The sequence below is a fragment of the Poecile atricapillus genome, chromosome 17 (genome assembly GCF_030490865.1).
Source record: "Poecile atricapillus isolate bPoeAtr1 chromosome 17, bPoeAtr1.hap1, whole genome shotgun sequence".
Classification (NCBI taxonomy): Eukaryota; Metazoa; Chordata; class Aves; order Passeriformes; family Paridae; genus Poecile; species Poecile atricapillus.
This window is the reverse complement of record NC_081265.1, coordinates 4,573,669-4,634,895: the sequence shown is the minus strand read 5'-3', so window position 1 is coordinate 4,634,895 and position 61,227 is coordinate 4,573,669. Positions and strand designations below refer to the sequence as shown.

The 61,227-nt window shown below is 42.5% G+C and overlaps 2 protein-coding genes across 5 annotated transcripts; one reads left to right on the top strand and one right to left on the bottom strand.

Moving 5' to 3' along the window:
* Nucleotides 1-15,316: 15,316 nt before the first annotated feature.
* Nucleotides 15,317-24,198, bottom strand: TMEM100 (transmembrane protein 100). Of its 4 annotated transcripts, none has more exons than XM_058852551.1 (3): nucleotides 24,041-24,198; nucleotides 21,288-21,447; nucleotides 15,317-18,149 (listed from the first exon to the last, which is right to left on the bottom strand). In XM_058852551.1, the coding sequence occupies exon 3, from the start codon at nucleotides 18,085-18,087 to the stop codon at nucleotides 17,683-17,685; it is 405 nt and encodes a 134-aa protein (XP_058708534.1). In that variant the 5' UTR covers nucleotides 18,088-18,149; nucleotides 21,288-21,447; nucleotides 24,041-24,198; the 3' UTR covers nucleotides 15,317-17,682. The 4 variants fall into 4 exon arrangements, with proteins under 4 accessions (XP_058708534.1, XP_058708536.1, XP_058708537.1 ...); XM_058852553.1 differs by lacking the exon at nucleotides 24,041-24,198 and adding an exon at nucleotides 23,640-23,820; XM_058852554.1 differs by lacking the exon at nucleotides 24,041-24,198 and adding an exon at nucleotides 23,382-23,597.
* Nucleotides 24,199-33,975: 9,777 nt separating this feature from the next.
* On the top strand, nucleotides 33,976-43,860 carry PCTP (phosphatidylcholine transfer protein). The gene is made up of 6 exons (XM_058852589.1): nucleotides 33,976-34,198; nucleotides 36,209-36,326; nucleotides 38,933-39,012; nucleotides 39,346-39,517; nucleotides 40,172-40,239; nucleotides 40,763-43,860. The coding sequence occupies exons 1-6, from the start codon at nucleotides 34,004-34,006 to the stop codon at nucleotides 40,826-40,828; spliced, it is 699 nt and encodes a 232-aa protein (XP_058708572.1). The 5' UTR covers nucleotides 33,976-34,003; the 3' UTR covers nucleotides 40,829-43,860.
* The last annotated feature ends 17,367 nt before the right edge of the window (nucleotides 43,861-61,227 follow it).

The following is a 61,227-nucleotide window of genomic DNA, read 5'->3' as shown; positions in this document are numbered from 1 at the left end:
CATCCTGACACATACATTCTGCCTCCAAGAAATATACTCTCATCAGGAAAGAAAGTGAGGAGGAGTTGTGTGTTCTGGGTTCCAGCTCTGCCTCCCAGCACTGGGCTCCAACATCCAGCCTTCCCAGGGCCAGGCATTGTTTCTCACGGCTTTGGCTGTGGTTAGCTTCTTTTGGGGAGGGGATGGCAATTAAATTCACAATTAATCACAATTATAAAGCACTTCTCTATTTTTCAGAAGAGAGATGCTGCAAATGGGGACGTGTTGGGAGGGAGCAGTAAAAGGCTGTGATCAAGCACCTGAAGGTCAGGGATGGCCTCAGCCTGGAGGAGGGAAAACTTTCTCCCCACTACCCCCATCCCTTCCTGATAGCACAAACTAAAAACAAAGACAGCTGTTCAGTCAGGAGTGACTTTAGTTTAAATCTTTCTGTTTCTTGCTCAATAACTCTTTCATTATAAGCTTCCTGCTGGGGAAGTTTGTGAGCCAAGGCTTGCTACTGAACACGCAGCACTCCAGGGCTGCAGAGCAGCCAGTGCGTCCCTGTCCACAGCTTTCTGAATCATTACAGTTTCTAGATCTGATGGGACAAATCCACAATTAAAAAATAAAAATATTTAGATACAAGCTGTTCTCTGAGCAGCTAATCCCATGCTGGAAAGTTCTCTAGTAGCTTGAGGAGGAGTCAAGAAAACAGAAGCGGCTCAGGGATTTGTGTGCCTCGAGTTGTTCCTAGCCCTGCACAGATTACATTCATAAAATAACTTTTCTAATTGAAACAGTTTGATCATTTATAAGCTAGTTCCAAAGTCCTTTGAACTCTGTAGGAAATTCCCAGGATCCTGGATGGGCTTTTGCTCAAGTCCTCCATTGTTTGCATGAAGGGAAAAATATGAATATTGATATAAGCCTTGCAGCTTGCTAACAAACACTGGATCTGAACAAGGGAGGATGGAGACAAATTAAACACGGTGAGAAAACTGACCTGCTCCACCAATGGAATGCTTAAAATGGCTGTTAATGACTCTGGACCATTTAAACCATTTATATTTGGTATGTAGATGCAAAGTGAAGAGCATCCCATAGTGCCTCCAAAAGCTTTCTGTGAAGCATTGCCCTCAGAAGTGACTTTATCAGAATCACCCCTGAGCAGATGGGTGATGTGACTGTAAATGTACTGAGCAATGTCATTTTCAGTATTACCTGCCTGCCCACATAACTCCAGGGGAGGTGCACAGAGCGCAGACACCCCAGTGTGGGCTGTGACCTGATGGGCACTGCAGGCAGGGAAATCTGCTTAGCAACACCCAGAGAGTCCAAATATCCCCCTGGGCTGGGAGCATCCAGCTTTCAACCTTTCCAGCACCCCTAGCTCAGATTTTTCTTCTGCTGAACCATAATTAAAGTCAACAGCCTCTTGTAAGCTTCAGACCTGTCCACACAAACTTGGTTTATTCAGACCTGTCAGCAGTTTAACAAACCATACTTAATTGGGCTGACTCCATCCCCACAAGAACACTGTGGCCATTCTTTTCTCTCCCAACACCTCTCGACCTACACGTTACTGACACCAGAGTCCTCCCCCCAGGCACTGCAGTGTGTGTTCCATTCCAGCAGGTTCACCACCTTCACCCCCAAAGCTGCCACTTTCTCTCGCTAGGTTACTCATTTTGGGTATATTTATTTGCCCAAGGCTGGAATATCCTGTGTGTGCTGACATAAGTGATTGCACAGCAGCAGAGGCTCCTCTCCCACACACAGAGTGTGCTCAGGCTCTTTTGGGGTTTGCTCAGACCTCACAGGCAGCTGGATCTGGGAGACATCGATCAATCTTTCAGAGCAGTGGCTGACAAATTTGTTTAAACCTAAGTCTCTAACCAAAAAAATAAATCCTACTGCTCTTCTACTGCAAAAGTTAAAGGGGGAAAAAATATCTCATTTTTCCCCCCCCTACAATGAAACCTGAATACCAGGCCTGTTTCAAATGACAGAAAACATGAATGTTGTGATTACAGAATTTAGCATGCAAGTGGACACTGCCTTTTACCTCAGAGTGAGATTCCACTGTGCAGCTACAAAAACACACAGGGGAAGGTAAAGCTAATGCTGAACCCTGATGACTTTCAGTAGCTTTGCAGTAGAGGCAGATTGTTACTCCTGCAGAATGATCCCTTGGGAGGGTAACACACCCCTCTAAACTGAGCCTGAGCACAACACCGTTCCCAGAGTTTCATCCAGTTATTTCTTCTGTTTTCCAAGGGCCTGAGACAGAATGTAAATTTGAAGAGAATGAAACCTATAGAAGTTTTAGAGCAATAGCCCAATCAGTTTAATCTCTCATCTGAGAGGCAGAACATTCATTAAATGAGCTCGTAATGTGCTAATTCGGGGAATATCTTTTTTCCAAAAGGCTAGCATTACAAAATAGTGTCACTAGGCACTACCAGGAAAACAATCCAATCCTCTCTAAAGTTCAGCAGTGCTCATGACGACATTCCTGTCCTGACTGCCACCAAGATGTTCTCAGACAGCCCAGGCATATGGAAATCATAGCTCCCACAGAACAGCTGTGTTTTTTGGAAGTGACTTCATATTTTTGGATGTTGTCTGCCACATGGAATCTAACATCTTCAACAGCAAATAAAGCTCTTCCTTTCATCCCCTGCCATGTTTCCTTCATGTAATAAAGGTAGTAGATGATTTTTTTAACTCCACAATTGTTTTTTTTCCCAGCCTTTCCTTAGAGCACAGGGACTGTATCTCTGTAAGTGACTTTGCAAGTTTCTGGTATTTCTAACTGGAATTGCACAGAGATTTTACCCAAGACTGGAAGGGTTCTTCTTCCCACTGGCCTTACATCTGGGCTGATCTACTGACTCACTCCCAAACAGTCACTCTGGCCAGGAAGTTTCCTTCCCAAAACTGTGTGTTTCATAATGACAGTTCCACCACATGTTTGCCTGGCAAGACACACACATTGTTTGCTACCATCTTCAGGAGGGATCCAGACTCAGGGAAATGCCAAAACCCATCCTGGGCCCTGCCCTGCAAACCAGCAGCTCTGAAGGCTCAGGGGCTGCTGTTGGCCAACAATTCTGCAGCCTCTGGTAGTTAAAGGGGTGGTTGGCAAGTCCTGTGAGAGGACAGTGAGAGAGGAGATGCCAGGCTGCAGCAACAGGAAGAGATGAAGGACTGGGTTCACCTTTTTTATGGGCAGAAAATAGGAAGAGCTTTGCTTTTGCTTGGCATCTGCTTGGCATTTGCATTTGTTTGCCCTTCCCCAGGCACTCCCTGCAGGTGCCATCCTTGTAAGAGGAGGCAAAGCATCCTGGAGGCAGCATTTGTCCCCACACGGTGGGGCAGACAAGCACAGGTACAACAGCAGCCTGTGGAATCACAGAACAGCCTCCACAACCATCAGACAAGGCAGAAACAAACGCTGTACTCATTCCTCCTGCCCTGATTTTTGTGATAACCAAGTTCCTCCTCAGCCTTCCCTTCTCCAGTAAACAGTGCTCAAGCCTCACCACAAACAACTGGAGAGCTGTTCTTTTGTCTGCTGGGGAACACACTCGATAAATAAACCCCAAACATTGCCATTTGCAATAACAACCATCTGCACATGCTGCTGCAGAGGATCCACTCCATCTCACCAGTCAGCTGCTCACCCCTGGACAGCAGCTGGATCTCCACAGGAGCCAAATGGACGAGCACCAAAGGCAGCTAATGAGGCCCAGGGAATGCTGCTCCCTGACCCTGCACTCAGCATCTGCCCTGCCTCTGCTGCTCTGGGAAGCTGTGCCAGTTACTTCCAGATCCATTGGCGTGCAGCTCATGAATTCAGTTCCTGTAGGTGACCATATTTACTCCCTGGTGTGCCAGGAGTTGATAAAAGAGCGTCTGAATTAAGCATTTTTGAAATAAACTCCAGACATGCATCAGGATGTTCAGCTGTTCCACGCTCATTTTTCCACTTCACCCAGATCCCTCAGGCAAAATGCAAATTGCAGATTTCACAGAAGGGCTTGAGGATCCAGATGCTCAAAACAGCGCCAGGTTACTAAGGGGCTTTAGCAAAAGATATCTTATTTTTCCTTTTTAAATCCTTAAAGGCCTTATATATACTTTAAAGTACCTTTGAAAGTGGGAGGTATGTTGGTGTAAGCACTTAAGGCACTAAAGACCTTTGCTTCAAATGGACAGACCTAAACCATCAACATTTCCCCTCACAATCTCTACTAGCTGCCTTTGCTTTCCAGTTCCCTTACACTGAGAGCACTGCTCAAGATCACAGCTTGCTTAGTAAATCTAAATTTACACTGAAGTTCTGCAGCTAATGCTGGAAAGGTCCAAAAGTGATTATATATATATGTACTTTAAAAAAAAAACAAATTACACATAAAACATATTTTCCATCTAGCTTAAAATAAAAGGCAGCAAGAGAGTGTCTTATCAAAAGATAACAGCTCAGTAAGGTAAACGGAATTATCTACCAGAGCCCAGGTGAGGAGTCTCAGACAGGGATTTGGAAGAGCTACAGACTGTTTTGTTTTCTTGGGTAAGCCCTCTCTGGAGTTGAAAATTTGCATGCATATATCAATTTATATGCAAGCTGCTGCTGGACTAGCAGGAGGGAAACAAACAAGGAAGCAGTCAGGAATTGGGAATAGCAGGGTGTCTTTTAGTTATTTAAGGTATTAGCTGAGCCAATGGGCACGCTTTTCCTGTTTTAAATAGACACAATAAGATAAAGGTCAGCAGGGGAATTGGTTACATTTCTCTTTCCCATGTCTAGGTATGGCTGTGGAGGATATAATCCTACCAGAACACTTTAAAGATACAGAATAATTTGGAGATTATAGAAGCATCACATTGGCTTCCTCAGCACACAGTACAGGTACCAATTCCCTGGGAAAGTCAGAATAATTTGGGCTTTCTGATACTAAACAGCAAAACTAAATCCTGTTATACAAATAAGGGATCCCATAGGAAAAAATAAATAAATAGCTAAATACCCTGTATGCTTACATTTATAAAAGAAAACATCACATTGTAGGTAAAGAATATTTTCTAATCAGCTTTTCTGTGCTTCAGTAGATAATTGAATTAGAAATCAAGCTCTGTGTGCACCAAGAAGCTTAATACATACAGACAAAACCAATAATTGCTTATGCCAGGCAACATTCAGTGACATTCTTCCAGGTCTATTAACATTCAAATGTGATACAGACACCACCCCAGCCACGGAAACCACCTTCATTTTAGTGACTTTCCTTCTCAAGCTGTAATGAAACCCATATTTTTTTCAGTTCACTGAACAATTATAGAAACAGCTCTTTCAGACAACAATAAAAGATATCACAGTCTTACAAACCTGCATATTCCTCTGGGATCAGTAAGAGCCTTCAGCCAGGAGTCCAGGCTGACTTGAAATTACAATTCTAATGCACTTGGGTTCATTAGAAACTAATTAAGGACACTGGCAGCAGAAAGCAAATCAGTTAATCAATTGCTAGTTCTAACGTGCAAAGAAAGCAATGCTTCTTATTACAAATTACTTTTAAAGATTCTATGATTTCTTAAAGGAGGAATATGAAAGGTTGAGATTTGTACACATGTAAATACACACACAGGCACACATTAACGCACAGGCACGTAAATAAAAACCCAGGAGAATTTGTCTCATGGCAAATCGTAGAAGGGCCTTTACAATGGGCATTCTGAGTGCTGCTTCTGTAGCCTTCAATGTGAAGTCTAAGACTGACAAATACCCAGCAGCCTGGCTGAGGTCTCAATCATGCTGTACCTTGTACCCAGGCCCTGTTTTACAGCTCCCTTGTAGCCTCCAGAATCAATACCCTGGAAAACCAGTTGTTGACTCAGCAAAGGCAGAACCCTGCTGTCAGGAGCTGAGGGAAAAGCTATTACAGAAGCCAAAGCATAAGGTGGGATGTTATTGGAATAAGCAACTTTAAGCAATTAATTTCTTCCACTTTTGTTTTGGAAAGAGAATAATGAAATATTGTTCTTAGGGCCAAAAATGGACAAGAGATCCATTCCCTCCCTTTGTTGTAAAAAGCCCTGCATCTTGCAATATCTTGCTTTAATAGCTTAATTCTGGTCCAGGGATTTCAAAATGCATATGGCTGTCCTCCAAACCTTCCTTGAAATAAGAGTGTATTTTGGTTTAACTTAGAAAAAATATTCCCATTGTGTGCAAATCCTTTCCCTGGCCTGCAGCAAAAATATATCAGAGAAACCTAGAGCTGTGAAACCTTCATTGTGCAAGTCACAGTGGCTGGAAAGACACCTCATTGCATCTTCCTGCTTGGCCACTTGAGCTGCCACTGAAGGGCAGAGGCACAAGAATTGGCACAGGTTTGGATCAGGAACCACATGCATTAGCTCCAGTATTGATCCAGCAGAGCATCAGCACCCCAGCTCAGCCTTTCCCATCTCTGGATTCTTTTTAATCCACAACAGCAAAAAGTCACAGTGTCCAGCCCTTTCTGTGGCTTTTATCCCAACAAATGCATCCAATGGTTTCCAAATCAAATCCGTAGGCCAGGGAATGAAGGGATTTGATACTGAGCTCAACTGCTGCTCTTTGGATGCTCTCAAACACTGCTTTTTGGAAAGGCTGCTTTTGCAGCTCATTGTGATAAATACCAAGAACCTCTGGCATGGGAACAAACAAAAGAAGTGTTGAAGATGCCGGGGCTGGCTCTGTGAGAGGGCAATTTAAAGAATAATGGACCTCCAGTGATGAAGTCCCCATGCTGTGCTATTCTGCTGGCAATTATTGAGGAAGTTTATTTAGGATTTAGGCCCAAGAGGTCCTAAGAGAGGCTTGTAAACAGCATGGAAGTTGAGTTTCCTGTTGGTGATAGGAAGATTGACAGCTCACAACAAGGTTTTGTGTGGCAATGACAGCTGTGATTACTGTGCAGTTCCCCTGCAATGGGATTAGATTGTAAACAGACTGTGGCTCTGCTGCATTTTTTGGTGCCTTAATTGATGGCCCCAAACCAAATGACTTTCCCCAGAAAGAGAAAACCCTCAAACTTGAATTCCTTGACACTGAGTAGGTTCAACACACTCTAGTGCCATTTCATGGTTGTTGAATGAACCTTCTTTCCTTATGTACTTTGGATATAACCTATAGAAAGCATGGAAAGATCCAGTAACAGATTCTGTTTTCTATTTTGATTTAGAGAATAGGTATAAATTTCTTTTCTCAGTTCCATAAAGTTGTTAAGAAGATGAAACTATTTTTAGAATTAAAAAATAGTTGTCAACACTTCAGCAACTGTGAGTACAGTCTTGGGTTTATGGAAATCTGAAGGTTGGGTTATTATCACCAGTGAGAAAAAGATATCATTTTGTACATTAAGAATAAAGTAAGTGCTGTAGTTTCTTTATATTATATCATTTTATAGGTGTGTTCCTCAGAGCACATTTATTACATTGGAGAATTAATATTTACAGATCATCTACTTTAGTGAAGAGTAAGGCATAGCAGGATGATTGCTTATATGCACAAGGATAAAATATTTAATAGAACAGATGTGAAAAACAAACAGCAAAACAAATATTGTCTGTAAAAATAACTCTGACAAAACTAAATCAAACTAAATTAATTGAATCAATTAGGAAAAAAGTGTCTCATGGAAAGTGTAGCTAATAAGCCCAGCTTGGAAGTTATCCAGAAACCTGAGCCACAAACTTGTATTTGGCAAACACTGCCAAAATGTTCCAACATCATATGGTGAGACTGTGTTATATAAACACAGCCCATGCATAAAAAGTTGCCTAATTATGCTTCATAAATCAAAAAAGATGATGGAAATATACCGGTATTTAAGAGATGCTATTAAAATATAAAGACTTCTTTTACCAATCTCTACAACAAAGAGCAAACTCAGAGGTGGAAGCTGAGTTCTCTTCTTGGGCCCACAGTCATGATATCCCTTAATAAAATAATAAATAAATATAAATAAAACAAACATTAATAAATAAAACACACAACACAGCTTTTTGTTTTTTCCCTTTCTGGCATGGAGGTTGCTCAGTGATCACAGGTGAACATGAACACTCTATGGGTGTTGATGTTCATTTGCAAATAGAATTACAAAACCTGCTGATGTTTTAGCATGCATCCTTCCTCTGAGGAGCCTGGGGTGTCTCTCTGCACTTAAAGATTTTCCATTAGCAGCCTCCAGGTCTGCTACAGGCCCCTCTCTAATCTCTCATTTCATCATCACGTTAGGACACTTGTAATTCTTGATGGGATTTTAATACAAAACTTCCCAAGCCAGTTGTCAGATGGCCATGGGTCCTGACCATGACATAATCCACATGCTCAAAAATGTAATTTCATGCTATTCATGTTGCTGAACTTCAAGCTTTTGGTTCTGACTTCATGGTACTTGATTTCTTCCATGCCAAAAATTGCTTCATAGCATCTCTTATGTTCAGCTGAACTGCTCCACTAGCCCAAAGGGAAAACTTTCTTTCAAGGTGGATTAAAACTTTGCTGAACAAAAAGAAAAATCTAATTAGACTATTTAATATGATTTACACATTGCTCTTTCTGTCTGTGATGTGTAGAGGATGCAGAAGAGCTCTGCCTACCTCAATGAGCAGACTCACCAGCAAGGCAGATCAAAAATCACCATCTGGGCTATGTTCCACACACACCACCAAGCCTGGAAGATCTAGAAACCAAATACAAATCCCCAAGCATTGTCATACCCAGAGAACAACCCTGTCACTGCCACTTTTGAGCTGGGAAGAAAGTGAAGAGTCATTTTGCAGGGTGTCCTTCACACCTGAGCTCCTGCTCAGACTCTTCCCTGTGATGAAATGATCCTTTGCACAAAAGCAGCTAAAAAGAGTGGCTGAATGAAATGGAATTAGCAGCCACCCCCACAGGTGGTGTGCCAACATCAGGGGCTATCAGAGCTGGGGTCTGAAGAGCAGCTCTCTAAGTCCTGGGCAAAACTGGCCGCTTTTTGCAAGTTATTTGGAGAGCAAGCTGTGACTGCAGCTCCTCCCCAAAGCACTTCTCTGCTCCAGTCTCTCCAAATCATCCCTCAGCTCAGCTGGATGCCCTGTGACCACACTGTGACCACACTGCAGCTTTCTGCAACAGCGGCTGGCTCCCCAAACCTGATGTTCACTGATGAAGCTGAGGAGACCAGCAGAGCGTTTACTTCTTCCAAAGACAGATCTGTGCAGACGAGAACCCTCCAACTTCTCTGCAAACCTGATGCCAGTCACATTTTCAGAGTTCCAGTGCTGAACAAAGCCTTCACTCTGGGGATAAGAACATTGTCCAGCAGAGGAGGTGACAATCTATCTGCCAGATGTCGGTGTCGTAACTTGTACCGAGACTCCTTTTTCTTTGTCCTCTTGGCCCTGCCGCCTGCAACGTGCATTTCCCAGCTGGAAAGGCCTCACACACTCCTATTACTGGGAAAAAAAGAAAACTGCCCAAAGGAAGAAAGTACAAAAGGTTTGCCTTTGCTACAGGAAACTGGAACTGCCAACAGCCTTGCTGAACTGAGTGGGTTGGCAGGATTAGGGTTTAGCAAGGTATCAGCAGTGGGACAGAAATGGAGAGAAAGAATTGCCCAAGTCAGGCTGTTTTCTCTCAAAACAAAATAAAGTAGAGAAATAAAATTCAGGGGTCAGAGCTCTTCACAGTCTGGAATTTCATTGCATGAAAAACTCCAAGGTTGTTCTCATTTTGTTACCTTCCCAAATAAAGATGTAAATCTCAGCCTCAGGAGTTTATCTGTGCATGGATTTAGCTACAGAGCTCTCATACTTGTGCATATTTCATTTCAGCAAGATGAAAATCTTTCATGTTATTCTGCTCTTTCTGATTTTTTAAATACAATGCAGTTGAAAATTAAATGTGTAATTCAATTATTACAACTTCCCGTAAAAAATGAATAAGCAATAAAATTTACATTTCTGTGAAATGTTTTGACTTCATAATGTCATAGTTTTTCAGTAGAAGATTATTCCCTTGGGAGTTTCTGACCAGCTGTAACTGTAGCATTGGAATGCATCTGTCAGTGTAGGAAATGAAGGATTATCAGAACCATAAGAGCACAGATTGTTGTGAGGCTGAGGGATGCTCTCAGTGCTGGGAGTACCAGGGTGCTGAAGCCTTCCTTTCTCATTCTTTGCAATTTTAAGTCGTTCCTCCAGCCGACCACAGAGTATTGAATTATTGAATTGTGTGAATATAAACACTAAAACTGTGCAATTGGAAAGCAGATACAGCCCCAGTAGATGGCGCTCAAAAATATCTCAAATTTGTGTCTGCGCTGGGCTGCCAGGCTTGGGAGACAGCTCTGCCAGCAACCCTGGACAGCCTCATCACCACCACTGAGACAAAGGGGATGCTCACAACTGCACGGCCTGCAACAAAGGTGGGCTCAGCAGTGGCTGGGAACACAGAAAATACACCAAAAGCAAGTGAATTAAGAGATCTGGGTCCTGTAAAAACACAGCGAAGTTTTGGAGAAGTGCTGGCAGCCAGGGCAGTTGTAGAACATCTCCAGCCAGGAGAATGTCTGGCTGCCAGTTTCTGTGAAGTCTTGTTGCTCAGTAATGCCAGTTCTGGGGCCACTTTCAAATTTTGTAGCTGTGACTGGAAAGAGCCTGTTGTATTTCAAAGGCTGTTGAGCAGTCATTTTTCCACAGAAGCACAATCGGTTTTACCACCAGCAGGGGAATGGTTTTTATTGACCATTCTGACCAAAGAGCAGAGTGAAAGTTGATGCCATCTGATTGAGTCCCCTGTTGGTGGCCCACGGGAAATGATCTAATGGCCAGTTCCTCTGCAGTCCCACAAAGCCACTCCAGAGGAGCATCAGCCACTCTGTCTGTGATGCAGCTGATGCTCAGGGTTGTCTGGCAACGCTCAGAGCCCAGAGCTCCTGGCTGTCCTCTGCTCTGTGCAGAGGAAAACAAATCCCTTCACACAGCCAGGGAAGAGAAGCCTCCCCAGGCTGGTTGCCAACAGGCTTCAGTCCTCCTCTGCAGTATTTATCTCTGCTTTAGCATTAGTGTGAGCAAAGCACACATGGGCACATGGATTCTCCCTGATTTTTCTGTCCCATCCTGAGCTCCAGGCTTCATGCTTTCTCTTCTGGTCACTTTACAGACCAACTGCACTTTTCTGTGTCTAAGTCTCTCTATTCCTGCTTGGCATGGAGCAGGCAGCAGTGAGGAAGAGGTGGCTGCTCAGAAAATCCCTCTTAGCCCCTCTGGTGTCAGCACAGAGGGGCAGGACATGAACAAAGCAGTGACTGTGATGTGAATTGCTGTGCTCAACACGGATGGTTCGTGTCTTTCACAACACTTGGAGCTGGCAGCAGTTGAGGCTACAGCACCTATCATGGCCCAGCTGCTGCAATGGAGGAACTGAAAGGTTTTGCCAAGGGAAGAACAGTTTGTTCTCTAAGTTGTTGGGGATTTTCTTGCAAAAGACTCATGAGGTGTTGGTCCTATATCCATTTAGTCTCTCATTTTGCAAGAGCTTAAACATCAGCAGTAACTTGACCATCTTTATGATCTTTCACATGAGTTATATTATTCACTTCAGCAGTTTTGCCTTTGGGGAAAAAAGAGAAAGGGGTGACAGGATGCTTTGCTTCCAGCCTGCATTTCATTAAACTGCTGCTGTACCACTTTTGCTCCAGATTAGGAAACAATTTTCTTCCCGACCCAGTCATTAGACTTTTTTGAGAATGGTTAAGAGATCAGGATGTTTCTTTACAAGTTCATTTTGCAATCCAGAGTGAAAAGTCCTTTGCTTCTATGCCAGCAGAGGTCATTCTTTGAAACACCATCAGCTGGCAGGCAGAGAATGAAATTATCTAGATAGAGGCAAAGCAGAAGTGGCAACAGAGATGATCATCCATACCATACCCCATGGATTCCAAGGAAATAAGTCTGTTCAGGGGAATCTCAGCAATGTCACATGGAGGCCTACTCTGTCCTTTTTTACTGTGTGAAGCAGCAGATTTCTCCCTGTGCAGGGGAGAGAACAAAGAGCAGCAGGCAGTGAGAATGTGACACCATCCCTTCCCACAGCACTCTGGGCTGCAGCTCTGCTGGCTGGATGTTATTTTAGTGGCTGTGCCTCCCACCCATGCGCGTCCCAGGGCCTGGGAGCTGCGCGCTTCTGACGCCCGGTGAGTCCCAGGCTTATTCATGTTCAGGAATGGGAGGGTCAGGGCCATCGACACACACCAGCATCCTGCTGCCTATTATTTCCTGCCAGCCCTGGCGCTGCACCAAGCCCTAACATGACAGGTGGATGGAGTTCACAAGGAAATAATGTCATGGGCCAGTTTTCCAGGAAAGCTGTTAACTCTATTCACAAACCTGAGCCTTCAGATAGAAAGGGAACGTGGCTGAGGAGAGGCAGTGAAGGGCTGCTCTGCTGTTATTTATGTTCTTGTCACAGATTATTCACTGACATCTCCTGCTGCAGCACAGAAATCTTTACCTCTGCAGTGTCTACCCCTTCAAGAGCAGACTGTGGCTGAATGCCCATGGGGACACTGCCTCTGCAAATCCCACTTGGCCACTCGATGTCAGTCAGGCTGTAAAAGATGGTGAAAGAATCTGCCTTTTGAGCTAAATGGTTCCTGGGAAACAGAAAATAAATATGAGGTGAGGATCTAAGACCGATGTTAACCTGGGGACTTAAGGAACTTTCTAAGAATGAAACTGAGGATAAAGTCTTGTATCAGAAACAAGGCTTACATGTTTTTGAAAGTCTCCATCAACAAGGCACATTTACTGTCCTTCCATTATCTTATGCAGTGTCCAACATCTGCAGTTGTATGTTCTTCTCTTTCTTTCCTCTTTTTCTGTTTCTAAAATACAGCAATTTTTCTATCAGTATAGGAAGCACAGAAGAAGAGTTAAGAGGAAAAGCAATCAATCCAAAAGAAGTGTTTTTCAAAATTTCCACGTTTGCTACAAATGCAAATTTTAGGATGCACAGAGTCAGGACAATAGGACTTCAACTGGCTGCTCACAAGAGGAAGGATTAGGTCCTGTGTCATGTTAATAGTGACATCAACAACCTGAATAAAAGCCAAAAATTCAAGTTGATTTTGCAGTTTAAGACCATTGTTCTCCCACATGGTTTAGCCTGTAAGATCTAGTCTACACATAGATTTCTGCCAGAATTTATATTTTTCACATCATACAGTGCAATTCTTCATATGTAATGTAATTCAATATATAAAAGCCTTTCATGACTGCAAATATTTATAATGATGTAGCTAAAATGTCATACAAGCTACAGGCATCAAAGGTATAGGAAATATAAAAGCAAATGGTGTCTGTCAATGCTCAGAGGTATTGATAATACCTATGCAAAATGATGGCTGCCAATATTGTTCTGCTCTCCTTATTTTGCACCCCATTGTAAAAACAAATTAGGTGAAACCTGCTAATAATACACAATTTCCATCTCAGATATCAAAGGAGCAGTAACCCTGGGTTTGACTCTGGATAAGCAAAGCTGAGGCAGGAATAGGGGATATTCCAGAGGGCTTGTTCCTGGCCTGACTCTTCCGGATGCTGATGAGGCTCTCAGGCCTCTCTTCGTTCCACACTCAGGGCTGGTTCCTGTTCTGTGGAGCTGCAGTAATACTTTACATTTGCTGTTTGGTAACAGGAGCTCTCCCAAGTGTCCATGGCAGAGAAACTTAATTCTTGACACAAGTCCATGAAACTAACCTTTCTCTCTTTCTCTCTCTCTCCTTTTATTTATTGTTTAAACCTGGAGAATTATGGTATTAAAGCCAGTCACATACAAAACACAGCACATGAAGTGATGGGAGAATTGCAAATTGGGCATTTTGACTTGAACAAAATCTAAGCATTGTCATACCAATCTATTATTTTAAAATACTGTCTCAGGCTATAACTGTCTTTGTGTATAACAGCAATACAGGGTGTAGTTACAGACACAATTTCCTGTGCTTAGGTTTGGAAATTATTAAGATTGCTGTAACATTTGCCTGGAGCACTAGCGCAATTCCTCTATTAGATAATCTTCTATCCTTGTGAGGGCAGTTTTGCTTGTGCAGGGCTGCCAGGGCTTTCAGGAAGGGATAGACAAGCAATTGCGACAATAAAATTTGCATCAGCTCCCACCCAGCCTCTCCCAGAACTGAAACACCATTTGTGGCATTCAAAGCCTTTTCACACCAGAAGGGAAGGTGTTTCTGAACTGGAAAGTCACTTTGATCTCCACAGGGTTATGTCCTTCTGCTTCTCAGATTCCCATGAGAAACACCAAACAGCAATCCTGGAGCTCCAGATGGCTTTGTATTAAAAGTGGTGCACTGCAGCACCCAGGCATGAAACTCCAAATCAATCCAGATTAGGTCATGGGGTACAAAATATGAAGCAGAAAGTTTGGTTGGGCTTTAAGGGCTGAAAAGGATGTGTTGTTCCTGGGTGTGCAGAGAGAGACAGGATAATAATGAAAATATCTGAAATACATAGATTTGCAAGAAGAAAAAAGCACAGAGTGAGAGACATGGGTCAGATGTCATCTCTGGTCAGTCAGAAAGGATGCTACTTCTGCTTCAGACTGGTCCAAAATCAGTGCAAACAAATCATAGGGGAAAAGTCAGTTTCTAAGGCCATGCAAACAGCGATGAAACCTTTGAAAACACCTTCAACAGCATAAAAATCTCTGCCTGAATTGCTCACTATCTCTGCTTTGCTCCTGCAGGACACCAGGATCAGGTCCTGGGATTCTGCCCCATAAAATCACTGTTTTGCTCCTCTGAACAAAGGACAAAGAATCCTTTCTGCACAGCCTTTCATTGCTTGTTGGTAGGAAGGTGCTGGTGCTGGTACCTCATCTCTAAAGGACACAGAGGATGCTGATGAGCTCAGCAGCCCCTCTCACCCAGAGACCTCCCAGCCTGTCCAGTGGGACTGCAGAGACCACGCTGTGCCTGAAGCTTTGCTGTGCCAGGGGATCACACCCAGGGTCACTGCAATGTGTCTGTCACTGCTCACAGCCTGGGTAATGCCCACAATCAGCAAGGCAGAGTATGGGCCAGGAACTCTGCTGTGTCCTTGCCTATGCACTGCAAAAGAGAGCAGGGATAAGGAAAGGGAAATAATCTCTAGGAGTAGCAGAGCAATTCTTACTCACTCCTATTTACCCTTCCTGAAACAAAGATGCTGCAAAACCCCCATTGTCTTTATCCCACTGAGTTTGGCTTTTCTTATTTGACTTGGAGCTGAGCCTCACCTTGTACCTCTACCTTCCTTCCACATCACAGTGATGGCCAAAGGAGGAGCCATGTGTGGGAAACAATTCTGGAGAGGGCAGTGGGCAGCTCCTGCTCTGGGCTCAGCCTAGGAATCATGGAGCCAAAGTGCCACACACATAGTGGAAATCACTGCATCGCTGTAGCCCCTGCAGTCCTCTCCTCAGCAGCCCCCAAAATTCCACTGATGAAAAAAGAAATGGGGAGGAAGAAGGAGTCAGAAAAACTATTGTGTTCCCAGAAAGGGAAAAAGATGAACAGCTCTATTTAGCTTATCCAGCTTTGCTGATGTCAATCACTTTTCTCATTTTAAACAGGAAAGACACCACTTTAGTCCACCTGTTCCATTATTTATCATGCTATGCATTTCCCATGAATTGTCACTCATGCAAAACCTGTACATCGTAAGGGGACACCCTAATATTTTTAATGACCTTAAGCAAAGTGATTGACACTAGACACCGGTGTCAGATGTTCTGGTGACGCAACATGTTCTCCTAGCAGCAGGAAAGCTTCCTGCCGTGATTAAGTGAGGGCTATGGAAGTGCTAAAATGTGTTGTCAGCTTTCCTCTGATGCAAGTGATTTTATTATAGCGTCTGGTAACCACGGAGTGTGGCAACGCAAATACTGACCCCAAACATCCCCTCCTGCACATATAGCTCGCTCTATTTAAAACACGAGGTGCAGTTTGCAAATCCAGGGATAAGTTATGGATGTAACAAGCTTAAACCATGGAGAGCAGAGGAAATGGTGGCACCTAAGCCAGAATTCCTGGGTGGTTTCAGCAGGAGAAGTGTAGGGATCCAGGAGGAGCTGAGAAGGAGCCCCCTGCAGCACCTCTTTGGCAGGTGGGCTCTGCAGCAGCATCACCAAAACCATCCCAGCTGCCAGAGGCTCTGAGGGCAAAGAGAAGACACAGGCCTGTCTCACCTTGGTAGTGGAAAGCAAAAATCACACCCAGCCCTTTTGAGTCTGGAGAAAGTAAGGGGGAAAATAAAAGAGAGAAAAAATAGAAAGAGCTCCATGCAGCCCCTCTGCCTTCTCCTACACACTGGGGTGGAAACCTGTGACACAGCTCAGCACCACTTGTCCCTCAAGAAGGAGAAATAATCTTCTGGTTTGCTTCAATCTGGGACAAACCCCTCAATAATCCATTAACTGAGAAAAGCTGGAAGACCTCTACAACACAAGAGTTACAGAATCAACACTCAGTCACAAGCAGGGGACACCTGGCACCTGCTTCTCATGAAGATTTGTAATCCCAAAGCTCAGTCAGCAAACACTACACATAGCTTTGCTTCTACAAGTTATTATTAATAGTTATGTCTCAAACTGACTGTGACAGTGAGTGTCTGCAGAACTGTCTGCTATGATTTTTCAATAACAGAGCTGTTAATCAAGCTGCAGAGGGTTGAATTATCAAACCCAAGTCCACAGAGGTGGAGAGGTTTTTGTAAGAGATCATCAATACATGTGCTCACAGTTATTGTCACAGGGGTTGTTCTACAAAATAGAAATATAAAGCAGTCAGAGTCAAAGATACAAGCTATCTTAACAGCAATAAAGAAATATTTTCTAAAGGTCTAGCAGCACTGGATATTATTGTAATGAAATTTATTTTTTAATTTTATAGCAAAAAATCAAAAGTGCTAAACCTGATCACTCTAATTTACAAAAAAGTCTCATGTTTTAAGCTATGATCATACCTCGTTATTTAGGTTAAACAACATAATTACACATTTCTACTGACTTCTATTCAATAGTGAAACAAAATCAATATTAGTTGATTTAAAAAAGGGGGAAAGTACCACAGGTATTGGGAGGGGGAAGTTACATAAAATATAAGAATCAGCTTATTGAGCAATTTGCAATGTGTTCTTATTGCCTTTTTGTTTTTTAGCTACAGTTTAAGTCCCAGATACTCTGGCCATAATCTTGTAGTCACTTCAAATGCTGTGACTTCTCCCTCGGACAAATATCAGTGTTTTAAGGAGACCTCTGGCATTTCAAGTCAGTTCAAGTCATTTTCTCAGTTCCCACAAGTTCCCTTTCCAACACAATCAGCATGTTGGAGAACACAGTTAGGATAGTTACAGTTATGTGACACAATTTTCTGTGAAGGAAAAATGGGTTTTCCTCTGTCTTGGAAAGAATCACTACCAAGTCTGCAGTAAGAAATATACTGAGAGCACTTGCAGAGTTGCTACAAGTATTCCTTAATCCATTCCATTTTCATTTCAGTTGGTTTCCACAGTTAAATTAAAACCTGCAATCTCTCCTACTGATAAATAGCCAAGTTGACTTACAAAGGTTCTGCCTTCTGTCTAGCCTTCTCTCGGCTGCCTCTAACCAAACAAGGTTCTCTGGTTTGCCACAAGCGCTGTCTGGCTCTCCCGCCTCTTTGCTTTCTTGTTCTGCTGCCTGATTTTCCAGCACACCACGCTGGAAGCCAGCAGAATGAGTCCTGAGGACAAGAGGACCAGCCCAAAGACGGAGATGATGGATCCATGGGAGTTGAAGCTGTACGCCACGGCAGTCACCACGATGCCGGCTATCAGGATGACCACGCCGAAGGGAATGGTGCAGCGGTAGCAGGAGAGCTCTGCTCCCCCCGTGGCTGCTGTCAGCTGGCATTCACTGACCAGGGGGATGGTGGTAATCACACAGTCATTGTTGTTACTCTTCTCTGTGGGTACGGAATCAGGCTGCTTTGGGGTGCCCAGGATCTCTTTGACAGGTTCGTTTGTCATCTTGGTTGGATTGACTGGGCCCGTTCTCAGGCTAGAGCAGGCTCTGCTGAGCGTGTGCTGCACTGTGGAGAGAAGAGCATGAGTTCAACCCATAATTACCAATTATTTATAAGATAAATGGGGACACAGAAGAGTCCCCTTGGGATCACAAACAACCAGACATTCAGACCTGCACAAGATAAACAGTGACACGACTGATTGTGAAGGATCTGAATCACTTCTTATAAAAGTCCACAATATGTATGTAAGTGCTAGAAAGATCAGAGTCACCAACCAAGACAGACACCAACATTAGTGCTGTGGGCCAAATCCTACATTAAGTTACATCCTAAAGTCAGTACTTCTGGATGTAGTTTCAATTTCAATGGCATTACATTTTCTCACAAAGAGGTGAAGTTCACACATTGTTTTGATTTTTGCTCACACAATTTTTCCACACAGTTTCTTTATACACCTACACACAATACATTACCCAGATTTGCTCCACTGCACATCACAATAACATAGTCAAGTACTAGCCCAGGAAAAACAAGGATGAACAGGGAGCCCTTTCTCAGTGCAAGTGCTACTTAGGGAAAAAATTCAAATGGTCATGGCAAGGGGTAGATGTGGGGGGAGTGGGGATGCAAACAGACTCCTGCAATTGGCTCAGCTCAAAACTGGTGAATCTCCAGCTACAGCAACATCAGTGCCAGACTGACAGCTTGCCATTTACACTGGCTTCATGCAAAAGCAATGGTTTTCTTGTAAATCCATGAAATTACATCCCTGTAACTGTGTGGGAGAGAAATTTACCATCATATTCACTCATCTCAAGTACAGCATGTTGTTTTCCTCCTGTCTCCAGACTGTAAGCACACTCTCAGTCCTGACAGCATGCACAGTTTGACTTCATCTGCACAGGAGACAAATACCTTTTGGCTCTGGGAAGCCCAGGGAATAATCAGAGTCCACCTGATCAGAGCAAGAGGAGCCCATAGCTCCCCACCATACCAGGCTGCCCTGACAGAGCTCAGCCTTGTCTCTGGGGCTCTGGTGATGTGGGGTCACCCTGGGGCCTGCAGTGAGCTCTGCCAACACTGAGGCTGCCACAGATGTGCTGTCCTGGACCCAGCTCAGTGCACCCCAACACACACAGAGATTGGGACACTGGGGAGCCACTGGGGAGCCACTGGGGAGCCACTGGGGAACCACTGGGGAGCCACTGGGGAGCCACTGGTTTTTCTGCTGTGAGTAGTTCCCAGGACTTCCCCACCACTCTGGTGTGGGCTGTGCCGCTTTTGCTTTCATGAGCAGCACGATATGCAGCTCAGAGAACAAGGAAGAGCGTTGGCAATGCAGTAATGCTTTTATCACTTTTATCACCTTCACATCTGTGACTAGGAAGTTAATTGCCAGATACTTGTATTCTCCTTTTCCTTTCCCACCACTCCACCCTTGTTGCTAAGATATATTCGTTCATTGTGGAGAGCCCTTGGTTTTATATCTCAGTACCTCCTATAACTGACCATGGGTTTTACAAGAGGATTTCACTCTTTTTAAAAAACCACAGGCACAAACAGGCTAAATGCTGGATACAGTCAGAGTGTTAAAGTCCCCTTGAACCCTCAAGAGAGAAGGGAAGCCCAGATCTGGTTTGCCAAAGCTTTTGTTCCACTGCTCTGGGGAAGAGTGCTCAGCTGTCTGTGAGCTCAGCCCTGACAGAGGATCCTGTCTGTCCCTGCTGAGCACACACAACACACCCAAGCACACCCAGGACAGCCCAAGAGGCAACAGGCACACACTGAAACACTCTGATCATCAGGAAAAACATTTTTACTGAGAGGGAAAAGGAGCACTGGAACCTAGTGAAGTTTTGGAGTCTCTATTCTCGGAGATAATTGAAAGCCCAGGTGACGCTGCTGAGCAGTGGGGGGATTGGACCATATGACCACAAGAAGCCCCTTCCAACCAGTTCCATTCAATAATTCTGCCTGTTTCTGTAAGAGAAATTGGTATCTCCAAGGGTAGGAAAGGGATTTTATTCAGTGCTTATCAGACAAAGCAAATATATCTGCGCTGACACCTTAGATATCCTAAATTCTCCTAGGTTTGGTACCTTTGTCCTTTGAATCATAATGTGTGATTAAATGTCTTTTAAATTGGACAGAAAGAGCCCAGGAAAGCCATGGGTTTGCTCACAAGTGTCACTGATCTGTTCCCATTGGATATGAGTCCAAGTTTTCTGCATTTTCAATAATGAAAAACAGCAGTGAGATGTACACTGGTGATATTGCATCGCTGCATTACTTATCCATAAAATGTTACAGAAGTTCAGCACAACATAAGAATGTGGCCCCTAAATGTCATGGTTTTTTGATCTTGCCAATCAATTAGTTTAACATTTTATTATCAAATTTGAGGGATAAAAAAATTAACTGTTTTACATATAAAAGGTCTATTGGCTCAAATACACTGTAATAACTATTTCAAAGTCCAAGTACTCTAAAAGTCACTGAAATAGGGAAACTTCTGAATAACTTGAAAAAGCCTATAAAAAGCCCATAATAAAGTTCTGAAAAACTTTAATCAGAATGTATTTACTCCTTTCTCTAAAGTCCTTGTCCCTCTGCTTCAGATACATCTTCAATGAGCATTAAAATCTTCTAGTCCTCTTGTACAGAGATTTATGAAGAAAAGAGATATATTTATACAGTCAAATCTAACAGGAATAAAAAAATATTCTAATCTGTAATAATCGAGTCAATTGCAATTCTGAGGATTGATTTCTGAGGAGCACAGTTCTTGTCTGGAATAGGACGTAAGAAGGCAGGCATTCATATGAAACAAATAAACAACCCTCTATTGAAATACTATTCAATAAACAACAGAACCTATTTGAAGTGTGAGCAAAGGTATTCAGCCCTAAAGAAAAGGGCACTGGATCTTCATTGCTAGCAAAGTCACTTCTGACTTAAGCCAACAGGTGATTTGGTTCAAGTTTCAGGGTAAGAAATTTAGGCAAAGATACCTAGCAACACTAGCATCCTCTCCCTAATCATACCACAAGTACTACTAAGGAACTACTTTGAGTTGGAGAAGAATGTGCTTCTGTGGCAATCTGTGGCTGGATAAAGGAAGGAGAAAAAAAATTTAGCCACTAATAAGTGTAAGTTTAGATTTATCAAAAAGACATGAAATCCATCAGAATGTACACCTACCAGATCCAGGAGAAATCCATGGTAACAGACTCTTGGCTCAGAAAGCAGAGGAGTGCTGAAGATGGCTTGTATGATAATTCAAGGCAGAAAGAGCTGCTTGAAGTGTCAGATGTTGCTGAATGATGAACTGGAGGTGACAATATTCTAGCATGGAAGTTTCCTACAAGAAAATTTGTTGGATATTTATCAGCTTCTTAAGAATAAAAGTTGTGTGAAGCTTCTGCTGTGGGCTGACTCCTGCTCCTAACCTAACCAAAGCAGGAGATGTTCTCCCTCTGCTCTCCTAGTGGCTTCTGCCTCTTTTCTTGGAAGCAGACACCCATTTCTGGCCCAATGTAACATTTTCCTTTGATGATGTGACATCCTGTAGTGAGTATCATAACCCAGTCAAGTCCCCCAGAAAGAACCAGGCAGGAAAAGGCAATGCACAAGAAATACTGTAGATAAAAATCTTATTTAACTTAATTTCTATTGCTGACATCACCTGTATGAATAATAATTCAGAATACACGGGAGTTTGTCTCTTCTATGTGTCCAATTTCTTTGAGCAAATCACTCCATCTCCTTGTTCCTCAGATTTCCTAGCTGTGAACTGACTGTGACAACACACCACTAAAAAAACCTGTTAAATCTCTTCAAGAAAACCTAAGTAATATCATTCCAAAACCTAAGTAATATAATCCCAAAACCTTCTCTTTTGTTCTTCTCAGAACAAAAAGAGGCAGACTTACACAGTCCAAGAACTCTCTGTAATAAACACAAGTTCATTATATTTACTGTTATTCGTTTCTGTTACTGGATTTTTAAAAACAAGATTTGTAACTCTCTGCAGAAAGCAGAGCGATGGAAATTGTTATCAACTGCACAAACAGCTGTGAAATCACCAGGCAGCTCAGGGTAAAACTCATGAAGCAGCAGAGATTTATGTCGCTAATCTTACTTGACATTCCCTTTCTAGAAGTGCATGATCACAGAAGATCATTTCACCATGGAAGCAGGAGTCTAAGTGGGGATGGGAGTAAATTCATGAGAGTAAGTTTGTATAATGATAAACTTCAAGGGTTTTTCTGTTTTTACATTATTTCGACCCTGCTAACATTTCACAAACAGAAACCTTTACAGGCTGCTGTTCTTCCAGAAGATCCTTGGAATAAGCCTGTGACATGGCCAAAGTATATTTGAAGGTTACTGAAGTTAGCTAATAACAAGGAAGTCTACTTGTTTATCTCCTTGACTATATTCTTTTTCCCACGACCTAGCAATTAGTTTAACTTTTTGAAAAGTTTGGAGGGAAATGCAGGAAAAAAATCCTGACTTCAGATAAATAATCTAGATCTCATTAAAACAAGTGCAGACCTCTGAAATGTGCTTGCTGACAACTTCCACTGGGATTACAGCACGGTTTTCAAACAATTTGTTTGAAAGCTCTTCCCAGCACAATTGTGCCCCCTAAGCCACTCTGCCAGCATCTTGCTTGGAAAAAATTAATTGCTCTGTCAGATATTTATTTGTATTTATCCCTGACTGCACACAGTTTAGGTATTTTTATTTTAAAGTAATGTCTATATTAAAAATTCTGACAGAGCAACTTCTTAGAGATGAAGTTTCTTCCCTTCTCCTTCTCTCACCACAAAATTGAAAAGAAGAAGCACATGAAATGTCTACATGAAGCTTCCAGCGTTTCAACTCGGAATCATTTTAATGTGGTGCTCTCTCAGGGGGCTTCCCACATACAGAAAATCTCTGTGCAAGAGCAAAGAGCTACTACAACCCTTTTTTTTTTCATATTTTACTTATAACCTGTGGGACACGCTTGAGTTTTCTGCCTTCAAGCTCTGGACCAGATTCTCTCTATACTACCCAACACTTCAGGCACCCTTTTTTGCTTATGTAAAATCTCAGTAAATCATAATGCTCACACTTCAAACTATGCATTAAAGTGACTACGGAAAGTAGCCTAAGGAGTCCTTCTGTCCCGAGAGGAGAGCCTGAACTCATTCAGAATTCCACAGATTATAGTAATCCTCAAGGCAATCCCGCAGCTCTGCCCCAGGTGAACACTCCTGGAAATACTCAACCAGAATTTGTACTTACAAGACTCCAGCACCATTCCTTGAGCTACAGAAGCAGGAGAACACACTGCCTCCATACCAGCTGCCTCAGGATGCAGTAAGTTTCTCTCACCAAGTTTATAAGTAAAATCAGGAACAGATTTAGACTCTCGCACCTTTTTCGTTTTCCCGACGTAGCCGGGATGTAGGATGGGAGCCAACCCAGCCCCTCCACAAACCAACTCTCTTATGCGCCGACTGTGAAACTTTCAAAGGCGCCTGCTACACGCCACAGACACACCTAGGCTAGAATCTCCGTGTCCCGAGTACCCCTGCAAGAGAGCGGAGAGGCGAGCGGGCTGTGCACGTCCAGCCCTCCGGTACCGGAGAAGCGGCGCTTCGGGACAGCCGAGCTGCGCCCGGGGAGCGGCTGCGAGTGCCGAACCCCCGCGACTGCTGTGACCGGGGAGAGCCCTGTGCCGGAGCGGAGGGAGCAGCCCTGCCGGCCGGGGAGCCCCGGGGACACCGGGAGCCCCGAGGGCACCGGGAGCGGGGCGTGCAGCTCCGGGGCTCCCTGCGAGCAGAGCCGTGCCGAGCTGAGCCGTGCCAGTGCAAGCCACAGGCTGGGCCAGTGTGCCGGAGCATGGGCGAGTGTGCCGTAGTGAGCCGAGCCGAGCCGAGCCGTGCCGTGCCGTGCCTTACCTCCCGGCCGCCGGGCGGGACCGCGGCGGCCACCGGCCCGCAGCCAGCATAAGAGGGGATGCAGCTCGCCTCACAAGGGACTGTAAACAAAGTTCTCGGTGAGAGCGAAACAATTAAGGGAGCGGAGCAAATTCAGCGGCGGGAGCTGCAGCGGGCGGGGCGGCGGCGGCCCGGTCCCGCTGGGCGCGGGGGGGCCGGGGAGGGTGTCCGGCAGTGCCGGGCTGGGCCGGCCGGGGGCCGGGCCTCTCCCTCCGCCCCGCACCGCTCACAGCCAGCGACGGGGATGCGATCGGCAGGGACAGCCCAGGCGAGGCCCCGCATCGCGCCCCGCCGCGGCAGGGCACACACACGGGGCCAGGGCATCGTCCCGCAGCCCTGCTACAGCGCCTGTGCCCTGTTACAGCCCCTGTGCCCTGCTACAGCCCCTGTGTCCTGCTACAGCCCCTGTGCCCTGTTACAGCCTCTGTGCCCTGTTACAGCCCCCTCTGCCCTGCTACAGCGCCTGTGCCCTGCTACAGCCCCTGTGCCCTGCTACAGCCCCTGTGCCCTGTTACAGCCCCTGTGCCCTGCTACAGCCCCTGTGCCCTGTTACAGCCCCTGTGTCCTGCTACAGCCCCCTCTGTCCTGTTACAGCCCTCTGTGCCCTGCTACAGCCCCTCTGTGCCCTGTTACAGCCCCTCTGTGCCCTGTTACAGCCCCTGTGCCCTGTTACAGCCCCTGTGCCCTGTTACGGCCCCTGTGCCCTGTTACAGCCCTCTGTGCCCTGTTACAGCCCTCTGTGCCCTGTTACAGCCCCTCTGTGCCCTGTTACAGCCCCTCTGTGCCCTCTTACAGCCCTCTGTGCCCTGTTACAGCCCCTGTGCTCTGTTCCAGCCCCTCTGTGCCCTGTTACAGCCTCTGTGCCCTGCTACAGCCCTCTGTGCCCTGTTACAGCCCCCGTGCCCTGTTCCAGCCCCTCTGTGCCCTGTTACAGCCCCTCTGTGCCCTGTTACAGCCTCTGTGCCTTGTTACAGCCTCTGTGCCCTGTTACAGCCCCTGTGCCCTGTTCCAGCCCCTCTGTGCCCTGTTACAGCCACTGTACCCTGTTACAGCCCCTGTGCCCTGTTCCAGCCCCTCTGTGCCCTGTTACAGCCACTGTACCCTGTTACAGCCCCTGTGCTCTGTTACAGCCCCTGTGCCCTGTTCCAGCCCCTCTGTGCCCTGTTACAGCCACTGTACCCTGTTACAGCCCTCTGTGCCCTGTTACAGCCTCTGTGCCCTGTTACAGCCACTGTACCCTGTTACAGCCCTCTGTGCCCTGTTACAGCCTCTGTGCCCTGTTACAGCCTCTGTGCCCTGTTACACCCCCTGTGCCCTGTTACAGCCCCGCTGTGCCCTCTTACAGCCCTCTGTACCCTGTTACAGCCCCTGTGCTCTGTTACAGCCCTCTGTGCCCTGTTACAGCCCCTGTGCCCTGTTACAGCCCCTCTGTGCCCTGTTACAGCCCCTCTGTGCCCTGTTACAGCCCCTCTGTGCCCTGCTATAGCCCCTGTGCCCTGCTACAGCCCCTGTGCCCTGTTCCAGCTCCCTGTGCCCTGTTCCAGCCCCTGTGCCCTGCTACAGCCCCTGTGCCCTGTTCCAGCCCCTGTGCCCTGTTACAGCCCCTCTGTGCCCTCTTACAGCCCTCTGTGCCCTGTTACAGCCCCTCTGTGCCCTGTTACAGCCCCTCTGTGCTCTGTTCCAGCCCCTGTGCCCTGCTACAGCCCCTGTGCCCTGTTCCAGCCCCTGTGCCCTGTTACAGCCCCTCTGTGCCCTGTTCCAGCCCCTCTGTGCCCTGTTACAGCCTCTGTGCTCTGTTCCAGCCCCTGTGCCCTGTTCCAGCCCCTCTGCCCTTGTGCACACCCAGCCCGTGCTGGGTGTCCGGCCACATCCCGCAGCGCTGTGGGTGAGGGTCAGTGCCTGTCCTGAGCTCCCTGGGGTGTCACACGTGGCCGTGCTGGGTCATTTGAAAGCACAATCCCTGCCGAAATCAGATGAACCCCTAGCTCAACTGCTCAGGAATTAAAGAAGGAGGAACATAGCTTCGGATGGCATTCTTAGAGGATAAAGTTTTATGTATCATTTAGAAATATTTTAACTGGCTTTTCTAAGCTTTAATGGCTCACTTCTGCAGCACGTCAAATACTACAGGGGTTTGGAGTGGATGGGTGTGGATGTGGGTTAATTTTTTTACCAGGATTTCTGTTATTTCAGACAAAAAACAGACAAATTATGCTTTTAAGTCTTGCAAAAGGACATGTTTAAATTTTGCACTTAAACTCACCCGAAGTTTATATTTAAAAGACACTATTTTATCAATGATTGATAAAAGAACAGTCCACCAGATGTATTTAATCAGCCACTCTGTCTCTGAAAGCATGCATGTACTTTTGACTCCCTTTCCAGGGTGAAATCCCGGCCTCACAGAAATTAATGGCAAAACTTCCATCAACTTCACAGGGGCCAGGTTTTCATCCTGTGTATTTAGAGCTGCCCAGTGATGGAGACCCTGCCAAGGGTTCATCTCCTCCAGACAAAGCAAGCAGGTTCTGGAAAAGCTCCACAGCTTTATGCAAGAAACTGTCCATTTTTCCCCCCACTCACTGGTGCTCCCATCAAATACATCAGCATTTGAGCAGAAATGACAAACAAACTGGATCTGAGGGAAGCTTCATTAGGTAGCAGCTCTTGGACCATTGTCTGGTCCTTCCCAAGGCAAGCAGCTGTGTCTGTAATATCTTTATTGGACTTGACAAGTTCCACCTCAAAAAAAAAAACAGGTTTCCTATTCCTCCTGTTGGAGACAACAAGCCTTATTCTGTTGATATTTAGGAACCTTGTTTTTAGCTGCATGGATTCATAGACAATTATACATGGACAAGTATCTGGCTGAAGCAGCTACTCTTTCTTTTGGCAATTAACCCTCTGATGCCCTAAGAGGGAGAAATTCAGCTCTCACAGGCTTATTTTCAATCATTTTTTCAGATGTCTTACCAGCTTCTTCCATGGAAGTACAAGTATTTTCCTGGCCTACTAGAAACACTATCATTTTATAATTTTCTTCTGATTGTTCAGGATGTCTGTTTTCTTCTCCAGTATCAGTTTCATTTTTTACTTTATATCAGAAATTCTTGCTGTTAGCACATGTGTGCATGACCTAAATTTCACCCCATTCCTATTACATCAGTTCCTTTCTAGTCCTTCCAGTCTAGTATTTGGTCCTCCTACACTGACAGAGAACTTCCCTCCCAGGCTTACACCATCCACAGCTCCACTAGTACATTTTTATTTTTCCATGCCAACTTCATTACCGAAAGTGTTACATAAAATACTGAAAGTTTTACATAAGATACCTCACAAAACTGATTCTTTTTTAGGATCTATTCTAATACACATAAACAAGCAAAGAAGCTGGGCTTAGAATTCGTGTTTCTGTACAAATACAGCTATCAACAGGCTAAAAAGTCATACTCTCTCCTAGACCTCACACAATTCTTATCTCTTGCTGTGAAGTATAAAAGCTGCAATGAAAAGTGATGGGAATGACGTCTCTAGTGCTGAGACATCAGTGGGCTCTCCCCTAGAAGGATGGGTTTGTAGCACTCAGGCACTGAAGGGTTTAAAACAACTTGGGCACCAGCCCTCTGGCCTTTTAAAAAAAGGGATGACTGACTACCTCTGCCTTTTAAGGTTCTGCTGTGCTCTGAGCACTGCTCTCCAAGGAAAGCAGGACCAGACAAACCCAGAGCAACACATTCAGCACCTGTATAAATTCAGTGCAAACAGCTGAGGAAACTTCAGGGCTGAGCAACAGCTGCAGTGAGGGGTTACAGGTTCACAGTTTTGGACTGCTAGGCTTCACTGATACATAGTTCCCCTTTAGGACCTGCCCTAAATGACAAAATCTCCTCCCTTGGGCCTAAACACAGCTGCTTAGAGGGAAGTGCAGCCCGAAGCTGGGCTGATAAGCAAGAAGCGTATGTGATTCTGGAACCCATGGCACCCACCAAGAGAGCAGTTTTGCTGCTAAATTGAACAATGGTATTGCTCTGCTGACTGAAACACACTTGCAATACCTCATGGCTTCCTCTGAGTTTTTAACTCCTGGTTTAAAGTTTTTAACTTTTTAAGTCTCCTGGGCCTTAACAGCACAGCAAACAGTGTCTCACGAATCTGGCAAAGTACAGCCATTGTGGGCTCCCTATTCAATTAGTTTTTCTTGCCTTTTCCCTAACTCTCCACTGAATCTGCCTTTTATTTTATCCCTAAGCCCACACATGGACACATCAGTTTACTGCATTTTGTGAAATTTTCAGAAATTGCCCTTCCAATGTGTTTAATATCTTATAAATTGTCCTTACCATGCCATGCAGTGAATGTGTTTTGTGATGAGGAATGGAGTCCAAAAGGAGCCCAAAGCCAGTTAGGCCACAGAAGCAAATAATTTCACATAAAATGCTCTAGCTCCCCTCTCATTAACACAGTTTACAGCCCAGTTGGTTGATAGCTGTGCAATCCAGCCACTCTGTGGGTAATCAGGCTCATGAAATGGATGTGCTTATAATGACTGTGAGAAACCTCTTTGGTGGCTGGGAATATGGAAGGGAATATTCTTTGAACTCTGTTAGATCCTACTTTTACTTTGGTCCACATCAGTTATCCTGCTGTGCATGTGAACTTTGTTATTGCCTTCCTCGACTTTCACTTAATCTTCCTGCAGTGCTGAAGAAGACAGGATATCTAAAACTGAAAACAATTATTCTTATCTCCTACTGCTTTCATAATTACATACAGTTCCCGTTTGAAGAGCTGCATTCCTTGTGTGGACATGTGCTTTTAATTAGCAGAGGGATGCATCACACCCCCAGAAGCCAATTCCTCAACCTTGCATAAGCTGGTTACAGAACCTCTGAATCTTTGGCCACCATGGCAGCTTTCTGGCCAAGTCAGGGGAAGCCTGGGGAACAACTCCAGGCACTGTAATTTCACCATAACCAGGATTTTTGTTAGAGATTATTGCAGTAGGATGCAGCAGATTCAGCTGAGATTTAAGCTCAAAATATGAATGAACTCTTTTCTTGGTTTTCCATCTGCACTGACTAACCCAAAGAATTTACAGGGCTCAAAGACATGAAGGGAAATGCAGACAAAAAGCTGAAAAAGTGATTTGTCCAAGCTAGTGGATAGTGTCAGGAGACATTTTCATTTCATTTTCTTCCCTTCTCAGTAGGTAGGGTATAAAAAGCATACACTGTCCCCTCTGCAAATGGTCTGTTTAATAAACATGGTGCATTTCAGCCAGCTGTTATTGACCCTCCAACAGCAGAAAGAAAATTATGAGTTTTAAACCAAGCTACACAGGCCATTGGCTGAATTACTTCTTGTCTGATGAGTTCTTTGTCCTACTTCAATCCTTAGGACTAAATTTAAACACAAGATCTATCTAAAATACTGCACAAGGTTAAAATACACAGCTTTTCTCCTACATAATATATAACTTCTGTGAAATTTACAGTAAGTCAAGTGTCTGTCCTAAAGGGTAGTGAAAAAAGAAAAAAAAAAAGAATTATTGCAGTAAGACCAGTTTTTACTGTTCCCACAGAAGAGGGCTTTTTATCTCTATTATCTGCTTTAGCATCACCTGCTAAAGGAAATGTTTAGAAATATTTCTACATCCGTGTAAATAAGAAAGTAGAGAGTGTGGTAGCGATAACCATTTACCAAACCAAGTCAAGATTTAAACAGGCTGTCTTATCTTTTGAATGAGTCATTTTAGGTAATGTGAGTAATGGTGAAATCCCTTCTTTCCTATAGTGGAGTTTAAAATTCCCTCTTACCTCAGGGCCAGGTAAATAGGTCACACCTCTTTATCTCCAGTTTATTAGCACTGGGAGTGCATTATTTTCCAGAAGAAACTGTGGCTAAAAGATGTAAATCAAAAGTAAACATGGCCAAATGAGAGATGGGTTCTGATACCAGGAGTCCAGCATAATAAACTATCTACCAAAGGTAAAAAATGCTTCATATCAGAAGGCAGAAAAACAGCAGAACTCCTTTTACTCTCTGAATCCTCTTCTGTTTGGGTGGAACTCTGGTGAAACTAGATGCCTGATACAGAAACAGTCATAGTTTGGGGTTAAATTCAACTCTGTGAAGAAGGCCATTATAAACCAGTATTTAATGGCTGCTTATGACATCTGACAGCTCAAGCAGTGCATGACTTGTGCTAGTTCTTCGTAAAAATCACCCTAGGTGACCCTCCCTGCCTAAATACTTAGGAATAAAAAAGATATTTTATATATAAAATATATAAAATATATAAAATATATAAAATATATAAAATATATAAATTGATAAAATATATAAAATATATAAAATATATAAAGGTTTTGATGTAGCAGACAGTATATTTTCTGTGTATTCTAAAGATGTTGAAAAAACAGATTTCCCTTTGACTCATACAAGAGAGGAGAATATAGACTGCCTTACATATGCATGGCTGTGAAGGAAGATGCTGTTGTTACTTCTCAGCTTTCTGGATGAAGAATCTTCTTGCAAACTGCAAAAGTCATGAAACAATTTGTGAGAAAGGCTTTTACATGATGTAGTCAATAAAGCAACAGCAGCAGAAGCTTTTAATTGCTCTGGCTGTGTATACTAGAAATACAAATGTACATATTGTATAAATGGTAGGGCAGGACTATTCAGCAGTTTTGCAAAGTTTTTTGAATGCACTGAGTAAAATGGAATTACAGTAGTATATAAATGTCTGCATAGCAGTTGAATCCATCAAAATCCCACATCTTTAGTTCATCTTCAAGAATTTCTCAAAGTGCACCAGTGCCACACAGAGACAGATAGAGAAAAATACAATATAGCTGGGAACATTCTCCCACACATGGACACCCACATCCAAAACAAACACTGAAAGTCACCTGGGAACTGAAAACATCAATGTAGTATTCATTGCTGGTTTCACTTCTGGCCACATATGATTTTCTGATGCAGGAGTTGTCCAGTTTCCTGGTTTTGTTCCATGCCACAGAATTCATTGGATTACCCAGCAGTGACTTCAGTAACAGAAAGGTTAGGTGTTAGAGGGGAACACTTACAGATTATTCCCATTCTAAAAAACAAGTGGAAGATTTAGGTACACTCTTGCCACTGATAGCCCAAATCAGCAAGTTGCCTTGAGGTATTTCCCACTCAGAGCAGCAGCAGCTAAATAGAATCGTAAAATCACAGAATGGTTTGGATTGGAAGGATCCTTAAAGATCATCCCATCTCATTCCAAGCCTTTACCATGGGCAGGGACACCTTCCACTAGACAGGGTGCTCAGAGCCCAGTCCAACCTGTCCTTAAACACTACCAGGGATAAAAACTAAACCTTCCCATACCAGCAAGCCTGGCTGAAAACCGGGTATCCTAACTACAACACCATAGGGTAACTGAGCTGAAGCCCGAGATCCACTAAGTATGTAGATAAAGTTATGGGCACTTTTGAAACTCCCCTCCATTGCCCCAGAATAGTAGCTCTCTATTTTCACTCGGATGGTATTTAAATCCCTGATCCATGTGTGGGACTGGATTTTGCTGTATCCAGGCTGCCTTTGGGTTTGTGTTCCCAGACCCAGCTGTCCTGGAGCAGTTGCTGTCCCACAGTGTTGGGGCAGAGCAGTAGAACTCATCCCTACAGCCACTACCCAGCAGTGAAGATTCTAAAGGACTTGGGTTCAAACTTCAGCTTCTATCCCTAAGCTAAGGGCAATACATGGAAATACAAGCGATAAATAATAACACTTACGTAAACATACATGAAAACAGAAAATAAACTCTCAGAACAGCTTGTGCTTTCTTAGTAATCACCACTCCTTATTTACCAAGAAAAAAGGTCACATAATGGCCTTTTTTGAAAGGCATTTTGTCCCTAGAGTGGCCTTGTGAGATAAATCTCTTTTTCCATGAAAGTGCTGGGGAAAGAGGGAGTGGTCAGGCGGCTGAAGCCAATTCACTGATGCCATGTAAAACAACCATGTAATGTAAAACATTGACCCTAAAATAATAGGCAACATTGAGCTCTGATCACTCCAGTCCTTTTGCACAAACAAGGAGATCATGTAATGTCACATGCACATGTTAAAGATCAGTTCTTGACTCACAACTGGGTCAAAGTCACCTCTGTGCAAATGAGCCACAAGCTCCTTCAGTTTCACTGTGCCCTATCTCAGAGAAAGAATGGGACTTAAAAGTGAGACAGCAACCTGTCAAATAAAAGCTTTGCAACAGTAAAGAAACATTTCTGCTAGAAAAACTAAATTAGTCTCACCTCCAGGCCATTGCCTCATATTCCATTTTAAAGACCAGCTCCTCAGCTGGGTGGGCAGTACAGCTTCACTCAAGGCAAATTAGCCAAGAAATTACTCATAAGAGATCAGCCATAAGAAATGTATTGCCTTGACATTTGGAGAGCCAGCTGGGCTCACTGAGAGCTTGCCATTTTAACTAATGTTTAAAGAAAGAACAAAAATAAGAAAATTATTATTGTTATTATTATTATTATTATTATTGTTGTTGTTGTTGTTGTTATTAATAATAATAATATGATCGGATTACTACAAAAAATAAAAGAACTAAAATGTTTGCCTAGCAGTCTCAGTGGGGAGGTGAGAGCAGGTAAGATATGAGCAGATATTTATTATTATTACTGACATTATTTTAAAAAGATGGTACAGGTCAAGTTCTGGCATCAAACTTACATACTAGGAAGAAGTTTGTGAGATACAATCTTGACTTAGGCCAAAATGCTCTCTCCAAAAGTTTTCTGGACTGTGCAATGATGAAGATTAGCCTGTATATCCAAACCAGTCAGCCAGAAATCCTCATGCTCTGCTTGCAAACCAATTGACTGGAACTGGAAAGGACAGCTGACATAAGTGAACTTTGTCAAAGAGCTCAGCCACTTGGCAGGGAAGCTAGAAACACTACATTTATCCAGCCTTGCACAGAGGTTACCACCAAATATATTGGGTGCTGCTGCCAGATATCAGGTTTGATGACCTGCTCCGTCCCACTGCTCAGAGCTGCTTGTTTTATTCTGAAGACACAGCATCCAGCAGGAAAATCTCACAGGAATTAGAAGAATAAAGCTGTAATGAAAACAGATTTATAACTCCTAGGAGAAAACCTGCCATAGTCACATTTTGAAGGCCTTAATGCTTTGGCTGAGTGTGATAGGTGGTGTTACTGCAGAGCCTGAGCAAGATGCAAGATGTGTCCCTGCCAGTGGATTTCTCCTGCCCAGGAGCTAATCCCAGTGAGTTTTCCATCCCCTTCCATCCTGTCGGCCCCGGTGCAGCCCAGTCTGCCATGGACCAGAGCCTGCTGCCCCTTCTTTGCCAGGCTGGCCTTGGCGGGCTGTGCCAGGGCCACGCTCACCTGCCAAGCACCTGTACAGCAGTTACGGGTTCTTTATATAACACTCTCATATGAACAGTCCATAAGGAAAACTGCCTTCCAAAACGTGTAGACACACAAAAATACATGTGCCTATAGTGTTCAATCTGTCCCTGGGGAACACCCCAAAGGGAAGGCCCTGACCATCACACCCACAGAACCTGTCCCCGTCCTGGCTCCAGGGTAATGTCACACAGGCTTAAAGGCACCACCACCGAGACCCCGCCTAAGCCGAGCGCGCACGGAGCGCACCTGCAGGGCAGGGATGTCCCGTGGAGCCGCTGTGACCCCCCGAACCCGCTCCCCGGCCCCTCAGGCTCGGCGGGGCCCGGCCGCGGGGCGGAGCGGGGCGGGCCGGACGGGGCCGTGCCCGGCCGGAGCTTGTGCCCGCCCGGCCGCCGCCGGAGGGACCGCCGGGGATGGCGGGGCCGGCGGAGGTAGAGGGAGCGGTGGGGATGGCGGGGCCGGCGGAGGTGGAGGGAGCGGTGGGGATGGCGGGGCCGGCGGAGGTAGAGGGAGCGGTGGGGATGGCGGGGCCGGCGGAGGAATCGCTGTCGCGGGGCTTCTCGGAGGAGCAGTTTCGGGCCGCCTGCCGGGAGCTGGAGCAGCCGGCGCCGGCCGCGGCGGGGCCCTGGCAGCTCCTGGTAGACACCATGGGCGTGCGGATCTACCGGCTGTACCATGAGGTGGGCGGGCTCCGGCAGCGACAGCGGGGCGGCCGGGGGCGGTGGGAGAAGGGGACGGGGGGCGGTGGTGACGGGGATGGGGGCGGTGGATGATGGGGGCGGTGGATGATGGGGGCAGTGGATGAAGGGGACAGTGGATGAAGGGGATGGGGGCGGTGGATGAAGGGGATGGGGGCAGTGGATGAAGGGGACAGTGGATGAAGGGGATGGGGGCGGTGGATGATGGGGGCGGTGGATGAAGGGGACAGTGGGTGAAGGGGATGGGGGCGGTGGATGAAGGGGGCAGTGGGTGAAGGGGACAGTGGGTGGAGGGGACAGTGGATGAAGGGGACAGTGGATGAAGGGGGCGGTGGATGAAGGGGGCAGTGGGTGAAGGGGACAGTGGATGAAAGGGACAGTGGATGAAGGGGACGCGAGGCCCGCACGACCCCGCCCGCAGCCGCCGGTTCCCCGCACAGGCCTGGGCTCGGTTTCTCCGGGCTCGCAGAAATCAGCTTTCCGGGTAATGCCATTAAATGCTGATGGGAAAGCTGCTGGGCCGCAGGGACCCCCGCCCGAGCACCGTGCCGGGGAACCGAGCTTGTGAGCAGCGGGAATTCCCGGGTGTCCGATGTGCCACCCTCCCCTCGCTGGGGGTTTGTGGTGAGGGGAGCGTGTCCCTCAACATCTGCTCCTGAGCCCGCCCGTGTCACAGCATCCTGCTCTCCAGGAGCCTTCCCCCATTCCTGCCTTTCTCCAGAACTCCCTGCACACTGATTTTCCACCCTTCATCTTCTAAAATCAGGAGGTAGTTCAGAAAGGGTTGGAATGAAATTTTCTCCCCTTTTGGGGGGACTAACTTCTCTAAAGAACTTTAGTAGTTTAGGAACTGACTTGTGATTGATGGTGTTTCCATTCTGACACAGATTTTTTTTATTCAGTGCTGACTTCTAAATCCATATATATATACACATGTCCTATTTTTTAAACTGAGTGGTCACGGTTTCCTCTCAACTCCTTCTGGACTTCATGCTGTTCTTTGTAGGACAATTTTGTATTTGTATTCTGTGAAATCGTTTCAGATGTGATAATGTTAGGAAAAAACAGCAAGCATATAGGGCTGTCCTAAAGGCACAACGGAGTGGGGAAAGCTTCTTTTAAAAAACCATCACTTCATAGACCTTGGAATTCTGTTCAGTGGCAACTAGTCCCTGTTTACGGTGTGGATGTGGTGACTGGCAATGGCAAGACGAGTTTATCAGTATGTGCACACAGCACAGGTGGGGCTGAGGTGCCTGCCAGGTATCCATGCAGGAATTAGTGTGTTGATGGAGTACAGGGTGCTGGGCGTGTTCCTGCTGGAGTGGATGAAGTGGAGGCTTTAGGATCAGAGCTTAAGCCAGAGCTCACCTGTAAATGCATCATGCAGTGAATGAAGGCAAAGGAACTTTGGGAAGCTGGAGGCTGGATTTAGCCAGGCAAATGGGACCAAGGAAACCCTGGCTTACTGCAGTGGCTGTGCTGCTATTGTGTGAATGGCTCATACAATATGTATAAAACATTGTATGTTTTATATGTGTGTAACATTGTAAAGCATTCTTTCTAAAGTATGCTTCTAAAGTATCCCAGCCTGATGTAAAAGCATAACTAACTTGCCACAAGAATTTAATGCTTCTGGTAAACTTCAGTGCGGACAGGATTTAATCCACACTGACCACTGGAGATGAAAAGGGGGACTGTGTTTGTGAAGAAATGCTCCCTCTGGAACTCCTGATGAAGTAAAAGGGTACTGGTGTAAGGGAAGGAACAGCCATTGTGCAGGGCAGATCAGCCTGTCTGCATTTAAACTTTCATGTACAGATCAAAAAGTCGAGAGGTTAAAGACTGAATCTTGCATTGTTTTTTGAACACTTGCTTTCACAGCTCTTAAGCATATTTGTAGTTTGTGCCCCACCTAACTTCCTTCAGCTGTTCTCCCTGATGCAGAGTACTTCCTTTTCCTGTGTGACTTTTCCCCTCCTGTTTCCACAGCAATCAGGACTTTATGAATATAAAATCTTTGGTGGTCTTGCTGATGTTCCCCCAAAATTGTGTGCAGATGTCTACATGGACTTGAATTTCAGAAAAGAGTGGGATCAATATGTTAAAGGTAAGGTTATCTAGGCAGCATAAAAGCAAGCTGGAGTTCACATTGATTGTTCCCCCTGAAACTTTCCTCAAAGGTATTTTGAAGTTACTGCCTCCAAAGACTTTGGGTCAGACTTAAATATCTTTTGGGATAAGGTTGCACTCTGCAAATATACAAGTAAACACTGATATGGAATCACTAATGTCTCAACAGCATTAATCTTTCCTCTGGAGTGAATTCTTCCCGTGTTGGTTAAAGCGTATGATTAGCATCACTGGTTATGCTGGAGTGCCTTGTAACTTCTAGTTGTAATGCTTAGGTTAAATTTTTAGTAGATTTCTTGGGGAGAAATAGAGGTGGTACCTTTTGTGCATCTTTGCATATGGCAGTGGAGCAGTGTGTCATAGAATAGCAGGTTGGAAGGGACTTCTGAGATCATTTGATCCAAAATTCCTTGGTGAGAGCACAGCCAAGACAAGATGGCCCAGCACTCTGTTCAGCTGAGTCTTAAAATTTGTCCTTGGGGAGATTATTTCAAAGACTGATTGTTCCCATTGTGAAAATTTTTCCTCAGGCTTCCACCAGTTTGATGCATGATGGAATATCTTTTCCTGAAAGCATTGGATGTTCTTGGCATGTTTTACAGTCAGGAACTTGGTGTTACTGTTTGTATTCCTTGGTGCTCTTACTGCCATGCAAGTGGCAGTCCAAAGGAGAGTTCTCTGCTGAGCTGCTGGTTGGCATTGAAATAAAAACCTGACCAGAGCAGAAGTAGCTGCCTTTTTAGCTGAAAAGGCAACTGCTCCTGAGGGCTGGTTTGTGCTGCAGCTGCCAATTCACAGGGAAGTTGTGACTAAATTGTAGAGTAGTGACTGAGGTACTACACACTTCTGTGGCATGATGCAAAATGGTTGGGCCTGAGCAATACTGAAACTTGCTACTCCTGATTGCAGCACCTTCCTGATTGAGATCAGACTTCCCAACAATTTAATGGTAATAACTGACTGTTGAAGCAGGAAGTGTTGCTATACCTATTATGGGTAGAATGGACTTGTGATCACCTGCAGTGATGCTGAATGAAATCAGATTATTGATTAAAATGCACTGTATTCTGCTTTGAAGTGAATGCAAGTGGGATGTGGTTTACCTGTTGTGTGTTTTTCCTGTGTTTGCAAAGATACACAGGTAAATGAGGTAGCTAATAACAGTTGTATCGGGGTCTTTAAAACAGCTTCATGGTGGCTTTGGAAAAGGAAATCTCTGTGGTTAGAAGTGAAAGTAAAGTGAATAATCCAATGCTCCAGTGACCTCTGGTGGAAAAGATAAATGTTGTGGGTTATTACAACACCAGGTGCATCCAGTATTGCTCCAGCTGGAGAAGAGAAGTTTTTTCCGTGGGTGACAGCTGATCTGTAGGGCATACTAACTGAATATATTAGAATATATTATATAGGGAAAGAATCTCCCATCTGGGGCACTGTTCTTGCCTTATCAAAGAGTTTATCAGTTTATTCTGGCCTCACTTGCAAGTCTGGAGGATATGGGGCACCTGAAGCACAAGTCTGCTCTAAATGAAGACCGCTCTGACTTGAGGTGAACCACCTTTCTGGATGACACTCTTCTTTTACTCCTGAGCTACCAGGAGTTCACCCTGGCTCAATCCCATGGCTTGTCAGGTCCATTGCCCTCACAGGGGCAGTTGCTGCCTCAGGGAAAGAAGCTGTACCGTGGATAAGTTTTCAAACCCAAAACTTTCAAAAGTTATGTGGGTTGATTACAACTAATTTTTCTCCTTCATGCCAGACTACTCTCCGATTGAGTCACTGCCATGTTTTAGGCACTATTCTTAGGTTACTTTTTTTTCATGTTCTACTGCCTTCTGATTTGAGTTTCCAGGCAGACTGAAGGTAGTTTAATGAAGACTCATAAACTGCTCAAGATTCTAGTTTGCTGTTCCATGTATATACTGCTGTGAAATTCCTGACATCTTTTTGAAAATTCATTAATCCTTCATGTAAGATGTCTTCAGGTGTTAGAAAGTTGCACTCATTGTAATTCCATATAACTCAGTATAATGTACAAGGACATGCCTGTGGAAAAGCACATTGTACTTGTGGCTTGGAATTGTGCAGAGCATGCACAGGTGAGGAAAAAGCTTTGAGACAGAAAGGCTTTGAATGAGCAAACTGTTGGAAAAGGAATTTGACTCTGCTTCCTCCTGAAGCAGAACTGTTCTGCTTTTATGTTCTGGGGGTTGTGGTTTCTTTTTGTTTGTTGGGGTTTTTTTTAGGGGGGAGTGTTCTGGTGTTTTGGTTTTGGGGGTAGTTTTTTGTTTGTTTTGGTTTTGTTTTGGGGTTTTTTGTTTGGTTTTGTTTGTTTGTTTGTTTGTTTGTTTCCACCACAGGAAAACAGGCCACCTATTTTTGTGTATCTGATTCATGAACAGTCCTGGTACAGAACTTTTTAATGTCTCTTACTGCTGAAATTCTACATACATATTAATTTTGACATCAGGGTTAAGTGTAAAATGTGTTTATATCAGAAATCTGAGAAGTTCTTGATGCCATCTATATTTCTGCTGCAGTAGAAATTAAAAATATCTAACAGTCTTCTTCTTTCAATCATAGAATTGTATGAGGAAACATATGATGGTGAAAAAGTAATCTACTGGGAAGTGAAGTACCCTTTTCCTCTCTCAAACAGAGATGTATCCTTTCAGGCTTTTGTTCCTCTTGCAGTTTTTGCCACTTGGTCATCCAAGAGTCCCAACAATGAACTGATTCCATCACTTTGCTGGGCTGGTCTAAGATCTTGCAGTCCTTGTGTTACATGAATATATATGGCATGAAGAGGAATGTGGGTGTCTCTTCCCACACAGAGCTAGAGCTCACATAGCTGAATTACTGCTCTGCCGGATTGAATCCTGTAAGAACACGAGAAATAACTTGAAGGAGCTGCTGTTTGTGATGGAATTCACTTGTCAACTCCTCATCCCTCACACTGACATTGTTTTGACATGCCTCCTCAACTTGCAATGCAGTATGTCTATATTCGGGAATGCCAGGAGATGGATGTGGATGGGAGGAAGATCTGGGTTGTGTTAGCAAAAAGTGTGGCTGTTCCTCAGTGCCCTGAAAAGCCCGGTATTATCAGAGTTAAAAGCTATAAACAAAGCCTGGCAATTGAAAGTGATGGCAAGGCTGGATGTAGAGGTAAGAGATCAAGAAAATGTGTGACAAGTCATGTAGGCAGGGAATGTATGTTTTAACAAAACACACAAAGAGGGGGTCTGGAAATTTTAAGCCGGGGGTTACTTTAAAATGAATGAAACTTTTGGAAACGTCCAGTGCAGTGCAGTACTGTGAATAATCTTTTTATTTAGCAGTTGGGCTGGGTGGTTAAGAATAGTCTACTGACCACTTCCTTCTGTCCTCCCATCCCACCCCCAGTCTGTACTTCTTTTCCTGCCAGACAGTTCAGCTGGGGAGACTCTGCTGCAATTTTCTTAACTCAGCAATGATTCAAGTATTGTGTTTGACAGAAGTATAGATTAAAGGGTTTGCCTAGAGCTTGACTCCTGCTTGAGATTAGTCTTTTAAAGACAGTCTTACTTTATAAGACAGGGTGACAAAAATGGTTTGCAATAATCTAAATTGCTGTTGTGGCTCTATCAGCTTCCCAAAGGTCAACTGGGAATGCCTGTATTTACTTCACATTTCACTTCAGGACAAGTTGACCTTTTTGTGAAGAATTTAGAGTAGAACTGTTGTAGTTGGTGCTCCAGTCATGCCCACCAACAGCTTCTGTGACAGTGTGTTAGAGCTGAGTCACAGGTAACTGTCTGGTAACTTCTCTCTCCTCTCTAGTCTATATGTACTATTTTGATAATCCTGGTGGCATGATTCCATCCTGGCTGGTCAACTGGGCTTCCAAGGTAAGGAAAAGTTACATTCAATGATCTTTGGCTAATCTGTTTCAAGCAACGAATTCACTGCAGTCATACCCATCTTCTACGTGTTGGGCAGAATTAATTCTTTCTGAAACAGATATATTGACCTTCCTAGTTTTTACACAGTCCCATGTTTACAATCTCACTATTGTATGCTCTCATTACAATAGTCTTAATTAATTTACTTATTTTAATTCCTGTCAAATTCCTTTAGTTTGTCAACTGGGCAGGTAAATTTCTGCAGCAAACCAAATAACTGTGTTTCAGAGCATATATGAATAGCCTCAAGACAAGCAAACTTCACTAATGCAGTTTGTTCCCAAGTATTCAAGCAATGGTGTGATGCTATGTACCAGCCCTTAGACTTGTATCTTAGACAATTGTATATTAGATCTTAGAACTGTATCTGTTTGAAGGCCTTGATCTGTGTAATGGGAATTCTCATCTTGTTTATAGTTTTTATTGATTTCATTATGCAAGAATAACTTTTCTGCCTTTCTCTTTACAGAGTGGTGTGCCTGCTTTCTTGAAGGATATACAAAAAGCTTGCCTTAAATATTCTAAGAGCACATAGGTGTTGAAATTGATTTAAATTGTTTAATTCCTAGATCTCTGCTCTTACAGGAACAGCTGTTATATATTACACTGGATAAAATCTACCTCTAATATTGGAAATAACTTTATTTTAGTTGAGTTATGCCTTGAGTTTTATTAGATTTTTTTTTCCATCTCCAACTGAAGAGCTGGCCACTGGCAAGGTAACACCAACATCAGCTGCAGCTTTTAAAAGTACTCAAGTTCAGCCTTGTTGCCCATGCTTTGCTTATGCTGTTTGTCAGGTGTCAGCTAGAGGAGTTCTTTGATGGATATGTTACATCCTTGCACAAAGGCAACAATCTTACTAGAAAAATGTCTAAACTTGGACTGCAAAATGTCTGCATGTGTTGTGCCTGGATCTGTCTTAGTTACCTTGCATGGTGGCTTCCTCCTGAAACTCAGTAATGGAACTTGCATTGCATAGGAGGAAATGCTTTTGCTACCCAAGTTTGTCATTCTTAAACTCTCTGCCTGATATAAGCCTAAAAACAATGAGGGATGAGAAAAAAATGCTAGAAATGTGCAGTAGAAACTGGAAGTCTGTGATGCTAAGATCCCTTAAATCTAGATATAAAAAGATCAAGACTGAAGCCTTGCATTCACAGCTCCATACTTCTGTATGAAAAGTAAAAACCCTTAGCTGTGTCCAGCTAAAAGAAAAAGGAGGAGGTTACTTCTTTAATGTCTGATTTAAGGGGAACAAGTTTTATCTTCAGAGTCAGTAGCCTTACCTATAAAGCAGCTTGGATACTGAAACTGGAGGTAATTTTAAATTGGGTTCCTGCCACTGAATGTGGATGGGTTTGATGTGGAACTTGGGCTTGCTTGCATTTTTAAATTTAATGCTGATATAAAGAATGGATGGTGATGCACTAAAAGCTTAACTGAGCAGGAAATTAAATTTCAAGCACCTTTTTCTTTTGGGGGGAAAGGGGGTGGCGAGGCAGGGAGTGCATAAAAGAATGAGAGGACATCGTTCTCAGGGATTTAAAATACTCTACATTGTTCCTAAATCTAATCTAAATCTAATGTTTCTGAATAAATCTGGTAATGGAGTAGCTTTGTCTTGTTAAAAAGTAAACAATTGGAATTATTGCCTTTATACCTTGTGTGAATATTTGCTTCCAATAAATCATTATTTTGTCAAAGTAGTGTTCTTGTTAAAATTGGTTTTGCTGTTTTTTTTCATACCACTGTTGTTTTCAACTGGAGACTTTGGAGTCCTGATCAATAAGGTAAATAAAACTGATGTTAAAGCATCCTACTAATTCTTCTCTGTAACTGCAAAGGAGCATATTAATTAGGATTACATGTGCACACATAAAGACAATGTCATCTTCCTGTTAGCTCAGTATCCCCTGTTCTTTGAGAACTTTACCATAAACAATTATTCTCACTTGGAATCTGAATGATAAATGTATTCTGGAGTCCTGTTGTGAGACAGGAACATTTTAAATGGGAACAACTCTGCACTGGAGATCTTAATTTCCAAAGTAAGGACTGGATCCTGTGAAGAAGCGTTTTGATGGAACCTGCAGTAATAATCATGTTGAAAGGCCTTGAACATAGATATTCATTCTACCTTGTGAAAAATTACCTGCATCCCAGCTGTGAAACAGGTTAAGCTGAAAGCTGTTCTTGCAGTGTAAGCACAAGTACCTGTAATATTAAGATTTAAGTGAGTTTGCCTTTATCTGTACTCTCTAGATTCCCTGAAAATTCTAATATTTTTCTAAGGCCTGTTTCAGCACTGGAGGCAAAAGAGGTTTTGTGCCGGACTGTAAGAGTCAGTTTTGCTCCAAGCTTAATTGTCTTATTATTCTTCATCTATAGAAGAAACCCATGAGAATTAATCATGTTATTCCTGGAATAACAAGTTTTGAATTGAAGCAGCTCTTCTACAAGGCCAAGGGTTCCCTCTGTGCTGTACATTCTGTGACCAGAAGCCTGCTGTGAGGTCTCAAGGCTCACTGCATTTTTGCCTGAGCATACCTCAGAAGGTTTTAGGTCTTTCCCTGTTTCCTGTAGCATCCAGCAGCTGCAGATCATATCTGAAAGGTTAAAAGCTGGGAAAGGGCCAACAGGGCAAGCTTGAGATGTAATCAAAGGAGAAGATGAAATGCAGATTTAGAATATCTAAGCATTCCATTATGATCCTGTAGTTTTACCTTAACTATCAAGGCAGAATTTTTAAAGATGGCATGCTAAGCCAAATAGCTCTCACAAAATTTTAGCCTTATATGTGGTGAGACTCTCTTTTTGTCAGATGGGAATATACATTAAATCACATTTAATTAAATTAATATTGGAGGATATTTACTGTTAGTAAGTAGACTCTTCTCCAGATCTGGTGCTTATTACCAGCCCAATTCAACATTTAGCAACAGAAGAAGAACAAATCTTTGTGGAGATCCCAGAGTGGACTTTCATCTCCCCAGCCCAATGATGGACATTTCCAGTCAACATTTACTGCTGAATACAATGTCCTTTATGTCACATGTCTTCCCCTCTCCCTTCCCCTTTCAATACTGTGTCAACATTTGGGATGAGCCCAAATCCCAGTGTGTGATCTGACCTTCTGACATCGTAGCCCACTCAGCTACCAACCTGGTCCTGCTTCCTGCTGCACAGAGAGCACAAACATCACCCTCAAGGATCATCTTCTGCCCATCCATTGTTTTTATGTCTGTTGCTCCTTGTGCATTTTAATGTATTATAAAAATCTTGCATGGGTTCTTGGTTGCCTTCCCAAAATATGTGTTTGGATCTGTGGATCTGTATTTATGTGGGAATAGGAATTATGTATTTTTGGAATTTGTAACTGTTGAAATTAAGAAGAATGAGGGGGAAGAACAAAAACTGGACTGAAAAGACAGTAGTAAATATGAAATTATGTTGGTCAGTGTTAAGCAGGGCAAGAGTATTCTGAAAACAGACTATGGTTTTTGTTTCAAATTATGTAACAAGGTATATTCTGTATATTTCATAATAAAATCTTCAATTTAAACAACAGGGGAGTTTTTCAGGGGCATTAGTCTCTTTTTCTATTTGGTAGAGACATATTTGGAAATATGCAAATTGCATGTTTTGGTTTTCTGGGCTAAATAATGAAGGAACACAAATGTTTGCCAGAGTCCCAGGAAATGGGACTGTCTTCAGATTTGTAAAGCTGCAAAATTGTGTTAGATCAGTACAATGGCACTAATGGAAACATCAAGTTCTTGAGGCATTCTAGATAAGATAGATTTGACTTTTGTTGTTTTTTCCTGATACTTTCAAAGGTAAAAAAAATAAATATAATAATCTGCATTGCTCCACCCTTGCCTTGCACAGAGGCTCCAACTCAAATGTTGTTTTGTTTGGGAGTAAGTTTGTTGCTTACAGCTGCAAACAAGGAGGTAAACCAAAAAATGTTCCTTTTTATCTCCTCAGAATGGCAGTTTCATTAAAACACCTTCACTGGTTTCCCAGCAGAGAAAAACTGAAAGAAATCCCAGTGGGCTTGGACAGTGGGGTCTATTTTTGGTAGTGACACTTCCATGCAGTTCCTCTGCTTTACTGGGATATCAGAGGAAATTGCAAATGCTGTAGAAGCGTATTCTGATGTCACAGGCTTTTGGGTGGGTTAAAAATACAAAAACTGAGCCTTTCACATTGGATTCATCTCTGTTGGTTGTTGTTTATCAAGCAAAATCACCTCACCTACACTGTCCCACAAACAACAATTGGTTTTTTTTTCAAGTATTGGGGAAATCTGTTATATAGTAAACTACATGAATAAATAAGTTCTGATTTTTCACTTAGTTTTAAAACATACATTAAAAAATAGCCATTGGATTTGTTTCAAATGCAAATGCAAAGTATTTAGGCTTTTCCCACCTCATTTTCCTCCCACTTTTCAATTATTAATTACTAAAAATAAAGTGGAGCTAGAGCATGATGCTAAGAAAGGTATAGCAGCAAGGAAAATAAATCAGATTTGGGCAGAAAATGGGCACAATGCTCCATCATTGAGAAATGAGGAAAATAATATTTTTACTTTTGTGAAATAATTTAATATTTTTCAACTGCTATCAGCATTTTCCTCTGCTGCAGAGTGGAATACTCTGGATAAAACAGAGGCGAAGTATTAAACCTGCAGTAGCAAATAACCCCCTCCTTGTCTCACAGCTGTGTGGCACAGGCAACACTTGAGGTTCATCCCCTCTCCCACTGTTTAAGAGTTGTAACAGTGGCTCTGCTCCATATCTCTGCTCCCCTCTCAGCAGATCCTTTCAGAGGATCCTGCCTCTTTTCCCCTGGGTGGATTCTGCCTGTGTTGAAGAGGGGCTGCACAGGGCAGCACAGCCCAGGCACAGAAATACCCATCTCATCAAAGTGTTGATGATGCTGCCTCATAAGGGAGGAAACACGAGTTGGAACACCACAGTTTGGGAACCAAAAGGGGACTGCAGGGTAGAAATAAATATGTTTAGCATTATCCTAAATTTGGCTTCAGTAGTTACCCAGAGAGACAACCAGATCTGATGGTTACTTAGTGAACTTCAGACAGCAGATACTGATAATTTGAGGATGCTGACAAACAAAACTGCGGTGTTCTGATCCAGCAGGTGATGTTCTAAATTGGCAGCCTTGTTGTCTTACAGCATGACCTTGCATCTGCAGCCTGGTGAGTCAGCTGGCAGCAGGATCGCTGACTCTGGAATGTGGCAGAGGGGAAGGAAAGCAAAAATATCTCAGCACAGAAAGGCATGCATGGGAAGTAACGAGGGCAAAGCAGCACCTGGAAAAGGGCAGCAAATAGAGCTTAGTAGTGAGGAAGGACCACAGGAAACTGAGCACCCAAACACAGGAGAGCCAGGAAGGAATATCAAAGCATTTGCAGAGGGCCACAGGTACCATGGACAAACAAGGGCACCACTGGGCACACACTGCTCACTGGTCTGTGCAGGGACAACAGGAGCAATGTAGACACACTCTCTTTCTTTTTCTCTCTCTTTTTTTTTTTTTATCTGAGAAGTCACATCAGCATTTGGTTTCCTTTTTCCTGATACTTTCCTGATGTTTCATGTAGCTTTGGAAAAACACTGGAAAAAATTTGAATAAACAAATTTTATTTAGCTTTAAAAAAACACCTGTTTTCCTAATTCATGCTATTCAGAGACTAAAGAACATCTCTAATACTTTTGTATTGGAAAAAAAAAAATGTAGGGTTAACTTAATGTTTCTGTGCTTCTCTTTGCACCATCTTTCATATGGGTTTAATTACTGTGCAGAAGATGGATAATTTCAAGAAACAAGCATTGTCCATATTATCATTAATGGAATTTTTTAACAGCTTGCTGTTTCTCACTGAGACTTACCAAGGTATAATAACAACAATATCTCACATTGAAACCTTTTCTCTTCCATCAGTAACTTGGCTCAAAAGATTGATTCTGGCATTAATGCCTTCATTTGAGGAGAACAAGGTCTCTCAGTCTCTCAAATATATATATATATATATATTATGTCACCACACAGCTCATGGCAAACAATATAAAGGTTTTCCTCTGGAGAGATTTATGCTGTGAGGACCCTATCTGTGAAAAGTTAGAGGGTACAAGGAACCAGTGTAAAATTGTAGGGCCTTACTGGTTCTGTTGATAAAATATTGGTTCTGCTTGAAGGAGTGTGGGGTACTAAAGTGCAAAGAATGGGATAGAATCCTCATTATGGCTGAAATGAAATGAGAGAGTAATCAGTAGTAATTGGAATGAGAGCTTGCTTTCATTATTTTCATCAAGACATGCATTATTTACATGCTAAAGACAGAATGTGAGAGAAAGTGCTTCACTCAGCCAAAGGCAGGACAAGAAGTAAAACTCAAGTTTTTTTGAATCAGCCACTACAAAACCATGTGAGACACTTCGGCTTTCTCATTAAGCAAACAGCATATGGTCAACTCTACAATTCTCTTTTGGGTTAAACTTCGCTTAAGACCATTCAAGTTCACTCACACAGAGCTTTATTAGCCAACACTGTGCCTCAGCAAAGAGGTCTGCTCAGTCCACAGTCAAGAGGTGTTTTGGGGAAAGCAAGAGACAGAATTTCTCTTTGATAAGATGGCTTGGATAGTCCTGAAATCATAGCTCCATCTTCCATCTCTCATCTCAATATCAGCACGTTACCAGCAGGAGCTTCTGCAGGGAAACCAGACAAGTGTTTAACAGGTCACAGCTTGTTCCACGTCTGTTTTGGACAATAAAAACAGAGCTTCCTGTACAGTTACCTCAATTCACACCCAAGGAAAACCCCCCAGTGTAAGACCAACTGAAACTACAATTCTGTATGCTGTCCTTGACATCATTCACAATTATCTTATATTCAGTGCAATGCCACGATGGCAGATTTGTCTCAATGTGACAGGCGTAAAGCACTTTGATTTTGCTGGTATCTGAAGTAACAATATCTACAGTTTTCTTGGCAGACACAAAAAGAACTTAATCGATCTCCCTTGCTGGGGAGGAGGATGTCTGCAGCCTGAGAAAATGGGGTGTGTGGGCATCTCAGATCAGCTTCACTCTGGTGACAAAACAAGCTCAGAGAAGAACTGTGGCTGTACTTTGCACTCAGTTTCCATTTCCCAGCCTGATCAGCGGTGTCCGGGAGGGGATGGTTTCCCTGGAAGTGCAATATGGCACTGCCCTCTAGTGCTGTGCGCCAGACCCAGCATCGGCCAAACACAGAATTGTGTTACAACACGTGGAAACATTAAATTAAAAATTACATTTCCTATCCGCTGTTCTCTATATTTTAGGATTCTGAGTGATGGCCATTGGTCAGGCTCTGTGATCTGTTTGCTGCTTATATGGAGTAAAGTAAGAATGCAACAATGAAAACCTCCAAAATCAGGTAAGAAGCATGAAAGAAACTATGCTAAAAAAGTGAGACATCAGAGGAGAGGTGTTGTTCAGTGAGCCAATAATCCCCAGTCAGGGTAGGGCTGTCTCTCCCTCTATTAAATAAAACCCCCAGAACTCTCAGGTGGTTTACAGATGGTTTCCCATCAAGGTTTTCCTGAGATCATATGGGAAAAATTTGTCAACATTCAAGACTAAGGCAATTTCTTGGTCAATATTTAGTCCCTCGACTCATAATGAAAAGAATTATAAAGTTTTGTTTTATGAGACCAGCTTCTGGATGCTGATAAAACACTTGGGGGGAAATGATTCTGAACCACAAAAAAAAGGCTGCCAAAGAGAAAACACATTGGAACTGCACGGACTCTGAGTACAGTTAGGTAGGATGTGACTAAAATAACTTTGGCTGTCAGCACTGAGTATCTCATGTTTATTGATGGCTGTAATTGTTACGGCTGCAGTACGAGGAAAGTTGAAATTTAAAAAACTATTCATGCTGAAGTAGTTCAAAACTTGATCAAAAACTTATCAGAGTCCATGAGACCTTTGATTTGAATTTTGGGCCAGTACTTCAAAATGTGTAAAGAGAGCTGCAAGCATGGCTCATAACTGGAATGAACAGTGTGGAGTTTAAATATCTGCAGAAGACTCATGACAAAGTCTTTTCTGCATTTCTCTCATTTAAAACCCATTACTTTTTCTCCAGATAAAGATGCTGCTCAGGGCCTGGAAAGGTTAGGAAAATTATTCACTCAGTTTGGACAGTATTGAGAAAACTCCCTCAGCTATAATGTTCTTTTTAAAATTATATTCTATAGCAAGGTGATAAACTGAATGTAGGCAGCATGAGCATCATTTAATAGCCACTGAAATCTTTAAGTGTTCTCTTTTTACTTCAGTTGTCATCTGACTAAGCCCTAAAGGCAAAATTATAACTTCAAATTAAAATTTAAAGATTTTTAAGGATTCAGAGGTTTTTGGTTTTTATTTTCAAACATGACTCAAAGTAAAAATGAAACAAATTACATTTTCTGTCATCTCTTTATTATGGATCAAACCTATGAGTTCTTATTTATTCTTTCCTTTTTACTGAAGCAACTGAATAGTTACTTCATGGTTTGTCTCACTAACATGCAGTAGTTTGATATATTCTGTATCATACCAAAATGTGATATTATAAAACTGCTTTATTTTATTGACAAAGGATGAAATATCACACCAGCTCCTGCCAAATGCAGTCACTCATCTTTTTGTAAGACATTTGTGACAATCTCTTAGTATAATCAGTTCTATATAATTTAGGTAGCTGTCTTCATTTCTCTGGTAAAAGTGCACCATGAGAAGTAATACTTTTTGTCATTCTTTTTTCCAGTTAATTGAATTACATAGCTTGGAGCTAGAGTAGGAATTATACTTTAGAGCTATTTCTAGGAGAGCACAGAGGAAAGCAACACATTGTCATAGTTCAAAGAAAATCTTTTTCTATTTTTACACTTCTACCTTGCAAGAACCCTACAATAACATCTAGCCAAGTACACTTCAGCCCAACTTCACCCTACAGCAAATAGAATCTAAAAATGGTAAAATCCAAGTCAAATTTGTAACATTTGTTTCTTGAATTTAATAAAAATATCAAACAGGAGTGCTGGTGAGATCTGCAACAGCCCTCTGGTGTTACAAGAAACAGATTACATATAAAATCTTCATTTCCTTTTGCCCTGCATTGAGCTAACATTTTATGACCTTTATAAAACAGCAGAACCAGAGGAATGCTGTCATTTTGCACTGTTGTGTGTAAGAAGAGCCCCAAGAAGAATCAATCCTGTCTTGGATTTACCATTCAGCCTGCAAGTCGTCCTCACAGCTGCAATGACTGCAGGAACTAAACATTTACCTCTGTGTTATCATCAGAGGATGGAACAGTGATGTACCTAGAAATGATCTTCTGGAGCAAAGGCCTGCAAGCTTGGCTGCTCCCTCCCATTTCTGGCCCCTCTTCCATCTCTGTGCGTATTCAAATCATCATTCAGGCTCTTCTGATACAACATTTTCAGCATCAGTGTCAGTTCCTGTCTCCCAGCATCTGCCTGAGATGGATGACCAATAACATTGGCTGGGAATGAGCTTTTTATTATTGGAATTCCTTGTGCAGTGCAGACCTATTCAGCCAATAACTCAAACCAGGCATACAAATCTCCTGGCTTGGCAAAGAATTCATCTTCCCTGAAGCTACCAAAGACTGAAAAGAGAACCTAAAAACCTGGCCATTAGCTGGTTCTTTTATTTGCAATGTACATAAGGGCAAAGCAATAGCAAATGAAGTTATTTCCCACTGAGGAAAACCAATTTGTTTTTTCTAAGCTGCAATCAAAACAGGCTTGATAGGCATTGGTACAAGAATATTGCTTTCAAGTCAAACATTTTCTTATTGCTGCAATCATAGCAATGGAATAAGAAACTGAGTGACAGGAGCTGTTAATGATGGATCTGAAGCTGGTTCTGTTCTATGACCTTAATGATAGGTGTGGTCCAAGAAGGGAGGCTGCTGAAGCATGTAGGAAACATCAGAATTAGTTAAATCAGACTTAGTTAAATCAGACATAGTTAAAATCAGCTTCTAGACAGGATTGAGTCAGGCTAATTCACAAAGTTAAGGCCATTCCATCAAAGAAATAGAAAACAAATATTCAATTCCTGAATAAGCAGCACTACTCTACTGATCCATCCTGCATCCTTTTTGGAAAGAGCAACATCTTTCTTCTACAGTAACTGATGTCATATGAACTTGGCAACACAATGGTAACTGCAGAAGCTGATCCAGAAGAACATAACCAGAAATGGATTCAGTTTGAGAAATCAATTAAGCAAGGACTTAACTACAAAATTGAAATTGCTGGTCTGAAGTGTAAAAACTGGCCAGAAAGATGTTAATTGTTGATTGTAAGCTCAGTAAAATATTTACCAGCCAAATATGCAAATTCTCCCCTATCTGAGCCTGAAAAGAATGGGACACATTGCGACAGCAGACAGACTTTCCTTCAGATTGTATCAAAATGATGGATGGGAATGATTTGTGGCATGGGAAAGTTTGCTCTTGTCACAAGGGAAAGAGCTACTAAAAAAGCAGTCTTGGGTTGTCTCGGGGGTAAAGGTTTTCCTGATTGAGATTATTTATAGAGAATTAGTTTTTATGGTGGGCGTTTTATTATTTTCTTTTTCTCTTGAAAATTCCATCTGTTCCTTGTGATTCATTTCAGATGTTCCAGAAGAATGAAGCATATCAAGGTGTCCTTTGTAGAAAAATTCCAGCAGCAACTCAGTAAATTCGCCATCACTGTAAGTAAATCCAGCAATCAGAAAATTACTAACATTTCTGTTAGTCATGTCAAAATGTTCTGTCTTTTCCCTCCTAATCAGCTAAATACTGGAATAAATGGCATACTTTGAAGATAATCCTCCACATCCCACAGTGTATGTATATGTTATGTATGGTGTAATGAATTTCTCTCCAGGCAGATGAGAACACTCGTGAGCAGTCTGCATATATAAAATATTTCCTGCGCTGTATCTGCCAGGAAGGACACTTTGCATGGGAAGCTGATTGCTGCTTCTGCTTTACTGTACTTGCAGGACAGGCTCATTGCCATGGCTGTGCTGTACCAGGGTTAGTGCATCACACTGTCTGCTATACTTCAGCAGTTCTATTATATTAGCATGATTATAATCTGAGTGTCCACTCTCTGGAACATTTAGTCTGCTAAATTTCTCATCAGCGATTTTAAGGATAATAACAAATTTTTTTTTCCCATTAAAATATCCCATGTTCATGCTTTCATTGATGGAAAAAACTCTTTTAAATCAACCTTTAAAACCATATCTAACAATGTTTGTTGAAGAAATCCTAAGCCACTTTAGGATGATGATTATATGATTTAAAATCCAGATTAAAAAGAAAGATACAATCAAATACCATTAACATTTTAGGAGAATGCTTAGATGGCTATATTGATAGACTATGTTCTTGTCTGTCTTCTAAACTGTTCTTCAGATCATTCTGACTCTTCTCTGGACCTTTAATATTCTCCTCCCCAGAAAGACTGTTGGAGGTGAGCTGGTGCACTATATACTACAAAATGCTTTATATCTCCAGCCTCACATTGTCCCATGTCCATTTGATGAATACAGAGGCTTTGAAGGGTTGTCAGGAGACATAAGAGCCGTGGGCAAAGTGTTTTCTGTGCACAGATCATATGGATGCAGCTTCTATTACAATAGGAGTGTGGCAGTATTCACTTTCAAGTTGTTTCTCAGCCAAGTCTGCAAAGTCAGGATGAAATGATGACATACTCTGTGGTCACAGAAAAGCTGTTCAGTTGTTCTTAGAATATGTATTGGGTATAAAGTAGAGGTTTGTTTGGCCTTTTTACACCTATGAATGTTGCTTCTACACAACCCCCCCACCTCACCTTTGTGAGTGACTTGGAATTCATGTTATTTCATTTCTCTGTGGCATTCAGCACCAGACAAAAAGGTTCCTCTCTCCATCCCTGGTCCATTTTAATAATTTCTAACAAGTGGACCTTTGGCCACTATGCAGTAACAGATGCTGTGAGTTGTGAAACTGCACTGCACAGCCCTGAGGTTCTAAAATATAATCCAAATGAGTACAGAAAAAGCCAAATCCCCTCAAAACAAAACAATAAAACCAAACAGACTAAACCCCCAACATTATGGCCTTCGAGACAATCCTAAGGCTGTTGTAAATCACCACTATCTGCTCTGACTCCCACGTAATTCTGACAATGCCAGCCATCTGAGGCTGGTCCTCCTCATGCAGTAATGTGGAGAGTGTTATGCATTAACACAACTCTAAAAAAGGACAATTCTCCTTTTGACTGCCCTTCATTTTTAAGAGGACAATGAGGAAGGAATGGGCTGTTTCTTTTAAATAAAGTATTTTTCTTCAATCCCCCCTTCTTGAAAAGAAAATAGGAATTGTAAAGGCAGTTTTAATTTCCACTCTTCTTTTTTCTTGAAAGATAATTATCTTTTTCAATGAAAATAGAAATAAGCAGTTGAAGATGGATCTTCCTCCAGCAAAAATATAATTCAAAAGTTTCTTCAAGGAGAAGTGATTCAGTAAATGACATTTATCCATTTGAAGATATAGGATCTTTTAGCATAATTAGAATGGGCTCATTTTACAGCTGAGTACTTTGTGTCTCTGCCCTCCCACCTTTGGGTATTGTATTTCACCCCGCTGTCCAACGGCTGCCTAGGAAACACTGAGGCCCAGTTTGAGACATTGCATACATATCTCAGTCTTTCCCTTTTGAACCATTTGTAGTTCTGGATCATTGGAAACAGCATGCTTTAGATAAGAAAATATATTTATTAATCAAGTGGGGAAATCCTTGCTTAAGCAGTTAACATTCTTCCTACTTCAGATCCCCTCCAGATCTGAATTACTGAATAATTTCTTGCTTCAAATTCTAAATACTGAAGTCTATAGTTCCTTGTAGAAAAATGATTGTATATTTTCTTCCAGAAATTACTGTTGATGTGTTTTAGATTGCAGAATACCATACAATTGCAAATTCTTTTTACATAAATGCAGTAATTGTCAGAAACTGCAGACATTGCAACAGAATGTTGGAGGTAAAAGAAATCTCTTCTTGCAAGGAACAGTTAATTTGAATCTGCCCCAGAGGAAATGGAAGGGTTTACATACTTTGCATTAAAGAATTTATTATAGTGATTATGGACTTCTTAGTTATAGAACTAACAAAACAAAAGTGCCTCACAGTGTATTTATTCCTGTATTTGCCTGTTAATTTCACTGTATTTAATACCTTTTCAAATGACAATGTGTTTGTAATTCAAGGGATGGGAAAGAGTGAACTGGTACAAATTGAAACACAGTACTTTAAATAGAGCAAGAAAGACTCATTTCAACTGAAAGTCTGATTAATTAATTCAAACCTTTTCCAGGTTAGAGATTCTACCCAATTCTTTTAAGTAATTTGCCCATCTAAAGAGCTTTCCAAAGAGGAATGACGGTCATCCAAAACAATTCAGCTGATTTTTAATTACACCTTTATTGTGAAACTGAACAGAAATAGCTGATAGGGGATTTTAATCTGTACTGGTGAAGTTTACACTTTCCAAATAGTATACAGCTATATGAGCAGGAGTTCAAAGAATCTACTTGTCCCATAGAAAAATTAACGTTTTGTTTTCCATTTTAACACCAGAAATCAAGGCTAATCAGTGTCAAGAAGTTTTTCTACACTGAAAGCGTTCAGCTGTAGGATTTCACCAAGGCCACACACAACTCGTGGAGTACAAACCAAGTACAAGGGGTGTATCCCTGATATCCAAAAGTGCTACAGCTAAAGATATCAGAGCTTAACTTCCTTTCTTCCAATATGAGTATAGACAAATACTCCAGATCTTGTTTCCTCATCTGGAAAATGAAAAGCCATCTTCTGTTCCCTCAGATGGAGTCAGTGTATGAGCCAGAAAGCCTACTCCCAATTTCAGGAATATGAAGCACTAAATAACTACAAACTGTGCTGAAAAAAGATGAGTTTTTCTGTGTCATAAGTAGCCTGCAAGCTATTCAGCTCTACTTCATTAATAAAAATAATGATTTACTCTGTTAGAATCTGAAATGTTTTCAAATCTGCCCTCTGCCCCAAGAAACTTCAAGCTTAGGTTTGGCACAAACAAAAGGCTGTTGCTACAATGTGAGGAGAGGTGCAGGAGCCCCAGCTGGTGAGCATTTCATTTATTAGCATTCACCAGTGAAAGACCCTTTTTGTCTGCAGTACATTAGAGCAAGCAGGAAAAACTAATAGCTTAGACTTGAGGAGGGCAGACAGTCTGTAGACAAGCACTGTGCAGATCTCCAGACCGCCCCACGAAGGCTCCTCAGATCCTGCCCTCAACACTCCTATTATTCCCTGGCAATTGCTGCCAGTTGGCTTGGTAACCATGGACATATTTGAACAGCTGAATTCTTCCCCCAGTTACACTTGGCACCACCACGGGCTACAGGGGAGCTACAGGGTGTAACTGAGGGCAGAACTTGGCTCCCAGCACCCACTACAAACCAGGTCAAGGCTACCAGTTGCATTTTTTTGCCCATAATACTTTAATCCATAGCATTAATGAAAGGAACCTAAAGCCTACAGTGTATCACCTTGCCTGAAAAGCCCTCGGTGTGGGCATAAGAAAATGTTGTGCACGTAGCTGTGTCCAAGTGCCAGCCCATTCCTGTGACAGGAGCCCATTTCTCATACTTGCAGTGTGGGCTCGGTGTCACTCACGCTGCAGCGATCACACCGAGCTCAGCCAGCGGCCGGAGCTGTGCTTGAAACACTGCTTTGTTTTAATCACATGTTTTTATTTCGTGAAACAGACCTAAGTATCCTGAAACTAAAGGAGTGTTTTTTCATGCTGCTATAATTTGTGAAATAATGAGACATTTTGGTCTGCTAACTCCTCTTAAGTCTCACCACAATGTTATGCTTTGACTTCATTTGTGGTTGCAAAATATTTACTTTTCTCTTTAGCAGATTATATGAAGCTGTGTATTTTGTCTTGGGAGATATATACATATATTTATATATATTTAATCTCAGTAGAAGCTGTTAGTAAAGCTACTTTTGTGCTCTGATCTGGTTTTGCATCCTCTTTAAAAATATTTACCAGGATAATGTGGATTTATTTGCTGATGCAATCTTTTCTCAAAAAAACTAAAAGGTTGACATACTAATAATTTGGGTTTTTTTCACCATGCAGGTCATATGTACACAAAGAATTTCTCACTTGTATGGGGAACAAATTCCTCAAACAATTTTTTAGTAATATTAAACCTTCTCTCATTGGAGATTATAAATGGAAAGTGGTATTTTTAAAATTTCCAGAGGGATTTAGGATCTTAAGCCTTCTGAAAAGTCAGAGTGAGTTTTTACTAGGTCACACTCCAGAATAAAGGAGCCAGTACTGTCTACTTAGGACTTAAACAGCTGAACACCTGGGTTTACTTCCTTTCCTTTTCCATCAACATCCAGTCATCAAAAATCTGATCATCACTCACGTACCAGCTGAGCTGCTATCCAAGCAGAATTCAGACAGTGAAGATATGATGCAAATCTGAACAGGTACAGCATTCAAGACACTTCTGATTCCTCCTTTGAGCCACCTGTGGTTACACTGCTGCTTATGCAATAAATCTGTGAAGTAATTAACAATTTAATTAAATGTCTGTAAGAGGTTATGATATCCTTTGAGAAAAACAACTGTGCATCTAGTCATAATTCTCAGCCCTGACACCTCCAGTGACAATTCAAATCTGACTTCCCCAAGTGTCTGGGAATGCCCCTTTTACCCGGGTTTTCCATGGTAATTAGAGAGCATCTCAGCCAGTTCCTGTCTGTCTTCATGCCCTATCAGCTCAGTGCCTTGATGTCTCTATCAGTGTCATAATCTTGTTTTCTCTACAGCATCCCTGCATTTTCACAGGTAGTTTTTCTCATAGATGGTATTTTCCTTGCTTATACTGAAATGCAGTTTTATGTTCTCACCGGAGTGAATGTTGCAGACTCCTGTCAGGATCTTAATTTTTCATGGCTTGTCAGTCTGTAGGTGATCTACAATTCCTGTCACTTAGCTTACATTTTCTTTCTGCCTGACCTGAAACCCCAGACTTAAGAAAAAGTAGGTTTTCAGTAGTCTTTAGGCACCTAAAGAAAGGCACCTTTTTACATGAAACAGACCTTAAAGAAATAAGGTATCTAATTCCTGTAGACTACCAATGGAAAAGTACTTAAAATATTTAATAACTTCTAACAGTTTAATTAGCTGCTCCCAATTGTGGCAAAGTCCCTAAAAAATCTTTTGGAGATAAACCACCTTTCCTTTTAACTTGTGCAATTTTTCCAATTGTGGAAGCAGAGAAAGGACCCAGAAATAAACATGAATTATGTACACTTCAAAGTCTCTCTGTATTGGAGAAGGAGAATAAATAAGGGGTTTGTTGTACTTTCTGTTTGTAGACCTGTGCTGTCTTTGAACCCAATTCCAGCTATCAACAATCTGGAACTGGGAATTTTTATATTAAATATCTGTATTAAGGGAGAGACTCCTAAAAAACGTAATAAATTCAAACTGGGCCTAAACTCCCCTTTTTTGGTGTTTTGGTTTGTGTTTTTTCCCCCAGAACTTAGAGATAAAATAAATGCCTGACCTTTATTTTCATTCCTACGTGGTTTTAAGGTAATTTGGGGAAGGGAGGGAGAGGAGGGAGGAGTGAAAGGGAATTTTTAGTTTTTCCACGAGACACATCTTGGAGAAAGATGAATTAATTTAGGAAACAACAGATGCATATGTCTTCCAAATGTCTCCGAGCTTTTTAAGCTTGTGAGGGAAAATGTGTTTTATTGTTGTCTTTGATACCTACTACTTTCTCCTAGTAGAGCCCCAGGATATCTGAGACTTATTTTACATAGGAGGGACAAAAGTTGGATTCAATGGTACAGTCTGACACCGATCTTGCACCTCCAGATAACAAAAGTCAGCTTTGCTGAGAAACCTCAATCTGGTGATTCTAAAGCAAAAATTAAAATCTACACTAAAGAACTTGAATACAAGCACTGAGGTGATCCTATAATAATCACATTTTTATCAAAGACTTTGAGGTCTAGCCAGGGATGAAATCCTATATAGTAACACATATCTAGTGAAAACATGCCCAGAAAGTTCTGGGCTGAATGAAGAAAAACACTACATATTCATCCTGCTTCTCAAAGAGTTTAGCCAAGGCTTCATTTTTTCCAGTGATAATTTTCTTGGATGTAAAGAAGAATAGCAGATGCCTCCAAAACTTTTCCTATGCTGTGCTTTGGCAGTGTACTCCAGAGGGCAGCATGGTAATACTGCTGAAATTGTCTGTCAAGTCATACAGGATTCCTCTGATTTTTCACATTAAAAATAAACCTTAAATTATTTGCTAAGATTTTTTACACAGAGAAGCCATCAAGTATATGAAAGCAACACAACATCAGAAAAAATGCACTTTTAACTTCTTAGGTAACTATATAAAGGGATTTAAAGGGAGATGAAATTTAAATTTAAAATATTAAAATAATATTAAATAAAAATAGCTTTCATTGTCTTTAAAAAATGTTTATTTTTTGATGAGTTTCCTGCTCAGCCTCAATTTTGGATGAGAAAAATGTTGACAAACTGACTACAAATATAATAAATTCTGTATTAAACGCTTTCTTCAGAGTCAAAGATATATATGAAACCTCTGCTTGATAGTAAATTCCATAATCTTTAATGTCTAAGTAAGGTAATTAAAAAAAAAAATCAACCTTCTTAAGAAGTTTTACTTCAGAAAATGCTCATGATGCTTTTGGTGCTCCTAGACACAGCAGCCTAAGAATAAGAAGGCCAGCAAGACAAATGGGACATAAATAATGCCAGCAAGACAAATAGGAATCCCTGTATATTGCAACAATTAAAAAGTTTATGGTATGTTGATTGTCTTATTCTGGATTTTATCAGGGTTCTGTTGAGTGAAGTAGCAATTAAAGCAAAGATGCTATTCCAGAAACTATTTATTACCCCAGTGCCTACATAGAGCAGACTGTACTGAAAGAGACCATGGTTTGCATTAAGAATATTCCTTTCAGATATGACATCTGTATCCACCTCCTCTCACAGATATTTTTTTATTTCACAGAGGAATAACCACCTTTTCTATGCGTTATTTCTTCATGTGTAAAACTTACCCTCTGTCTGTTACACTAAATCAAGATTGTTTGGGACAGAGGCTGTGTAATTGCACTCTTTGTAGAACCTTGTAGCAGTATTGGCTGATGGCAGCTGGGGCTGCTAAGTGCCGTGTATAAAACAAACATTCTTGGGTTTGGTTTCATTTCACTGCCAACACTTTAGGTTAGCCCCTAAGCTACTTTAATTTTTAATTAAAGCACATCAATATTACCCTTTGAATGCTTTCTTCTCTGTTGTTTCCAGCTACATGCTAATTGTTCTTTGTCCCCATTTACAGAAAATTTAATTTTCTGGTTTTTATCTGTAGAATTTCCATAGTAATTTTAAGAGCTTTTTTCCCTTGCTGCTGTGGGTATGCTGACTTTCTCCAAATGACACCTGCTCTGAAGTTAAATCAGACTCTTTGCCACCTTCTTACCCACTTCCCCCATGATTTCCACAGAATAAAAGAATTAGTCATTGGCCTGTAATTATCTTTAATTCACTGATACTTTCCTTGGACCAGCTGCTTGAGGGACTGAAAATGGTGTGATGAGAACACAGAAGAAGACATAGACAGCATCAGAAGAGTGAGCTACACACACTTAAACACAACTGTATATGCATCACTTAGCCACAATCCAATTAACACTCCTGCCCCAAAGAAATTACCATCCAAGGCATTCTGCAAACTTTGAACAAATGCTGTGTTGTCTGTGGTGCCAACTCTCCCAGTTCCTACCAAGAATCCCACAACGTATGACATCTGCCTAAAATCTCATCTCTGAAAGTCGTAAATCTGGATGAGAACGTCCAGATTCATTTTAGGAGAAAAAAGAAGAGTATCTGTCATTGCAAAGAAAAAGACTGGAAAACATGACACAAATGTTTCCTTAAGGCTCAGTAAACAGAAAGCAAGGTAAAAATTACCTTTTAAAAAAAGTTATTTCATTTAATAATCGTTTTTTCAAAACTTAAGGGCCAGCCTGATGATGTTTTAGTACTTCAGTTTGACAGAATGATCAGTGGAACTATTCACAGAGTATAAAGATAAAAATGTGCGAAAGATCTTTGTCAGATCTGGGCCTACAGCCAGCCTCTCACTCCCCAGGAGCATGTCATATGGCACTACTTCTAAATTTGGCTCAAATTTGTTTTGGTGAGTGCAAAATTTATCTAGATCCAAAGCTAGTTCTGCATCTACCATTTAAAGCTTTTCCATCACATGTAGAACCTCCAAATAAATAAAATTTACAAAGAAGCTTTTATCTGGATGTAGATGTGTTTATAAGTAAGAGTGAAAGCAAAACAACACTGGGCAGGGATCCAGAGGCTGATACCTGAGCTATAAACTACCACTGATCACAGTATTTAGTAAATTAACTAAAAATACCTACCTCAGTTTCACTGCCTGAAATCAAATAGCATGCTCCCCTTCTTGACTTCACTACAATTTGCTGCCGTAAAACCCTGGGGAATCAAGATAAATGCAATGGCAGAAATTGAAAGGGATAATTTCCTTCCTCTCCAACATTTTCCATGTAATGCTCAATCTGCAAAGTAACAGTTAGCAAAAGAAATCTTTGACAATGACTGCATGTCTCACATTGTAGCCCCATCCTCCCCCTTTACAACTGTTTATGTTTATTATGCTAAATCACTTTTTATTTGCCACCTGGAAAAAGCCAGTGCCCAAGATGTGGATACACTGTGCATGCAGTGCCTCCCTTAACCTCTTCCCTACTCCAGAAAACTCAGAAAAAAAGGAGGGAGTTTGCTCATCTCTCAATAAAAGCACAAAATGTAAAGACCAAAAGAAAGTAACTGCTAAGTAGAAAAGGATTCTTTCCCTTAACCTGCTAAAACACAGAGTATCACATAAACAATCCCCATCCTCGCTCCCTTCCTGAGGGATTCTTCCTTCTGTGAATGCATTTTGCTCTGGACAGAGGGGGAATGTCACCTGAGGGAAAACTATTGTCACCCGAGGGAGAAAAAATGCTGTCACCTGAGGGAAAACTATTGTCACCTGACAATAAACTCCTGTTACTGAGGGAAAACTGCTGTCACTGAGGGAAGATTGCTGTCACTATTGTCACCTGAGGCATGTGGTGGAGTGCAGGGAGAGAAATGCTTCTGGCAGGCCACATTCCCAGTATCTGAAATATTTGTACAACTTAGTGTCTCCTCTAGATGACAAGGTAAAGCAGAGGCAGGAAGGATGTAGAAAGGGGATGTATTGTCAAAAATAAAATGTCATTCTGAAGGTGAGAACGCTTAGAAACCAGGGGTGGAGCTGTAAGCCCGTGGAATGCAGCATGCTCTCCTGGACTTGAGTTAGCAAGGCCTCAGCAGCCTGAGGGATTTGTTTGGGACAGCAATGAATCTTTTGAGGGGTTAATGGTGACAGAGCCAGATTTCAGACATCTTTCTTCTTTACTGCACTCCTTCCCCACAAGTCCAGAGTCCCCGGGGCTGGAGGGCAGCTGTGGGATGGGATCCAGGGCAGGGCAGGGCTTGGGGCTGTGGATGTTGGTGGAAGCTCTGTGGGCTCCTGGGTGAGCTGGGACTGCTGAGGCTGCACAGACACTCCTCCAGCCTCCACAAAAATCTCTGCTTAAATCTTAACATGCAGTTTTGAACTTCAGCCATGTGATGGCCACATTCAAAAATTCAGTTCCTACTAATG

Excerpts from the sequence above, each read along its gene's own strand:
- TMEM100 (XM_058852551.1), bottom strand. The coding sequence starts at position 18,087 with ATGACAAACGAACCTGTCAAAGAGATCCTGGGCACCCCAAAGCAGCCT.
- PCTP (XM_058852589.1), top strand. The coding sequence starts at position 34,004 with ATGGCGGGGCCGGCGGAGGTAGAGGGAGCGGTGGGGATGGCGGGGCCG. Across the intron at positions 39,013-39,345 it reads TTCCTCTCTCAAACAGAGAT|TATGTCTATATTCGGGAATG; the intron begins GTATCCTTTCAG and ends CTTGCAATGCAG. Across the intron at positions 39,518-40,171 it reads TGGCAAGGCTGGATGTAGAG|TCTATATGTACTATTTTGAT; the intron begins GTAAGAGATCAA and ends TCTCCTCTCTAG.